General features: G+C 44.6%; 2 protein-coding genes, 1 long non-coding RNA gene and 1 pseudogene across 6 annotated transcripts in view; 2 read left to right on the forward strand and 2 right to left on the reverse strand.

The window, feature by feature from the left end:
• Nucleotides 1-23,755: 23,755 nt before the first annotated feature.
• Nucleotides 23,756-31,543, reverse strand: nfyba (nuclear transcription factor Y, beta a). Of its 3 annotated transcripts, none has more exons than XM_085436745.1 (7): nt 31,450-31,543; nt 29,536-29,629; nt 29,315-29,445; nt 26,901-27,098; nt 24,792-24,870; nt 24,641-24,720; nt 23,756-24,303 (listed from the first exon to the last, which is right to left on the reverse strand). In XM_085436745.1, the coding sequence occupies exons 2-7, from the start codon at nt 29,627-29,629 to the stop codon at nt 24,271-24,273; spliced, it is 615 nt and encodes a 204-aa protein (XP_085292871.1). In that variant the 5' UTR covers nt 31,450-31,543; the 3' UTR covers nt 23,756-24,270. The 3 variants fall into 3 exon arrangements, with proteins under 3 accessions (XP_085292871.1, XP_085292872.1, XP_085292870.1); XM_085436746.1 differs by lacking the exon at nt 31,450-31,543 and adding an exon at nt 31,157-31,430; XM_085436744.1 differs by lacking the exon at nt 31,450-31,543 and adding an exon at nt 29,723-29,886.
• A 9,412-nt stretch (nt 31,544-40,955) lies between these two features.
• LOC146688720 (thioredoxin reductase 1, cytoplasmic-like) lies at nt 40,956-60,548 on the forward strand (annotated as a pseudogene).
• Nucleotides 45,524-48,880, reverse strand: LOC146688721 (uncharacterized). The gene is made up of 2 exons (XR_014915940.1): nt 48,174-48,880; nt 45,524-48,029 (listed from the first exon to the last, which is right to left on the reverse strand). It is a non-coding gene; the product is annotated as an uncharacterized LOC146688721 (long non-coding RNA).
• A 3,385-nt stretch (nt 60,549-63,933) lies between the features above and the next one.
• The window catches only part of chst11 (carbohydrate (chondroitin 4) sulfotransferase 11), a 99,380-nt gene continuing 98,804 nt past the window's right edge, over nt 63,934-64,509 (forward strand). The window contains exon 1 of one of the 2 annotated variants that reach the window (XM_085436062.1): nt 63,934-64,124. In XM_085436062.1, the coding sequence (XP_085292188.1) occupies nt 64,007-64,124 (118 nt within the window). In that variant the 5' untranslated portion in view covers nt 63,934-64,006. The remainder of the gene's footprint in view (nt 64,125-64,509) is intronic. The other variant, XM_085436063.1, reaches the window with a different exon arrangement.

Raw genomic sequence — 64,509 nt, forward strand, 5'->3', positions numbered from 1 at the left:
AAGAGAGTGAGAGTGATATCAAAACAGCCATGAAACGTCCCGCCAACTGTTTTCCAGTATGTTGTTTTGCAATGTTTTTTTTTTTTTGCATTGTTGATTTGTTTTTCACCGAAGCAGCTAATAGAGCACGGTGGATTTTTACAATTTTGCCTCTTTCCTGTTAGATTCTATAACAGAATGAAACAATAATGTCAGTTATAAATAAAGACAATAATTGAATGAATTACGAAACTCATTTTATTTCTATTAGATCTGAAAATGTTGTGTAACAATACAACCTGAAACGACAAATAGATGCGTTTGCCTGTACAGGAGATATTCAATTCAATTCAATTTTATTTATATAGCGCCAAATCACAACAAAAGTCGCCTCAAGGCGCTTCATCAAAGATGAGCTTGTGGGGCCTTTTCGGGTTGAGGATGGAGTCAAGCTCAACTCCCAGTCCTACTGCCAGTTTCTGGAAGACACCTTCTTCAAGCAGTGGTACAGGAAGAAGTCTGCATCCTTCAAGAAAAACATGATTTTCATGCAGGACAATGCTCCATCACACGCGTCCAAGTACTCCACAGCGTGGCTGGCAAGAAAGGGTATAAAAGAAGAAAAACTAATGACATGGCCTCCTTGTTCACCTGATCTGAACCCCATTGAGAACCTGTGGTCCATCATCAAATGTGAGATTTACAAGGAGGGAAAACAGTACACCTCTCTGAACAGTGTCTGGGAGGCTGTGGTTGCTGCTGCACGCAATGTTGATGGTGAACAGATCAAAACACTGACAGAATCCATGGATGGCAGGCTTTTGAGTGTCCTTGCAAAGAAAGGTGGCTATATTGGTCGCTGATTTGTTTTTGTTTTGTTTTTGAATGTCAGAAATGTATATTTGTGAATGTGGAGATGTTATATTGGTGTCACTGGTAAAAATAAATAATTGAAATGGGTATATATTTGTTTTTTGTTAAGTTGCCTAATAATTATCCACAGTAATAGTCACCTGCACACACAGATATTGTCATGGTCCTGCGGCCATGACTCAGTGACTTTGTGTTTGTGTTCCTTATTGTTATTATTCTCTTTATTATTCATGGGCTGTTTTGGGATGGTTTGTGTTTTGGGATTTTAGATACTGGGTTCTGGGTTTGTGCTCCCTCTATTGGTCCCTGGTGTTAGTGTTCCCCTGTCTCGTCAGGTTAATCAGGTCCAGCTGTGTCTCCCACCTGTGTGTGATTTCCCAGTGTCTCTTTGTGTACTTATAGTGTGTGATTTCCTCTGCTCCTCGTCGCGTCGTCTGTGTTCATACCTGGTGTAATCCCCTGCGTGCTCTCCCTGCTGTTCTCCCTTCATGCTCAGGTTTGCTATTTCTTTGTGTAGTTTCTCCCAGTTAGTTCATCCTTAGTTCTGTTTTACCATCCCCACTTTATATTGGATATTATCAATAAATCACCCTCACACCTGAATAAGTGCTGCGTTTTGAGTCCTCCTTCCGCTCTCCACACGGCCGCTGCCCCGGACCGTGACAGTACGACGCGACCACAACATGGACCCAGCAGCGCTTAACCCGTCCAGGGAGCTACGGGAGCAGGGAGACAAACTGTTTCACTACGGACTTGTTCCTCAAAAGCTGGCAACATTAGAGACTATTGCTCACTCCGGGGCTTCCCCAGAGGCTGGGTTACTGCCCTCAGCTTACTCTGGACCCCTGGAGGCCAAGATGCCAGCTGTGAACTGCACCGGGCTGTCACTGCCTGAGCAGGGTCAGTGCTCTGCGCAGCTGCAGCCCTCCTTATGTGTGCCGGAGGCCCACGTGCCTACTGGTTTTGTTTCATGTGTGCCAGAGGCCCACGTGCCTACTGGTTTTGTTTCATGTGTGCCAGAGGCCCACGTGCCTACTGGTTTTGTTTCATGTGTGCCAGAGGCCCACGTGCCTACTGGTTTTGTTTCATGTGTGCCAGAGGCCCACGTGCCTACTGGTTATGTTTCATGTGTGCCAGAGGCCCACGTGCCTACTGGTTATGTTTCATGTGTGCCGGGGGCCCCGGTGCCCACTGGTTCTGCGGCTGTTTTCGCTGGGGGGCCCGAGGAGCCCGTCCAGCCTCCTGTTTCGCCTGCTGGGGGGCCCGAGGAGCCCGTCCAGCCTCCTGTTTCGCCTGCTGGGGGGCCCGAGGATCCCATCCGGCCACCTGTGGCTGCTTCTCCACCTGTGGCTGCTTCTCCACCTGTGGCTGCAGCGCCGCCTCCTGCAGTACCATCACCTGCAGCGCTACCACCTGCTACTGCCACGCCTCAGCCTGAAGCTTCATTCTCGCCTGGCCTGGTTTCATCCACGCCTGGTCCGGCTTCATCCTCGCCTTCATCCTCGCCTGGCCCGGCTTCATCCTCGCCTTCATCCTCGCCTGGCCCGGCTTCATCCTCGCCTGGTCCAGCCTTCGTGTCTGCATCCTCGTCTGGTCCAGCCTTCGTGTCTGCATCCTCGTCTGGTCCAGCCTTCGTGTCTGCATCTTCGTCTGGTCCAGCCTTCGTGTCTGCATCTTCGTCTGGTCCAGCCTTCGTGTCTGCAGCATCCGCACCATCGCCTGCAGCAGCGTCTTCAGCATCCGCATCATCGCCTGCAGCAGCATCTTCAGCATCCGCATCATCGCCTGCAGCAGCGTCTTCAGCATCTTCGCCCGCTGCGGCCCCGGCTTCCGTGCCTTCAGCCTCGCCTGGCCCAGCCTCGTTTGGGTCTGGAGCTAAACGGCCGTTTTCTAGACCGCTGGCTAGGCTACTGGCCGGGCGCCGTCGCCTGACTGGCCGCCGTTGCTTTCCGCACGGCCGGCCCCCGGACCGCCATCGCCTGAGCGGCCGCCGTTGCCTTCCGCACGGCCGGCCCCCAGACCGCCATCGCCTGAGCGGCCGCCGTTGCCTTCCGCAGGGCCGGCCCCCGGACCCTCTTCGCCTGAGCGGCCGCCGTTGCCTTCCGCACGGTCGGCCCCCTGAACTTTTTGCGCGCCGTCACGGCCTTCTTCGTGGATGGCCTCCCGAACTCTTTACGCGCCGCCACGGCCTTCTTCGTGGCCGGCCGCCTGAACTGTGCATCGGACTCTGTTCCCCTGTGAGTTTTGTGAACGTTTGTTTGGGACTCTGGGGTCTTCGTTTTGGTGTTTTGGGATTTTAGACACTGGGTTCTGGGTTTGTGCTCCCTCTGTTGGTCCCTGGTGTTAGTGTTCCCCTGTCTCGTCAGGTTAATCAGGTCCAGCTGTTTCCCCCACCTGTGTGTGATTTCCCAGTGTCTCTTTGTGTATTTATAGTGTGTGATTTCCTCTGCTCCTCGTCGCGTCGTTTGTGTTCATACCTGGTGTAATCCCCTGCGTGCTCTCCCTGCTGTTCTCCCTTCATGCTCAGGTTTGCTATTTCTTTGTGTAGTTTCTCCCAGTTAGTTCATCCTTAGTTCTGTTTTACCATCCCCACTTTATATTGGATATTATCAATAAATCACCCTCACACCTGAATAAGTGCTGCGTTATGAGTCCTCCTTCCGCTCTCCACACGGCCGCTGCCCCGGACCGTGACAGATATCCCCCTAAAATAGCTAAAACTAAAAACAAACTAAAAACTACTTCCAAAAACATTCAGCTTTGATATTAATGAGTTTTTTGGGTTCATTGAGAACATGGTTGTTGTTCAATAATAAAATTATTCCTCAAAAATACAACTTGCCTAATAATTCTGCACTCCCTGTACAACCATGTCACTGTTATAAGAAAAGACACGCAGCTTATCGTCTCATAGTTCTAAAATCGCTCTGTTGTTAATTCGTTTGCTAGATTAGCCGCTAGCATACGCACTGTGTTGGAGGCTTGTTGCTAGCTAGTTAGCGATGCTACACACCTGCTACTCTAATAGTCTGTGTTATTGAAGGATTCAGCACTCATGTTTTTTTTTATCCATTTTTAGACAGCGATCAGATCGGCTGCACACTCCACAGAGGCCCAGTGTTACTGTTAATATCATGCTGTCCTTTGAGATTTTAACATTTAAGACTAAGTGTAATGGATCTAAAACTGTTTAAATCTCTAGTCTACATCCTGGTAACATGGAAACTTTAAAAACAGCAGCAGAAGGTTTCAGTAGTGTAGTCTAATGTGTTCTTTTTATTTAATAATAATCCATATTATGTATAACAGCTACATTCAACCTGGAGAGAAACTAGTGAGGGAGACCATCAGGACCAAGCTGGGTTTCTGGGTCCAGAGGTTTGGAGAAACTTCTTCCCTTTCTTTCATCACAGCTGTCCTGTGCCAGATGTTCTGTTGACCCACTGAAAGAGGCATAATTTAAGAAACACCAGGAACACTGAAGCTCATCGCATTGATCAAGCAGGACTCATGATCTTCACCAGCAGCTCCCTCACAGGGAAATCTTCAGCACTCCTCCGTAGGCCCGCCCCAGGAGATGGATAAACCCAGCATTTCATGAACACTGTGATGGAGACCTTTGGTTTGTGTAATGTTATAAATACTCGGATACTCCCCAGAGGCTCCGGACTTTTACATAAAGATATTATATTCAGTCCTGTAGAAAGTTATATATTTAAAAAGATATGATCCTCTCTGGTTACTCTGGTATGAATAACTCTGCATCACTTTATGGTAAATAACACACTATGTGCAAAAAACTGTGAAAGAATTCCAGATGACAAGTTTGTAGTTCAACATAGAAGTGACGACCTTTGACTTTAATCAGGTTTTATTTAATTGTGTTAAGAGAAACTCAAACGTGCTCTTCATGCAGCTGAGTACATCAAGTGTTTAAAACGGAAGCTGTGCAGGTCTGAGATACAAACTGAGGTCCTGTTAATGCTGATATATAGTGACACAGTTACAGGGGTGATTAATCCTTTTGGTTTTTTGTCTTTAACTTAATCAATAAAACAGCTGCAGCTTTCACTGCAGCACATGTGGTACTTTAACCTTTGTACTGTTTTCATCAGTTCATTTTGCAGTTAAAAATTTAAAGATGCCGAGGAGCAGCTTAACAAAACCTTAAAAGAGCTGAAGGCAAAAGAAAAGCAAGCCGAGGACAGGAGGGGATTCTGGAGCAGCCTGCTGAGAAAGAACTGACCCAGCAGCATCGAGTTTGAGGACATCAATAGTTTCTTCCTCCTCTCTCCACCTTTCTTTCACCCCATCCTTCTTCTTGGGACGTTTGCTTGTTTTTATAAAAACTCTAATCTAAATACATGTACTGAAACACACAAATAAAATTGCCATAACTTGACCTCATGTTGCCTGCTTCTTTTCTTGTGTGTCTGTGGATGTAAAACAGTAACACACCTCCTGCTCTGTGTCTTTAATTGTAAATAACTGCAATATGTTTTCATTTTAAAATGCAGTGCAAAAAACTTCTGCTCTGAATCTTTTTTTTTAGCAAAAAGCTTTTTTTTGCCTGTTGTGGAAGTTTTCCATTTAAATAAAGCCTGCAGACGAGCGGTGATCGGTAGCTAACATTCTTTAATCAAACACACAAAGAACAGACAACCAAGCTTGATGAAGTCCCTGCATGACCGCGGGACAGACGGTCAGCAGAGTCTGAGCCTAGCATGGCTCTCAGTTAAATACCTTCTCCAGGAACAAAAGGCAGTACACAGCTGTTTCACACCTTAACACTAGAATTACTGAGCCTTTTTTTCCCCTGGCGCGAGTCCCTACTACTAGATTTACTAGCCCTGCGCAAATTTGCGTAAATTCCACTGGTACCGCGTTGTCTTTACAGTCCCTGGCACAGCAGCTGCAGCAGCTTCAGCAGCCTGCGTCCGTGCTAATATTTCCTTGTGCTACATGACATAACAGATCATCTGCAGAGGAATGGTTTATTTGAAGAGTTTCAGTCAGGTTTCAGAGCTCAGCACAGCACAGAAACAGCTTTAGTGAAGGTTACAAATGATCTTCTTATGGCCTCTGACAGTGGACTCATCTCTGTGCTTGTCCTGCTAGACCTCAGTGCAGCGTTCGATACTGTTGATCATAATATCCTATTAGAGCGATTAGAACATGCTGTAGGTATTACAGGTACTGCACTGCAGTGGTTTGTATCATATCTATCTAATAGACTCCAATTCGTGCATGTAAATGGAGAGTCCTCTTCACACACTGAGGTTAATTATGGAGTTCCACAGGGTTCAGTGCTAGGACCAATTCTGTTTACATTATACATGCTTCCCTTAGGCAGCATCATTAGAAGACATAGCATACATTTTCACTGCTATGCAGATGACACCCAGCTCTATCTGTCCATGAAGCCAGATAACACACACCAATTAGTTAAACTGCAGGAATGTCTTAAAGACATAAAGACCTGGATGGCCGCTAACTTTCTGCTTCTTAATTCAGATAAAACTGAGGTTATTGTACTCGGCCCTGAAAATCTTAGAAATATGGTATCTAACCAGATTCTTACTCTGGATGGCATTACCTTGGCCTCCAGTAACGCTGTGAGGAACCTTGGAGTCATTTTTGACCAGGACATGTCCTTCAACGCACATATTAAACAAATATGTAAGGCTGCTTTCTTCCATTTGCGCAACATCTCTAAAATTAGAAATATCCTGTCTCAGAGTGACGCTGAAAAACTAGTTCATGCATTTATTACTTCCAGGCTGGACTACTGTAATTCATTATTATCAGGAAGTCCTAAAAACTCCCTGAAAAGCCTTCAGCTGATCCAAAATGCTGCAGCAAGAGTCCTGACAGGGACTAGAAAGAGAGAGCATATTTCTCCTGTTTTGGCTTCCCTTCATTGGCTTCCTGTTAAATCCAGAATTGAATTCAAAATCCTGCTCCTCACATACAAGGTCTTAAATAATCAGGCCCCATCTTATCTTAATGACCTTGTAGTACCATATCACCCTATTAGAGCGCTCCGCTCTCGCTCTGCAGGCCTACTTGTTGTTCCTAGAGTATTTAAAAGTAGAATGGGAGGGAGAGCCTTCAGTTTTCAGGCCCCTCTTCTGTGGAACCAGCTTCCAGTTTGGATTCGGGAGACAGACACTATCTCTACTTTTAAGATTAGGCTTCAAACTTTCCTTTTTTCTAAAGCATATAGTTAGGGCTGGACCAGGTGACCCTGAATCCTCCCTTTGTTATGCTGCAATAGATGTAGGCTGCCGGGGGATTCCCATGATGCATTGAGTTTTTCCTTTCCAGTCACCTTTCTCACTCACTATGTATTAATAGACCTCTCTGCATTGAATCATATCTGTTATTAACCTCTGTCTCTCTTCCACAGCATGTCTTTATCCTGTCTTCCTTCTCTCACCCCAACCGGTCGCAGCAGATGGCCGCCCCTCCCTGAGCCTGGTTCTGCCGGAGGTTTCTTCCTGTTAAAAGGGAGTTTTTCCTTCCCACTGTCGCCAAAGTGCTTGCTCATAGGGGGTCATATGATTGTTGGGTTTTTCTCTGTATCTATGAAGCGCCTTGAGGCGACTTTTGTTGTGATTTGGCGCTATATAAATAAAATTGAATTGAATTGAATTGAATGAATCGGCAACGAAGTTCCTGAGCTAGAAGACTCAGAAACAATCTTCTTTTGCCTGTCCACCCTGTACATGCCTTGTACAAAATGTAGGCATCCACCGCCGCCAGGTCCAGCATATTGTAGAAAACCGCTACTGACCACCTGCGTGTTGCTGCTCTTATGGAATACATCCGCACAAGTTGAGGAAGTTCACGCCAGACTTTATTCACCGTGCCCCATAATGGCGTTTTGCACTGCAGCAGTCTGTGCGACAGTGACAGTGAAGTAAAGAAATTGTCTGTTGTGACGTTTCTCCCATCATCCAAAATCAGCTCCATCAGTTTCATGACCACGTTCTCTGCCAGCCTCTCTCCCTTCTGACGACTGGGGTCTTTTCCCAAGTAAGGAGATGCACTGCAGACATATTTGGTGTCCAAGTCCGTGGCCATCCAGAACTTGATCCCAAATTTGTCTGGCTTGGTTGCGATATACTGTGTGAATGGACAACGAACCTTGGTAGGGAACAGCTGTTCATCTATGGTCATGTGTTCTCCTGGCGTGAAACTCTTAGCACAGTTCTTGTTGAAGCATGTCCAGATGTCGGAGATCGCCGCAAATTTATCTGTTTTCACCCGTTCTGCCCGCGTGTCCTTGTCATCAAATCGAAGGTGTTGCATAATTGAAATGAATCTATCTCGGGGCATTGTCTCTTTGATTACTGGCACCAGAAATCTTTCTGACCAGCAATCCACAATGGCACCAACAGGACACATGATTGCTCTTACAAACAGGATTGAAATGAATGCCATCAGTTCATGAACTGACAAATTCCAGTCCGGCTCTATTCTGTGGGCTCGATGGACCGTACACTCCCTGATGGTCTGCAGCATTCCCACGTCTAACATGCAAAGGAAGCTTTGGAGCACACTTGTAATCTTACGCTGTCAGAAGATAAACAAATAGAGAATGGTAAATTTACATGGACCTCACTCTAAATGGGTTTATATAAATATCGATCGTGGCTCAAGAGTTGGGAGTTCGCCTTGTAATCGGAAGGTTGCCGGTTCGAGCCCCGGCTTGGACAGTCTCGGTCGTTGTGTCCTTGGGCAAGACACTTCACCTGTTGCCTACTGGTGGTGGTCAGAGGGCCCGGTGGCGCCAGTGTCCGGCAGCCTCGCCTCTGTCAGTGCGCCCCAGGGTGGCTGTGGTTACAATGTAGCTTGCCATCACCAGTGTGTGAATGTGTGCGTGAATGGGTGGATGACTGGATATGTAAAGCGCTTTGGGGTCCTTAGGGACTAGTAAAGCGCTATATAAATACAGGCCATCATATGTAATATGGCAGTGACAAACCTTAGCAGACTCTGTGGGTCCAGCTTGTGCAGTGAAGCACGAGCGATTTGCTACTGCACTGGGCTGGAAAAAACATTGGACATTGGAATATGTCCAATGTCCAATGTTTTTTCTTGAGAACTGAGACCTGACAATTTTTTGTCTGATACCTGACAAATTTTTTCTTGAGACCTGACGATGTCCTAAAATGTACACCGTAGTCAGGGTATCTGTTAAGATGTTAAGAATAACAAGTATCTCTTAAAATGTTTCCGATAATGAAACATTTCAATATAATGTAGACAAAAACAAAAAATTAAAAGATAGTGACGGATCAGGACTCCCAATCCTTACTGCACATGTGCAAAGTCGGACCGTACAAATCGGGTCTACCAGATCCGTACCAGGCATGTGCAGGGGTTTTCTTCTTCTTCTGTTCGTTTAATGGCCATTTACTCCCCAGTGTACGAGGATACTGCCACCTGCTGACTGAGCAAATGAACCCTATTGTAAACTGAACTAGCGTCATTACAAACGTGTGTTAAATTTGATTTAATGATAGTGGAGTGTGTTTATGTGTGGAGAGGATTGATTGGAATAGTGATGATGATGTCCGCTATCACTGTCAGTTGTCAGTAAACACTTAATCTGGCTGATGAATCTTTGCGTGACATATTACAAAGTCTGTATTATTAACTCTGTAATTATGCGCCATTCTTCTTATTTTACGGTGCTGTTGTTCAATCGGGGAACGCTCTGTGTTGAGGAGAAAAGCATGAATTTGTTTGTATACGAAGGTATCCATTGTTTAAATGTCCCGGTAGTCGAAAAGGAGGCAGAGCTGTTGAGAAATGCTAGGTGCTAACTGGGCGCTAACCGTATCATTCAAATATATTGAATGTTGCAATGCTGGCAAAGAGAGGAAATGACAAGATTTGTGCATGCGGGGTACCGATCGGGTTTCCGGTACTGATCGGGTAGTGACACTGTGCACGCTTTCAGTCCAGCTTTGTCCAGCCACTGGTAGGATTTCTGGATATCAGCCACCTCCTCTATCTGCCGGTGGTACATACCGAGCAGGGGCCTGTCCTTCCATGATGGTTCCTCGTCTCCCTCCTCTTTCTTGGGTTTCTGCTGCCTGAGGTATTCACTGAGCACTCGGTCAGTTGGGGCCATCTTCCCAATGTATTCTTGGATGTTCCTTGTCTCATCCTGGACTGTGGTGCTGACACTCACCAGTCCCCGGCCCCCTTCCTTCCGCTTAGCGTACAGCCTCAGGGTGCGGGACTTGGGGTGAAACCCTCCATGCATGGTAAGGAGCTTTCTTGTCTTTATGTCAGTGGCTTCTATCTCCTCCTTTGGCCAGCCTATTACCCCAGCAGGGTACCTGATCACGGGCAGGGCGTACGTGTTGATGGCCCGGATCTTGTTCTTACCATTCAGCTGACTCCTCAGGACTTGCCTGACCCTCTGCAGGTACTTGGTGGTTGCAGCTTTTCTAGCGGCCTCTTCATGGTTCCCATTTGCCTGCGGGATCCCCAGGTACTTGTAACTGTCCTCTATGTCTGCAATGTTGCCTTCTGGTAGTTCAATCCCCTCAGTTCTGACTACCTTCCCTCTCTTTGTTACCATCCGACTACACTTCTCCAGTCCGAACGACATTCCAATGTCATTGCTGTATAGCCTGGTAGTGTGGATCAGTGAATCGATGTCTCGTTCACTCTTGGCATACAGCTTGATGTCATCCATGTACAGGAGGTGGCTGACAACTGCTCCGTTCCGTAGTCGGTATCCGTAGCCAGTCTTGTTAATGATCTCACTGAGGGGGTTCAGGCCTATGCAGAACAGCAGTGGGGACAGAGCATCTCCTTGGTAGATCCCGCACTTGATGGTGACTTGTGCTATGGGCTTGGAGTTGGCCTCTAGTGTTGTACGCCACATCCCCATTGAGTTCCTGATGAAGGCTCTTAGGGTCCCATTGATCTTGTACAATTCTAGGCATTCCAGTATCCAGCTGTGGGGCATTGAGTCATAGGCCTTCTTGTAATCAATCCAGGCAGTGCACAGGTTGGTCAGTCTGGTCTTGCAGTCTCGGCTGATTGTTCTGTCTACCAGTAGCTGGTGTTTTGCGCCTCTGGTATTCTTGCCAATTCCTTTCTGTGTCCCGCTCATGTATTGACCCATGTGCCTGTTCATCTTAGCCGATATGATGCCTGACAGGAGCTTCCATGTAGTACTGAGGCAGGTTATTGGTCGGTAGTTGGAGGGGACCGGTCCCTTCTTGGGGTCCTTGGGGATCAGGACCGTCCGGCCTTCAGTTAGCCATTCCGGGTGTCTCTCGTTAACTAGCAGCTGGTTCATTTGTGCTGCCAGACGCTCGTGGAGTGCAGTTAGCTTCTTCAGCCAGTAGGCGTGAACCATGTCGGGCCCTGGTGCTGTCCAACTCTTCATACTGGAGACCCTTTCTTGGATATCTGCCACTGTGATGGTTACTGGACCCTGTTCAGGGAGGTCGCTGTGGTCAGCCCTCAGATCCTCTAGCCACTGAGCATTGCCGTTATGGGTTGCATCCTTCTCCCATATGCTCTTCCAGTATTGCTCCGTCTCCAGCCTTGGTGGTGCTGTTCTCTTATTGTTCCCTTGCCACTGAGAGTACACCTTTGCTGGTTCTGTGGAGAACAGCTGGTTTATTCTCCTGCCTTCTATCTCTCTGGTGTACCTCCTCAAGCGGCTGGCCAAGGCTGTGAGTCTTTGCTTGGCAGTTTCCAAGGCCTCAGGTATGGACAGCTTGCTGTATTTCTTAGGCACCTTCTTTGCCGCACCTTTCTGCAACTCCGATAGTTGGCTAACCTCCCTCCGTGCTACTTTGATCTTGCCCTCTAGCCTCCTTCTCCATGGAGGGTACTGCCCCTTGTGGCTGTTCAACTTGTAGCCAAGCATCTCACTGATCACTGCTGCCATATTGTAGATCAGCTTGTTAGTGTCGGTAATCGTGGTTGTAGGTATTGCCCGTAGTGCTGCATTAACATCATCTAGCAGACCTTCTGAGGGTACTTCACGTAATCTTGGTAACCGGGTCCAGGTTTCAAGCTTGGCCATGATCCTATTTTTCAGGTTAGTTCCTCTTGCACTCAACGATCCTTCTCCTATCGCACTTGGGGTTTGGTACCCAATCTCAGGTGGGGGTGATGATATCTCCCCCCTGACCTGGCGTCCTGGCTCCCCCTTGCCGTAGCATTTATGTTGTACCTCGTCAGTCTCTAGCTGTGAGAGCAGTCCCTTCTTTCGAATGTTGGAACACTGAGCTACTAGTTGTTTTGCCGTCATTGTGGATGTTGGGTATCGAAGAATCCATAGGTCCCTCATCCTATTCATGTAACCCCTTCCGCCGGGGTTACTTGCATAGTAGCATTCCAACAACGCCCTGTTTTCTTCTCTTGCCCACCGATGCCTTCTTGTTCCAGTAGCCCACTTCTCGTCAGGGTGCCCTGGTTCCTCAACACCTGACGCGGACCTTGTTGATCCGGGCGACGTCCGAGCCGGCATGCCTTCATATTTATCTGTCTCGCTCATGTCTGCGGTAGGCTTGCTTAGCATAGGGGGTCTAGCCTTAGGACCCTTACTGGATACAGACGCCCCAGGCAGGAATCGCACTTGCGATCCTCTGTTCCAAAGGCGTGTAGTCTAACCACTACGCTATCCAGCTGCTATATATATATATATATATATATATATATATATATATATATATATATATATATATATATATATATATATATATATATATATATATATATATATATATATATATATATATATATATATATATATATATATATATATTTATTAGGGGTGCAACAATACACAAAATTCACGGTTCGGTTCGATACGATATTTTTTCGATACAAAAAAATGTTCATGCCTTTTTAATTTGTCATTTATTAAAATTATAAATATATATTTTAACTCAAAAGTACAGTTTTTTAAATTTAATGGTGCTGAAACAACAAATCTTTGGATCACTCATCTTTGGAAAAGAGAGTTTATTACAGAGAAATGGCTCTTTCAAAATAAAAGCTATACTATAGCTTCTTCTGGGCTATAGTCTCAGCAGCATATTAAACATATCAGGTCTCCATAAGGAGAATCCTGTGCTAACGGCTGTCTAAACGACTCGGGTAAAGTTTGTAGCATGCGTGCTTGTTGTTTTTGTCTGCTTCCACTTGTCTTTGCACTAGGATGATGTCGGAGTAAATGTGCAGTCATATTCGTTGTGTTCCCACTAGTGCCGTCAGCATTGATCTCGTTAAAATGACATCAACGCCATAACGCGGCAAATCTCCGTTAACGAGCTACCCCTGATCGCCCCGTGCGTGGGGCTGGACGGCCAACACGTTAACGAGCTAACAGCACTAACGCACTAGTTCCCACCCATGTAATTGAGCATTGCGTGGCACATCCAACATACTGTTTTACTTTAGTCCATGACGCGCTTACCTTCAGGGTCATACCTCACATGAAGACCAAAATAGTTCCAAACGCCAGATCTGAATGAGGGTGGGGGAGGTTCAGTTTGCCATGTTGCAAGGAGAGCTTAGCGTCTGTCTCGCTAGCTTGCGCTGCACTCAGTGGATCTGTGCTCGACAGTGCAGCCTAGGCAGAGTAGTCGAACGCAGATCCACTGAGCGCTCAACACAGACAGCATCATCAGAAGAAAAGTTTTGTAAAATTTTGTATTGTTCGATACATATGCGTACCAAACCGAAAACACTGTATCGAACGGTTCAATATCGATACGAGTTGATTATTATGATATATATATATCATAATAATCTGACAATACATATAATATTGGCCATATTATATTTACATTACCACAGTGAGATGATTTTAGTCTGAACAACATTAGCTAATTGTTATTTACTAACTAATTTGGTAAGCAGGTGTGTGATGATCAGCTGATGTGTGATGATCAGCAGGTGTAAATGATCAGCAGGTATGTGATGATCAGCAGGTGTGTGATAATCAGCAGGTGTGTGATGATCAGCAGGTATGTGATGATCAGCAGGTGTAAATGATCAGCAGGTGTGTGATGATCAGCAGGTGTGTGATAATCAGCAGGTGTGTAATGATCGGCCCTGAAAATCTTAGAAATATGGTATCTAAGCAGATTCTTACTCTGGATGGCATTACCTCGGCCTCCAGTAACACTGTGAGGAACCTTGGAGTCATTTTTGACCAGGACATGTCCTTCAACGCACATATTAAACAAATATGTAAGACTGTTTTCTTCCATTTGCGCAACATCTCTAAAGTTAGAAATATCCTGTCTCAGAGTGACGCTGAAAAACTAGTTCATGCATTTATTACTTCCAGGCTGGACGACTGTAATTCATTATTATCAGGATGTCCAAAAAACTCCCTGAAAAGCCTTCAGTTAATCCAAAATGCTGCAGCAAGAGTCCTGACAGGGACTAGAAAGAGAGCAGATTTCTCCTGTTTTGGCTTCCTGTTAAATCCAGAATTCAAAATCCTGCTCCTCACATACAAGGTCTTAAATAATCAGGCCCCATCTTATCTTAATGACCTTGTAGTACCATATCACCCTATTAGAGCACTTCGCTCTCGCTCTGCAGGCCTACTTGTTGTTCCTAGAGTATTTAAAGTAGAATGGGAGGCAGAGCCTTCAGTTTTCAGGCCCCTCTTCTGTGGAACCAGCTTCCAGTTTGGATTCAGGAGACAGACACTATCTCTACTTTCAAGATTAGGCTTCAAACTTTCCTTTTTGCTAAAGCATATAGTTAGGGCTGGACCAGGTGACCCTGAATCCTCCCTTAGTTATGCTGCAATAGACGTAGGCTGCCGGGGGATTCCCATGATGCATTGAGTTTTTCCTTTCCAGTCACCTTTCTCACTCACTACAGGGAGTGCAGAATTATTAGGCAAGTTGTATTTTTGAGGAATAATGTTATTATTGAACAACAACCATGTTCTCAATGAACCCAAAAAACTCATTAATATCAAAGCTGAATGTTTTTGGAAGTAGTTTTTAGTTTGTTTTTAGTTTTAGCTATTTTAGGGGGATATCTGTGTGTGCAGGTGACTATTACTGTGCATAATTATTAGGCAACTTAACAAAAAACAAATATATACCCATTTCAATTATTTATTTTTACCAGTGACACCAATATAACATCTCCACATTCACAAATATACATTTCTGACATTCAAAAACAAAACAAAAACAAATCAGCGACCAATATAGCCACCTTTCTTTGCAAGGACACTCAAAAGCCTGCCATCCATGGATTCTGTCAGTGTTTTGATCTGTTCACCATCAACATTGCGCGCAGCAGCAACCACAGCCTCCCAGACACTGTTCAGAGAGGTGTACTGTTTTCCCTCCTTGTAAATCTCACATTTGATGATGGACCACAGGTTCTCAATGGGGTTCAGATCAGGTGAACAAGGAGGCCATGTCATTAGTGTTTCTTCTTTTATACCCTTTCTTGCCAGCCACGCTGTGGAGTACTTGGACGCGTGTGATGGAGCATTGTCCTGCATGAAAATCATGTTTTTCTTGAAGGATGCAGACTTCTTCCTGTACCACTGCTTGAAGAAGGTGTCTTCCAGAAACTGGCAGTAGGACTGGGAGTTGAGCTTGACTCCATCCTCAACCCGAAAAGGCCCCACAAGCTCATCTTTGATGATACCAGCCCAAACCAGTACTCCACCTCCACCTTGCTGGCGTCTGAGTGGGACTGGAGCTCTCTGCCCTTTACCAATCCAGCCACGGGCCCATCCATCTGGCCCATCAAGACTCACTCTCATTTCATCAGTCCATAAAACCTTAGAAAAACCAGTCTTGAGATATTTCTTGGCCCAGTCTTGACGTTTCAGCTTGTGTGTCTTGTTCAGTGGTGGTCGTCTTTCAGCCTTTCTTACCTTGGCCATGTCTCTGAGTATTGCACACCTTGTGCTTTTGGGCACTCCAGTGATGTTGCAGCTCTGAAATATGGCCAAACTGGTGGCAAGTGGCATCTTGGCAGCTGCACGCTTGACTTTTCTCAGTTCATGGGCAGTTATTTTGCGCCTTGGTTTTTCCACACGCTTCTTGCGACCCTGTTGACTATTTTGAATGAAACGCTTGATTGTTCGATGATCACGCTTCAGAAGCTTTGCAATTTTGAGACTGCTGCATCCCTCTGCAAGATATCTCACTATTTTTGACTTTTCTGAGCCTGTCAAGTCCTTCTTTTGACCCATTTTGCCAAAGGAAAGGACGTTGCCTAATAATTATGCACACCTGATATAGGGTGTTGATGTCATTAGACCACACCCCTTCTCATTACAGAGATGCACATCACCTAATATGCTTAATTGGTAGTAGGCTTTCGAGCCTATACAGCTTGGAGTAAGACAACATGCATGAAGAGGATGATGTGGACAAAATACTCATTTGCCTAATAATTCTGCACTCCCTGTATGTGTTAATAGACCTCTCTGCATTGAATCATATCTGTTATTAACCTCTGTCTCTCTTCCACGGCATGTCTTTATCCTGTCTTCCTTCTCTCACCCCAACCAATCACAGCAGATGGCCCCGCCCCTCCCTGAGCCTGGTTCTGCTGGAGGTTTCTTCCTGTTAAAAGGGAGTTTTTCCTTCCCACTGTCGCCAAAGTGCTTGCTCATAGGGGGTCATATGATTGTTGGGTTCTTCTCTGTATCTATGAAGCGCCTTGAGGCGACTTTTGTTGTGATTTGGCGCTATATAAATAAAATTGAATTGAATTGATCAGCTGATGTGTGATGATCAGCAGTTGTAAATGATCAGCAGGTGTGTGATGATCAGCAGGTGTGTGAAGATTAGCCGGTGTGTGATGCTCAGCCGGTGTGTGATGATCAGCAGATGTGTGATTATCAGCCGGTGTGTGATGATCAGCTGGTGTGTGATGATCAGCAGATGTGTGATGGTCAGCAGGTGTGTGATGATCAGCCGGTGTGTGATGGTCAGCCGGTGTGTGATGATCAGCCGGTGTGTGATGATCAGCTGGTGTGTGATGGTCAGCCTGTGTGTGATGGTCAGCAGGTGTGTGATGATCAGCCGGTGTGTGATGATCAGCTGGTGTGTGATGATCAGCAGATGTGTGATGATCAGCAGGTGTAAATGATCAGCAGGTGTGTGATAATCAGCAGTTGTAAATGCAGATGTGTGATGATCAGCAGATGTGTGATGATCAGCAGGTGTGTGATGCTCAGCCGGTGTGTGATGATCAGCAGATGTGTGATTATCAGCCGGTGTAAATGATCAGCAGGTGTGTGATAATCAGCAGGTGTAAATGATCAGCAGATGTGTGATGATCAGCAGGTGTGTGATGGTCAGCCGGTGTGTGATGATCAGCCGGTGTGTGATGATCAGCTGGTGTGTGATGGTCAGCCGGTGTGTGATGGTCAGCAGGTGTGTGATGGTCAGCCGGTGTGTGATGATCAGCCGGTGTGTGATGATCAGCAGATGTGTGATGGTCAGCAGGTGTGTGATGGTCAGCAGGTGTGTGATGATCAGCAGGTGTAAATGATCAGCAGGTGTGTGATAATCAGCAGGTGTAAATGATCAGCAGATGTGTGATGATCAGCAGGTGTGTGATGATCAGCCGGTGTGTGATGATCAGCCGGTGTGTGATGATCAGCTGGTGTGTGATGATCGGCAGGTGTGTGATGGTCAGCCGGTGTGTGATGGTCAGCAGGTGTGTGATGATCAGCAGGTGTAAATGATCAGCAGGTGTGTGATAATCAGCAGGTGTAAATGATCAGCAGATGTGTGATGATCAGCAGGTGTGTGATGATCAGCCGGTGTGTGATGATCAGCACATGTGTGATGATCAGCAGTTGTGTGAAGATTATCCGGTGTGTGATGATCAGCAGATGTGTGATGATCAGCAGGTGTGTGATGATCAGCAGGTGTGTGATGATCAGCTGGTGTGTGCAGCTTGAGAGTGGGAACTCTCTTCATGGTCCTGATGCTGCACAAAGTCAGGAACACCACACACACACACACTGAGGAGGGACAGAAAGAGAAACCTCAGGTCAGGCCAGCGAGGACACATCACTATCATCACTCTGATTAAAAGATGTAATCTTTATCTTTTTAATGGCTCATAGTCCATGCTGTCTTCAGTCTTGTTTCCTCTGTTTTCTCTTGAAGACAAATAAACAGAACACAGTTGATAAAAAGTGATCTTCACAGCGGACTTCCAGGATCCATCATTGAACCTATTAAAGAGGTACAAAGAGGGCGTGACCCACAAAATAGAAGCTACTTTATTTGGAAATGAGTTCATGAACTTCACTTCAAGTGAAGGTAGAGACAGAAATCTGAACTACACAGTGTGCTGAGGTGCACCTGATACAAACTTCATGTAACTGATGAAGAGTTTAACACAGCTGAAGAGGTTCACATCTCAAAACACCTTCGTCCCATTGGGATGGTAGCTGAAAAATAATTTAGCGCACTCATTTAAGAAACCTAGCAGGTGCTACTTTAGCCATTAAAAGAACACAGTGCCCCCTGCCCCCTGAAAAGAGCCTTGAGACTGTGAGAGTGGAGCTACTTTTAGTGGTGAGTTTTCAGATAAAAATAAAAATGCATATAGAAGATATGTTGTAGTATGTGTCACACTGAAGGCTTCCAGTAAGGTATGTATTGTGAGGTATGTATTCAAGGCCGCAGGGGGGTTGGAACCCAAGGCCAGGAGGCGGGGTGCACCCTGAACTAGTCGCCAGTCTGTCGCAGGGCCTGCAGCTTAATTTGACTCAACACAGGAAACCGCTCCCAGCCCAGACACAAAAAGGATCGACAGATTGATAGCTCTGTCTCAAGTCTGGGTGGTGCATGGATGCTCTTATTTGCTGAAATAAGTAGTTTACAGTTGTTTTTGGTAGATCATTGTGTTAAATATTGACTATGTTCTACTGCCTTTGTGAAAACTGACTGGTCATAGTGAGTTGTAAAAATATTTATTTTTAACTTGTGGACGATTTTATTCCTTTTATTTTTCATTATTATTATTATTATTCTTTTATTCCTCTTGTTGCACCTGAAATTTGTAATGAGCACAAACTGTATATCAAAGACTTTGGTAGATTTAGACGTCACAGACAAAAGTGTCAGACTGTCACACTTTCCTCATGGTTTTTTTGTACAGGGTGGGCCATTTATATGGATACACCGTAACAACATGGGAATGGTTGGTGATATTAAAGTCCTGTTTGTGGCACATTAGTATATGTGAGGGGCAAACTCCTCAAGATGGGTGGTGACCATGGTGGCCATTTAGAAGTCGGCCATCTTTGATACAACTGTTGTTTTTCCCATAGGAAGAGGGCCATGTGACACATCAAACTTATTGGTGATGTCACAAGAAAAACAATGGTGTGCTTGGTTTCAACGTAACTTTATTCTTTCATGACTTAGAATAAAGTTACGTTGCACAGAATTTGCAGAATGGGCTGGAAAAACTCAGGGAACGTGCCAGCTTCAGTGCATAAAGAGGGAAACATATCATCATGTAGCAATTTCAAATATCCAGTGGCATTGAGGTTTCCATTGATGAAGAATGGACCCACTATCGTTGTCCCCATATACCACACCAAACCATCACTTTTGTTGTTCCAACAGTCTTGGAGGGATCCATCCAATGTGGGTTAGTATCAGACCAATAGCGGTGGTTTTGTTTGTTAACTTTACCATTCACATAAAAGTTTGTCTCATCACTGAACAAAATCTTCTGCGTGAACTGAGGGCCCTGTTCCAATTTTTGTTTTGCCCATTCTGCAAATTCTGTGGCCGATCTGGGTCATCCTCGCTGAGATGCTGCAGTAGCTGGAGTTTGTAAGGGTGCCATTTGTGAGTAGCTAATATCTACTGAAGGGATGTTTGACTAATGCCACTCTCCAGTGACATGCGGCGAGTGCTACGCTGTGGGCTCTTGCTGAATGAAGCTAGGACAGCCACTGATGTTTCTTCATTAGTGACAGTTTTCTTGCGTCCACATTTTGGCAAATCCAACACTGAACCAGTTTCACGAAACTTAGCAAGCAGTTTGCTAACTGTAGCATGGGAGGTGGGTGGTCTCGTAGGGTGTCTTGCATTGAAATCTGCTGCAATGACCCGGTTACTGCGTTCACCAGATATCAACACAATTTCGCTCCTCACGTGTTAACCTCTTCGACATGTCAATGGCTGTGAACAAAGAGAAACTTGTAAATAACTCATGAAAGAAGTTACGTTGAAACCAAGCACACCATTGTTTTTCTTGTGACATTACCAATAAGTTTGATGTGTCACATGACCCTCTTCCTATTGAAAAAACAAAAGTTGTATCAAAGATGGCCGACTTCTAAATGGCCACCATGGTCACCACCCATCTTGAGGAGTTTGCCCCCTCACATATACTAATGTGCCACAAACAGGACTTTAATATCACCAACCATTCCCATGTTGTTACGGTGTATCTATATAAATAGCCCACCCTGTACTATGGTCTCATTAGTGTCAAAGGTGAATAAATTAGTGTATTCTCAGTGGCTAACGATTTTCAAATAGCTAATGAGCATTTAATGCCTGTTGTTTCACAGGCAGAGCTGCCCTGCACTAATGATGTGTGGTTTAAAAGGAAGCTGAAAGTAGCAAAAATTTCAAAACAGAAATTCCCTAAAGGCCTACACACTGAGAGTGCTGCAAGTAAAAGATACACATGACATGCAATTCCTCATTTTTGGAACTATAAATGTTTTATAACTCATACACACACAGAAAACTTGATGAGATGAGATTTTTCTTTTAAAAAATTGTTCTCATAATAAAGAAGTGTGAAAAACATGAAGTCAGGCAACAATCAGCTGGTCCTGATGTTATTAAGAAGACAAGGATGAAACTGAGATTCTGGGTTTATCTGGGTGGGCTTACCCCTCACTCCAGCTAGTTGTGCCAAATGAATTGAATTCTCACAAGACAGCAACAGGGAGAATTTCATAGCGTCATCGAGGAGGTGAAGATGTTTAATGACCACTTTGGTGCATGTTTGAGCTCTTTTTGGCAGAGTTGGGAATCTACAGCTAAGAAACCGTAAAGGATTATGTGAATGTGTGCTGGTCAAATTAGAGTTTCTCAGAGTATTTTTTGTTATAACTTCTCTTTTCAGATGAATGCAAAGTTAAAGCGTATTACCACGGTGCCACTGCTGCCCAGATTTCTCTCAAAGACAGATGTGCTATCTGCCAAACTCATACAGCTGTTTAAAAAGCCAAGATTATAGGACAGGAAGAAGACTGCAGAGTGAAACACATGGGCCAGGTAAAAATACTTGTATAATTTGGATGAGCTTGATGTGTAATCAGGGAGCTCTGCGTTTATCTCAACAAAGATCTGGATGATTTAGTGACAGAGTATGTAATGAGCATTACAGTTTTTCTCAGTCGCTTTGGTGCGTTTCTCAGATCAGAATTGAAATTCTCATAACTATTAGTTCAACCTCCACAACACTCAGTCATTTGTGCACATCATAGTAGCAATTTCTCCTCTCTCTGAACAAACTGCAAATGATTTTGGACATGAATCAGTTGCTTCCATACATTTCCCTGCTGCTTTCTGACATTTCCATTTGCTTATGTCATGTCAGTCAAAAGTAATCATACCTATGGATGCTGAATAGTCGTTCCCAATAAAACTAATAGTCATACATCCATTGCTTGAGTCATCACACACAAAATTGTTGAACTAGTTATCACATGCCAAATATTGGCCATCTGTCAAGCAAATCCTATACATTCCTGTATCATTGTTCCTGGAAATGTCTCCGAAATTGAACAATTGATCTCGGGTGAATTACAGCTGTCACTCATGAGGAGGCGTGTGAAAGTTTAGTTGTAACCAATGACAAACAACTTGTTCACTGTCAATTATGGATGAATCCTGTGAATCCCCAATTGGCAAGCATATATAAACTGCGCAGGGGCTCGTGTGTACCATTTCTACACTTCTGTTACACAAAATGGAAGGTCAGCACCGTGGAAGAGGGGTGAGGATGTGGGGAGGAAGGGGAAGGGGAAGAGGGAGAAGAGGCAGATATAGGCGGATTCCTAATGAAATAAGGGCTACAATTGTGGACCATGTTGTCAATCACGGCCTCACCATGGAGGAGGCTGGTCGAAGGGTGCAACCCAATATTGGAAGAACTACTGTCAGTTCAATCATTCAAACATTCCGTAGGGAAAACAAGTATGCAAACAGTAATACACTGTACTGTACTGTGCCATCTCAGACACATCACATGTTACTGTACTGTATTTGCAATTTCACAAAAAGTTCACTCTGCACCACATAGGATTGTAAGACAACCTCGCGGAGGCGGAAGAGGGCCCCTTCTTACCCCACAGCAAGAAGAAGCCATTTGTGCAATGGTCATTGCAAACAATGCAATAAAGCTGAGAGAAATACAAAGCGCTGTCATAGAGAATTACACGGTATTTGGCAATATTGAATCTGTTCCAATTTCAACAATTGACAGAGTACTCAAGAAAAATGAAATCCACATGAGCAAATGGCCCTGCTAGCAGCCATGGATGCAGCATGTGACGACATCACAGCAGGGTCCTGCAGAGGATGGATTCGCCACTCCAGGAGATACTTTCCTCGCTGCATTGCGAGGGATAACATCTGTTGTGATGTAGATGAAAATATGTGGCCAGACAGACAGGAACGTCTGGATGTGCCAGAATGATTTACTGTACTGTTACATGTGCTGTTTATTGTTCACATTAGTGCACAGCTCTACCAAATGGGTGATTTTATGTTTACATGTATTCTACAGTGAACAAGTGACTGTAGCATATTTTTCTTTTGCACAATTCTGTAGGATTACAAACACTTCTACACAATGGAAATGTGAAACGTACGTATTCAGTGTCTCAGTTACTCCCAAGACTCCCATAACATCTACAGTGACTTTACTGCACATTTCAGATGGCTGTACAGGTAGGCCATAGTGCTGTCGTCAGCATTTTCAGGTGTCACCAATTGTTTTTGCAATGGGAAACACTGAAATTATAAACTGTCATAGTGGAAACATGACAATGCCATTTGACTATCTTGTTCATAAAGATGGTGTCAAGACTTTTCATTTTGATGGCACTGACAGTTTCATTGACATGGATACTTGCTTTTGAGGTGTGGATAATCAATTCTGTGCATGTGATGTGCTTTTGCAGGCTATCCACTAGGTTTTGCAGTTTGCACTAATTGTTTTGGGAAATGCACTAACTGCTGTGCAAATGTTAATGGTGTTCTGAGAAACGCACCAAAGCGACTGAGAAAAACTGTAATATAGAGCATCAGTACTTATTTTATATGCCACAGTTTCACTTTTTAACAGACATATTTTCAAAACATTATCTACTGGGGTCTTGCTATTTAAGAAGCTTTGCCTTGTTATGTTACTCAAGCTGTTAAAAAAACGCGGGAATTCAAATTTTGAACTGGATCTGAGGTTCTGAGGATCACCACGAGCACATTAGGAAGCCACCCCCAAAAAATATCAGCTGTCAGGGAGCCTTAAATCAGCCTCAGAGAGGCTGGTTAGTTAGAGGTGTGTGCATGTATATCATACAGGACCTCATATGGGTATTCTGTGATTGATACATCATTATGTTTATATATTCAAACTAGGAACTATGGAGAACACACAGCTAGAGGGGACGTAACACAGAGCAGAGAGAGGCGCAGACAATGTATACACAGCAGGAGATGAGGACACACACAAAACTGAACATAACATACATGACAGGAGACTATCAAAATAAAGCAGGAAGTAACACACACTGAGACTCAGACTAAGACGTGTGGGTTTGGCACTGGGACCGGGGGAAACACAGAGAGGAGACTTTTCAAATTTTATTCAAAGGATTTTTAGGACATTAAAGCACATGGTAAACTGTCAACTTACAAAAGAGCTGCATAATCTAGTGAGACGGCTCCTCTTGATTCAAACAGAGAAGACATGAAAAAAAAAGCATCCAATGCAACATTTCCCTTTATAACCCCGTCCAACCCAGCCCTACCCCAGAGAAGAGGAAGGAAAAAAAGGCATAAAAGCAAACACATTAACACGAAAGCACAAACAGGAATTCATCACTAAATCATGTACGAAGACTAGCCTTTAAAATAAAGCCTTGAATTTCCCAGCTGCTCTGGAAGCTCCAAAACATCTGGAACACTGCAACTAGAAACTACACTTTCTACTAAACAGGCAGTGGCTTCTCTGTACATGAGGGATTCTGCAAAACCCCCTGCTCTCTCTCTGATAACCTTCACCCGTCGGCCGGGCCAGATGTCATCGGTGATCGGAGAGTGTGCACGGAGCCGCGGCATTCAGGCTGGGAGTGATGGAGCCTCGTCATGAAAACTGGATCTGCTGTACAGTGGGAATCTGGAACAAAGAGAAGCGAGCATCACCAACAAAATTCCACTTTTCACGAAAAACAATCACAAGATGAAGAATACGAATTACAGACCATGAGTCAATATACAAACTATAACGAGTACTCGGCTGTGTCCACACAGTAAAATGTATTCAGGCACATCTGTGCAGAGTTAGCCAAAGAAACCTGTCATCAGGTTTAGCTTCTGCTTTTATTACACAATTTTCTGTCGAGCTGACTGCAAAGAGTTTTCCAAACTTAGGATAAAACAATCCAACTACATGACTGATGTGTTTCCTCTTAGTAGCAAGATAAAGGCACAGCACAGCACTTATGTTCTTTTACCTGTTGATATGATGTGGTGTACACCATAACGTTCTGCTGCTGACCATCTGCTGTGATAATCCCAGCTGGCAGTGGATTTGCTGATGAGAAAAGAAGTGGAATTGATTAGGACTGTTCATTAACGAGGGGACGCTGCTTGTGTTTCACTTACTGAAGCTGTCCTCTGAGAGGTCCTCACTAAGGCCTTCTCCCACAGTCACACCTGCCATTCCTTTCTCCCCCTTCATTGCCTGGAAGACAGCAGAAAACATTTTCACGTTATTCTGTGCAGTGCTACGAAACACCAATTACACGTGCAGCATTTACAAGAGTAGAAGCAGCCAGGTGCTGCCAAACTCGTGTGTTTGATTATCTGATCATCAGCGAGCAGGACCGCTGTATTTAACAGTCATTACAAGTAGGGCTGCCACAAACGATCATTTTGATAGTCGACTAGTCACCGATTATTTTTGCGATTAGTCGACTAATCAGATCATCCATTGGACGTAAAACTACAGCTTATTGCACCAGCAGTATCTGCTCTTATATAACTATCATTAGCTTACAGCTTTAAGTGTTTAAGGTCTGTGCTAACTAAAAATAAAGACAAGATGATAGTTTATTAAATTTTAATGAAATTTGCAGATTGTTTCGGTGAAGTTTAATAAACTCCTTGCTATCTAAAATATAACAGGACACTGGAGTATATTCTGGAGCATCTCACACTTCTGATAATCAGCTGTCTGCTTGATGTTTATTCAGCTGTGTAAAAACTATAACTTTAATCTCAGCCAAACCGATTTACTCAGGAACAAATAAAATACTAAAAAAAAAGCCAAACAATAACATTTTAAGTTATCTAAGTGACTCATATATATTTAACCTGAGTAGCGAAAGACGGCGGTGGGTTTGAAAACGATTTGCGGGGAGTCCGGTGTTCTCACGGCGCTAGTGAGCCTAGCCCCCGGCTAGCTATCGAGCTAGTGGGTAACAGACGTCTCCGAAAACGTCGGAGCGCTTTTGAAAATATGTGGTGTCTTGATAAACTGAGCAGATATTTGAGGTTTACACAGCTACATTCTCGCCTGAAAATATGTTAAACGTTTATTTTGTGACCCAGAAAGAATAATAAGAGTAACATTAAAACTAACTAGCTGCCGCCATTGTTGGAAACTGAGCTGGGCCGCGCTATGAATTCTGGGACACAGCTGCTTCTTCTTCTTCTTCGGGGTTTAACGGTAGCTGACATCCTTGTACATGCAATGCTGCCATCTTCTGTTTCAGTCCGTTATTACACTCTTAAATCCTGCCACTTATTCCTGCGTCTTTTGTGATCTTACAAAGCTTCAAACGACGCGTCGACTATTAAATCAGTCGTCGACGATTTTGATAGTCGACATAATCGTGACTAGTCGACAAATCGTGGCAGCCCTAATTACAAGTAACGACATCAACTAATTAACATGGCAAGAAGGGAGTTTTTCCTTCCCACTGTCGCCAAAGTGCTGCTCATAGGGGGTCATATGATTGTTGGGTTTTTCTCTGTACCTATGAAGCGCCTTGAGGCGACTTTTGTTGTGATTTGGCGCTATATAAATACAATTGAATTGAATTGAACCCAGAAGAAACTACAACATGATTTAATTACCAATTTCTAAATAATATCTCATCTATAAGCTTACATGAGAAAACGCTTTAATCAGCACACACATTCCAGAAATGACCACGGCTTCATTCACAAACATTACTGGTACTAGCACTATGTTGCTTTCTGGAAAAAAAAAGGTTTGTTGGAGTTTATGGATTCCCTGATTCGACTGAGAATTCCATTCTACAATTTTTCATTGCTTAACAGCATCTATCCCAATCCCTCCACTTGCACCACTTCAGTACTGGTCAGAGGAATCCAAGTAGCTGTGCAAACTTACATTTTTCAAGCTAATTAATCAGATTTTGAGTAATCAAATTAGACTGCAAATAAAAATCTGACTGTACTGGTGACACCTGTGAACACAGCTGCCTTATGGTCCTGATAAATTGGACTGTTGTGAATCACACAGGTAGATAAAAAGGGCATAAGAACAGTATCATGTTCTAAAACTCTATGTGATCATCAAAGCTACTTGCATTCATAGCTCTCGAGTTATTTGAGGAGTTTGGATCCATCAAACAGCAGTATTAACAATGAAACACAAAACTTGAGCAGTGAGCAATCACAGAAACATGACAATATTCAGAATCTCAACTTAAATATCCAAATAAATGGGAAGCTGCGCCTCACCTCTCTGAACTTCTGCAGGTAGAGCTTCAGTGGATCCACATACATGTCAAAGCCCAGCGTGGACATGGCAAACAGGATGTCCTCCCCATTGATGGTCTTCCTCTTTTCCTGGTGACAACGCTCACTCGCCTCAGATGTGATAAAGCTGATAAACTCGCTCACGCACTCCTGCACACACTCTTTGGCATCTTTTGCAATCTGTGCAAAAAAGAGACGCAGACATTACAGACGATTCAAAGCTGGCCTTTGGAAACTGCATCAGGCCAAAGTTCTTAGCATTCGTTTCCACGTCTCACTATGTGATGTGTCTCCCTGCGTACTCCTCATATACTTTGAAGCATAGCTTAACTTGCTATATGACAGTGTCCTGAGCCCTTTTCAGAGGGGTGTCAATCCAGGACATCTGTGCAGCAGCGAGCTGGTCTTCACCTCTCACCTTCGTCTGGTTTTACAGGCTGGACGTCTCCACTTCAGGTGTAGCTCAAGCAGTGCTGGCACTGGGTCCTCGCGTGGATAGGTGAGCTGCTGGCTATTGCAGTGATTGCTTGAGATAAGCTTGTCTGGCATTAATGGAGTCTCCATTTCCCATAGTGAGACATCCAAACGAACGCTATTCAGCTCCATTCAATTTTATTTATACAGTGACAAATCCCAACATAGACCACATGTCCATGCTGCTGATCCCTGCATACACTGACCCCCCCCACAAAGACTGTGAAAACCTGTCCAGAAGATGCATCACATCAGCTGCAGGACTGCTTTGAAAACACAGACTGGACTGTGTTTGAACACCTGGACCTCGAGAGCCCACATCAGTGCTCTCGTACATCAACTTCTGTCAACAGCGTCACTGTGGACAAACGTCTCCGGGTGTATTCCAACCAGAAACCCTGGATGACTAATGAGGTCCAGGTCCTGCTGAAGCAACGTGACTCTGCCTTCAGGTCTGGTGACAGCAAGCAGTACAGTGCAGCCAGATCTGAGCTGAAAAGAGGCATCAGAGAGGCCGGGGGGTCTTCACTAAGATCTTCACGCTTCACTGCCCCAGTCCTGCATCCTGCCGTGCCTAAAGTCGGCCACAATCGTCTCACTGCCAAAGTGTACCAACCTCAGCAGCCTCGACGACTGCCGCCCAGCTGCTCTAACACCTGTTATAATGAAGTGCTTCGAGAAACTGGTCCAACATCACATCATGTCCTGCCACATACAGAGCTAACAGATCAACTGAAGATGCCATTGCTACAACCAACACACCACCATCTCCCACCTGGAACAACAGGGCCGTTACGCCAGGCTGCTCTTTGTTGACTTTGGCTCTGCTTCTAATACGATACTCCCCGACAGACTAATAGTTAAACTGCTGGATATCGAACTTCCTCCGACCACCTGCTGCTGGATCGGAGACTTCCTGTCAGACCGTGTACAGCGAGTTAGAGTGGGCCCTCAGCCTTAACACCGGCTCTCCACAACTCTGTGTACCGAGTCCCCCACTGTACACTCTGTACACACATGACTGCGTCAGTACCCACCCAGATGATACCATCTTAGTGGGGCTCTTCTCTGGGGGCGACGAGATGGCGTACAGAGCTGAGGTTCAGAGGCTGTCAGATTGGTGTGTAGACAACAATCTGGACCTCAATACCACCGAGACAAAAGAGCTGAGAGTCGACTTTAGAAGGAGGAAGTCTGAGCTGCATCAGCATGAATGGTTAGTGTGTGGAAAGGGTCTCCAGTTTCAAGTTCCTGGGTGTGCACATAGACTCAGACCTCCAGTGGAGCTCAAACACCTCAGTGGTTGTAAAGAAGGCAAAACAGCATCTCCATTTTCTGAGAATCCTCAGAAAAATGGGCCTGAAGGAGCTGCTGGTCGTCTTCTACCATTGAAAGTGTGCTGACATCCTGCATCTGTGTGTGGTTCTCCAGCTGCACCATGGCACACAAAGAAGCACTTCAGAGGGTCATTAATATGGCCCAAAAATCACTGGACATCCTCCTCCCTCCCTGAATGGTAAATGGCCTGTATGTGTATAGTGCTTTACTCAGTCCCTATGGGCCCCAAAGCGCTTTACACTACTTTCAGTCATCCACCCATTCACACACACATTCACACACACCCTGAAGGACTTGTACAGCACTAGTGTACTAGGTATGACTGTGCAATGACATTAAAGAGTGATCTCCCATCTCTAACGATGGCTGTCAAAGTAGCATGAGTGAGACATCTCACCAGACGGCCCTTCTTGCTGAGGCAAAGCTAGAAGAGGTGCTTATCGTAACAGTGAAAGCTATTTAAAGGTGGCCAGGATGAAAGTGAAACTGAGGAGGTTAAGAATCTCTTTGTGAGCTCAATAACATACTGTGTGAAGGCGTTATTATTTCTGTTTTCTTTCTCTTCCCTTTCATCCCTCACAAACCTTTCCAGTCTGAGGAACAGCATTCTTCATGATGCGAGCCACATTAGCAATGGGAAGATATATGTCCTGTTCCCTGTAGTTCTCCTTACTGCTGCCATCTTCATGGTCATTCAGATTCTCATCTCCATCATCTATGAAACACACAGAGAGTCAGCGCTATAAGAACAAAGCCAAAATGCACTTCGATGATGATTTTATACTGACACTTTGTTTTTCCTTACCTTCCTGAGGCTGGAGAACATAGTGACTGGAAGCCATGTACTCTCCAGTGATGCCCAGCTGGGAGGCGTCGGTGGTCGAGCTGTCTCCGTCCATCTGCAATACCACACAGCTGGCTTAGTTATTTGGAGCTGTAGCACTACAGTAAACCTATGAAGCCTGAATGTAGCCAGCTTCTTAGAGCCACACCTTAGGCATGATCTGAGTTATTTAGAAGGGTCCCAGCATGCATGCTCCTCTAGGAAGGAGAAGATGTTTTCCTTTGGGATTCAGCCACATGCTGTTTTACTATGCTCTGAGCTATGAAACAGAATAAATAATGCCTGCTTGCTGTTTTTCTCCGTAGCTACACTGTGACTCCAACACTCAGACTGACCTAGATATGTCTGACATGGGTGAGCACAAAAGAAAGTGCAGCTATGACCTGTTAAACAAACCATTTATCCATTTTATTTATTGATCTTTTGCTTGACAGTAGCAGACCTACTGTTGTATTGAGTAGGGTAAGGTGTTGTTTAAATGAACACAGAAGCTTTAAAGTTTAAAGTAATAGTATTTTTAAATGGATCATGATAATGATCAATGCTGACTGATTTGAGCATTTTTATCATAATGTTTTAGGCCATATGTCAAACCCTGCAATCAACAGCGAAACACACATCAAGGGTTGACCTAACAAGTGAAAGATCGCTGGTTCGATCCCGGGAGGAGACACAAATCCCTTTGGGCTTGTGTCAGGAAGGGCATTAAAAATAATACCAACTAAAAGAAGCTGTTACTGTAGCAACTCTTTGTAAATAAGGGGGCAGCTAGCTTTAATTGTTGCAGGTTAGGACACTTTAATTATTTTTTTCTTTTATTATGTATTAATTAACGAGGTCATTCAGCTGTTCAATCAACTGGTAAGCTAAAGGCAAAGGCTACTTTATTATAACATCGCATCTATCAGGGAGAGAAGGCCATCGCAATGTTTTTATAGCGTAATACTAAGTCATTCAACATTTCAATGTACACTAAATATCAGTAGGTCTTATTCGGTGGAGGTAACCTGGCCGTTAATAGTGCGCCAAACGTGTTTTGTGTTGTCACCCAATCCTGATACATGCGTGTGTTTTTGTTTTCCAGCAGACTGACTTGGCGGGTTTGTTGCTATTGCGTCTTGGTGCTTGTTTTAGAGGGTTTATCTGCATCCTGAGTTTCTACTAACGACTAGCTTGGTTAAGTAGCGTATTTCGGTACTCAGACGTGTATAAGGAGGAATGCCACAATAACAGCGCTCCCTCATACTGTGCGCACTTTTATATCGGCCTGTGTGTTTGCACTGAGAAATGTTTAACTTGGCATGACACAGCTAGCTACCCACTGGAACTGTTAGCATTTATCTGAAAGGGAAAACGTAAAACAGCTGTAAGCCAACGGTGAGGCCAGCTTACGTTAGCCACATGCTAAATACACTGGCATGTGTTTGGCTACCGTGTGGTAAGTAGCGGTTATCAGTTGTGACATTTTTAGCTAATGTTAGCTAATGTTAACCCGGGGATGGGGTTAGCCCGTGGCCTCGCCAATATTGGGGAAACCAGTGCTTTTAACGTAATGAAGAGAAGCTTTCCAGTGGACTGTTACCTTGAGTAGTTAACCCTATTCAGGCACTGAGTGTCCCTTAAATACATTCTCACTGCAGATCCAACGCAATTCGCGTCCGCCTTGGCCTGTTCTTTGTGGTGCACAGCATAGCAAGACGTGACCAGGGCCGAAATGTTTAGTAGTCATTTTTAAACTTTCACCCGCTGGATACTTCCTGATGAGCAGCCCTCATTCACCCAGACAACAAATAAAAAAATCAGACAGAGACGGACATTTCCATTCGAGCTAACGAGAAATCGGTTAGCAATCATTGGCCGGAGCCAGGAACAAACCTGCAATGAAGCCCTGGTTGGTTACCTTCCTGAGACGGCTGTTTGGTTGGACAGAAAATGGCTGCAAAAGGACCAGTCCCAGCGCGGAGCCGCGGCTGCAGTACCCCATCTCAACAGTAGAGGCCCGTGCTGCGTTCATGACCTTCAGTACCGCACAAGCCCACATCTACATAGGAATGGTAGTTGGTACTGTTATCGAAACTATATGTCCAAGAAGTAACATACACGAAGTAGAAAACCCTTACATCCTTAGATAAAGTACACATTGGTTATAATGTAATATAATGTAATCTCACAGAAAGTGTAGTTCCTACATCTACGGCAGCAAATGAACGCATCTTGTAGCGCGTGGATTTCCAGAAAACGTCTACGTGGTCTGCCTACCGCCGCTGGCATATGGTATAATAAATTAATAATAAAAAAACAAGTAAAAAACGAACAAACACACACACACAAACCCGAAAAAAACAGCCACTCAAATTTTGTTTTAAAGCGGTTGAAAGGCGCAGCAAAAGTAATAGTTCCAGACATTTCTGACTGAGATAGGCTTTTTCATCTCGGGGAGCATTTTTCAACCAAGTGCGACAACAAGTCACTATATGGTTGCCTTGTGTTACACTTTATGGTTGTTTGTTTTGTGTCTGGGGCTTTCGTATGTCTGGGTCATTTCGTGTGCACTTGCTCAGAATCCCCAAACCTTGTTTTACTGCTTAGTGGCTGCTGCTGAGTTGAAAATGTTATTCACAATTTTCACCACAAGATGGCGCGACAGTTAAACAGTCCATTAAAAAACCCCAGGTAGAGCTATGACACTAATTAGTTGTGATCAATTCTGATTGATTTTCATTTAATAGAAAAATAGTACCTAGGGCACATGTGTTTGGTTTTTCATTAATGAGATATGTCTTGCTTTCTGCTTTCAGATAAACTAGACGAGAAAGAAGGCGGAAATGCATATACTCATAGATATTTATACTCTTTATACAAATTTTTTATTGAAAAGTTGAATTGTAAGATATTTGATGTTGTTATCCTAGCTATGTATAGCTTCAAATGAAGGAGACTTCATAAAAACTGGAGAAGGTAGGAGAACAAATTTATTACTTACAACATACCACTATTAGGAACCTTTGCAATGACAGACACATTATTAGGATTTGTGGCATTGCTCACAGATAATGTGGAAAATCTTGGTTCTGCAAATTTAAAGTTTAAAACTTCTCATTTGGATTAGATGTTGTTCAGCATGATTGTTGTGACCTGGCCTAACTACCACTGTGACTGTGTATTTCCAATCCCAAAGAGTCTGATGTAAGCAGTTGCATGAGGTCAAAGGTGTTAGGAAGATGATATTTAGTCAAGAACTCAAAGATTTTCCTCTAGAATATTTGCAACATCGTGCTGTACCAGAGAAAACACAGCATCTCAAAGTCTCTCTCTCCCTCTGTCTCACACACACACACACACACACACACACACACACACACACACACACACACACACACACACACACACAAGATCAGCATTATAGACAAAAACTAGAGTCACATGTCTGGGAAAAGGAAACTTTCATCTAAGCTTATGCTATAAACTCACACACTTCAATGAGGCGACAAGCCCAAATGACTTTTAGCACAGATAAAATATCTGTAATGTCTGTAAACATGAAACAAATGAGAAGTCACAGGTCTTCAAAGACTGACTTAATGAGTCACTATACAGGGTGGGCCATTTATATGGATGCACCGTGATATTAAAGTCCTGTTTGTGGCACATTAGTATATGTGAGGGGGCAAACTCCTCAAGATGGGTGGTGACCATGGTGGCCATTTAGAAGTCGGCCATCTTGGATACAACTTTTGTTTTTTCAATAGGAAGAGGGCCATGTGACACATCAGACTTATTGGTAATGTCACAAGAAAAACAATGGTGTGCTCGGTTTCAACGTAACTTTATTCTTTCAATGTGCCACAAACAGGACTTTAATATCACCAACCATCCCCATGTTATCACGGTGTATCCATATAAATGGCCCACCCTGTATAACAAATGCTTATTTCTAAAACTCCTCATTCCTCAATAATCATTCTGTTCTCTCCTTCTCTTTTGAACACCTCTTTTTAACTTTGATTACTAAACTTAATTTAAAATAATACTGCACTAGCTAAGTACTCTGTGAGCACGCTCAGAAAAAGTATTTTTACACATTTGTTTAACAGGTTTGCAGGCACTTTATACAACCTACGTACATATACTGCATTTAAAAAAGGTTAGTCACAAGAGTGTTATCAGATCCAAGGGTTCAACTCACCTCAATCAAATGAGCCAAATCATAACAACAGTCAACTCAAGGTGCTACCCTACAATAATACAGAGAAAACCCCAACAATCAAACAACAACCAAGCAATTGGCAAAAGTGGGAAGGAAAAACTCCATTTTAACAGGAAGAAACATCCGGCACAACCAGGCTCAGGGAGGGGCGGGGCCATCCGCCTGCAGCCAGTCGGAGGTGAGGGGGAGGAAGACAGGATAAAAGACGCGCTGTGGAAGAGAGCTGGAGATGAATAACAATAATAAAAACTAATGATTAAATGCAGAGAGGTGTGTAAACACATAGTGAGAGAAAAAAGGTGAGCGAACAAGAAGTGCATTATGGGAAGCCTAGTACAGCACAGTCTAGGCCTAGTGGTGTAACTTGGGCTACATCCACACTAGCCTGGATAAATTTGAAAACGTCGTTTACGTCTGAAAACGCTCCGCGTCCACACCAGCGTTTTCAGTCGTCTTCACAGAGTTGTGCGTCCACTTTGAAACGGCCGTAAACACTTACATTCTAGTCCTGCGCATGAAGAAGAAGATTCGACACAAGAAGATTCGACCTGCCTCATTTCTGTCTGCCGTTTATTTACTCTCCGGCTCTTTGAAACGTGGCGGCAGAATGTTGAGGAAAAGCACCGAGTTCTTTAAATGGACTCACAATGAGGTGGAGTTGTTGCTGCGAGTAACACAAAAGTACAACGTTGCAAAAGCGAGTGAGAATTAAAGAATTTGTAGCATGTACAAACGATTAGTTATGTCTATAACTTCTGTTCCCTGAAGGAGAGGAACGAGGTACAACACATAAGTATGGGATATCACGCCCTCGCGTGTCCTGGCTGAAGAAACCTTTATTCACGCCTTTACGGCAGATGACGTGTGATGACACGCGCAAGGCCCCGCCCGCACATATAGCCGCTGCCATCACCGTCATCCCTCAGTTCGATAGCCGCTCTTCACCGAGCCAACTGCTCAGTGGGGCCACCCTGTGTTGTACCTCGTTCCTCTCCTTCAGGGAACAGAAGTTATAGACATAACTAATCGTTCCCTTTCAGTCGATTCACTCGGTACAACACATAAGTATGGGACCTATATACACGCCCCGCAGAGCAGCCACCGAACCGGAACGGGACCACCACATCCTTAGTGAGTGGTAGACCCAGCAGAAAGGACAGCATGAGCCACCGAAGGGGCTGTAACGTCCAACCGATAAAACCGCACAAAAGTGTGCGGCGACGCCCAATTAGCCGCTGCACAAATATCAGCCACAGGCACCCCTCTAAAAAGAGCCCATGAGGTCGCCATCCCCCTGGTGGAATGAGCTCCCACCCCGTGGGGCAACGCAAAACCTCCGGTGCTGTATGCCAGCGAGATAGCTTCTACAATCCAGTGGGACAGCCTCTGTCTGGACAGAGCTCTACCTCTATTCGGATTAGCGAAGCAGACAAACAACTGGTCACACAAACGCACATCCCGAGTGCGCTCAATGTAGGAGCGTAGCGCACGCACCGGACAAAGAGAATGCACCCTCCTCTGCTCCTCAGATTCAAAAGGAGGGGAGCAAAAGCTCAGCAACTCAAACTCCATTGAACTATAAGATGCAGGCATGACCTTGGGAAGATAGGCGGCATTCGGACGCAATACGACCTTGCGGCCATCAGGAGAAAACTGTGTGCAGGCAGGATGCACAGACAGCGCATGAAGGTCCCCCACTCGCTTCGCCGAGGCCAAAGCGAGAAGTAATGCGGTCTTATACGAAAGAAGTTTCATATCTACCGACTCAACGGGTTCAAACGGAGGGCCACAAAGGGCCTCCAGCACCAAAGACAAGTCCCAAGCCGGGACACTGGACTTAAGCACGGGCCTCAGCCGGCGAACCCCTTTCAGAAAACGCACGGCGAGGGGATGCGCACCTGGTGTCACCCCGTCAAAACCGATATGACAAGCAGATATAGCCGCTAAATAAACCTTGATCGTCGAAAACGAAAGGCCTTTATCCAACAGCTCCTGCAGGAATGTCAAAACATCCACAATAGAGCACTGAAATGGGAGAGTGTGGCGGTCCTGGCACCATCGCTCGAAGGCTCGCCATTTGTAAGCGTACAAGCCTCTAGTAGACGAGGCCCTGGCGCTCTGAATCGTCGCTACCACACTAGGTGGCAGACCCTTAGCAACCAAGTTTAACCTCTCAGCAGGTAAGCATGAAGGTGCCACAGATCCGGGCGCGGATGAAACACTTCCCCCCCCGCCTGAGAGAGGAGATCCCTGCGGAGAGGAAGCTGCCAAGGACTTGCTGCAAGCAGGCTGATTATTTCTGCATACCACGACTTCGCGGGCCACCAAGGGGCCACCAGGATCAGAGAGAGGGAATGCCGACGCACCCTCTCCAGAATTGGAGATATCATTTCCACTGGGGGAAATGCATACAGGAGCACGTCTGGCCATTGGTGCGCTAGCGCGTCCAAGCCCAAGGGTGCATCGTGGTCGATTATGGAGAAGTACAGGGGGCAGTGAGCATTCACCCTGGAAGCAAAAAGATCTATTTGCGCCTCGCCAAATAGATCCCAAATCTGAGCCACTATTGAAGGGTGTAACCTCCATTCTCTCACCAGAGGACCCCCCCTGGAGAGAAGGTCCGGCCCCAGGTTCAGGTGGCCCGGGACATGGGTGGCTCTTAGAGTCAGAAAATGAACACTGCACCATAACAGCAGAGAGCGAGACAGCTGCAACAGGGGAAGAGAGCGTGTTCCTCCCTGCCTGTTTATATAAGACACCACTGTTGAATTGTCCGTCCTGACTAAGACATGCTGGCCCTGCAGGACTGGACGGAAACGCTTTAGAGCTAAGAACACTGCTAACAGCTCTAAGTGGTTGATGTGCAGCTGGCGCTGAGCCGCGGACCAGATCCCTCTCACTGACGCACCCTCGCACAGCGCTCCCCACCCACTTAGGGAAGCATCTGTGGACACCACCTTGCGAAACAACACCCTCCCAATCCGAGAGCCCTGGTGCAGTAGCCCGGGCTCCCTCCAAGGACGGAGAGCTAGCATGCAAGACGCAGTTACCGGCAGCCTCCTCCGGAGGTGACGCGAAGCACACAAACGGTGAGAGAGAGTCCAGCGTTGAAACGCTCTCATTTTCAACAGCCCAAGCGGCACTACGGCGATCATAGATGCCATCATGCCCAACAAGCGCAATATCGTCTGGAAACGCAGTCTGCGTCCCAGCTGAAATTGAGCGAGGCAGCGATGAAACGCGGCCACTCTGTGCTCTGACAACCGTGCGCGGCTGGAAAGAGAGCATATTTCCAGACCGAGAAAAGCGATCTGTTGACCTGGGATTAGCGAGCTCTTCTGAAAGTTCACAGAGAACCCCAGTGTCTGAATGTGTGACAGAACCCGCGACAGCTGCGTCTCCGCCTGTTCTCTGGAGCAAGCCACGAGAGCCCAGTCGTCCAGGTAGGCCAAGATGCGGATGCCCCTCTTCCTGAGGGGCGCTAGCGCTGCCTCGGCACATTTCGTAAAGGTGCGGGGAGCGAGCGACAGCCCGAACGGCAGCACTAGGTATTCGTAGGCTACGCCCTCGAACGCAAACCTCAGAAACTGCCTGTGTTTCGGGTGTATAGCGACATGAAAATAAGCATCTGTTAGATCGATTGTCGCAAACCAATCTCCCGGGCCGACTGCACTCAGGAGCTGTCTGAGTGTTAGCATCTTGAACCTGTACGTTCGCAGGCACGTGTTCAAGACTCGCAGGTCGAGGATGGGACGAAGCCCTCCCCCTTTCTTCGGAATGACAAAATAACGGCTGTACCAACCTTTGTCCGTCTCCGAAGCGGGGACCACCCGTATTGCTCTCTTCTGTAATAGCGCCTGTATTTCCTCTCTGAGTACCAAGGCTGCCTCGGGGTTGACAATCGTGTTCACGACTCTTTGGAAACGAGGCGGCTTGACCCGGAACTGCAACCGGTAACCCATGGCAACGGTTTGCAGCACCCACGGAGAGGGGGCGCAAGCGCGCCACTGAGGGAAGTGAGCAGCCAGCCGGCTGGCCTGCAGCACTGACGGCGGGGCGCCGTCGCCCCCCAGTGTGTCTGCAGGGGACTGCATCCCCTGCCTGACCTGGCTCATTTCGCCTGCAGGTTGAGCATTTGAGATTGTTTGAGAGTAAACAACACTCTTTATTGATTGCAACATGGGAACATGTACATTTATACATTTTGTTGGATGCACCTTTTCCGGGGCATAACAATGAAAAACAGCGGGAACACTCGATGTGGTCGCTTGAACATTCAACACATCTGAACCGTGTGCAGGGGTTATGTGCTTGGGAGACCGCGATAGGGAAGTGCAGCGCCTTCTGGGGCTGACAACCTGAACAGAACTTAAGCGGCACCTCTTGTGCGGCAACAGAGGGGTAAGAGCAGCGTCTCCCTGCTGCCGGATCCCTTCCCCACTCGCAATCACAGCTAGGAGGGCTGAGGCTTCTTCCTCCTGGGCGTCGGGTCCCGTCGGGGGCCCGGGGGAGGGCCTTTGCCCCAGGCCGACTGGCGTGGAGCTCGGGCCGGAGTACGTGCTCTCGCCGGCGGCCCTCCCACTCCAGCAGTGGGCGCCGGTCTCTTGCCAGCTGTCAGAGGAGCGGCGGGCCTGTGAGAGCTAGCAGTGGGCTTGGGCTGGGGCTGGCGTCTGGGGATGATGTCGCGCAGAGCTTCCGTCTGCTTCTTCCTCAGATCGAATCTAGCCTGAATGGCTTCAAGTGAATGTCCGAATAACCCAGCCGCAGACACTGGTGCGTCCAGATACACAGCTCTGTCTCTATCAGGGACGTCGGAGAGGGTCAGCCACAGGTGCCTCTGCGCCACCACTGTCGAAGCCATCCCTCTGCCCAGGGAGAGCGCTGCACAGCGAGACGCACGGAGGATGTAATCCGTGGTGACTCTAACCTCGTTAAGAAGAGGTGACAGCGGGCTGTCCTCCGGAACCAGCGATCCAAGCTCCGCCAGGCACATTGCTTGGTACGTCTGGAGCATGGTGACGGAGCTCATGGCTCGAGCGGTGCCGGCCTGAGCCCGATAAATCTTCTCCAGCTGCGAGGCCGAGAATCTGCAGTGCTTGGACGGCAGAGTTGCGGGGCCACCGACACCATGGTTATGGGACGGGGCCAGATAAGCAGCCAGAGACGGCTCCATAGGGGGTGGGTTAGCTAAACCAGCTCCCTCGGCGCCGTCCAATTCCATGTACTGTCCATAGCCGGGCACAGTGACGCGGGTAGACAGAGGTTTGTCCCATGACGCTGTTAGCTCGCAGAGAAAGTCTGGGAACATGGGGAGGCAGTTTTTGGCCGTTGCGGGCTCCGGTGGAAGGAAAAAACCCGCAAACCGCGACGGCTTCCGAGCTGGTGGAGGAGAGGGCCAGTCCACCTGCAGCTTCTCAGCGGCACGGCGAAACAGGGAGAAAAGAGAGGTGTCATCGTGGCCGACCGGCGCAGCAGCGGCGGCATATTGGGTCGACAATGAGCTCTCCTGCTCATCCTCCGACAAACCATGGATGTCCAGGCCGATGTCCAGCACGTCATCGTCTTCCTGGGGAGCGCTGGCGGGCTTCAACCCAGGCTGAAGCCCGTCAGCGCTCCTGCATGGTTCCGGTCCGTCATCGGCTAACCCGTCAACGTATTCCATGTGGTCAGCCCAGCTAATCGCGGGGACATCGACCTGAAAATTTTCGTCTTCGGACTCGGACGAAGCCGGGGCTCCAGACTCGGAAAGAAGAGGGTCATGCCGTGCGACAGCCGAGCGTCCCAGCACTCTTTCCACAAACGTCACCCGTCTTTCCAGGGTCGAGCGTCGGAGCTGGCGACAAAACGCACAAGCTTCGGGCTCCGTCAACGCTCTCCTAGCGTGGACGATCCCCAGGCAGACAGGGCAGGCATCGTGCTGGTCGCTGTCGTGCAAAGAGAAACCACATCCCTGAGGACAGGGGCGAACAGAAGATTTCTGCTTTGCTCGCTTCGGTTTGGAGTCCATTCCCAAAACGCAAAGCGAAACGCTGCACAAGAAAAACTTGAAAATAGCGCTCCGCGGGCAGCCTACGCACCAGCTGGGCGGTGGAGGCTAACACCAACAGGGGCAGTTAAGCTAGGTTCAAGTTGGCAGACAACGGAGCTAACTAGCAGTAGCTAGCTAGCCCAACTCAGCAGAGGTGTTCTCAGCGAGGTGAAGAGCGTAAGAACTGAGGGATGACGGTGATGGCAGCGGCTATATGTGCGGGCGGGGCCTTGCGCGTGTCATCACACGTCATCTGCCGTAAAGGCGTGAATAAAGGTTTCTTCAGCCAGGACACGCGAGGGCGTGATATCCCATACTTATGTGTTGTACCGAGTGAATCGACTGAAAGGGAACTGATGTTAATCTTTAATAGGGCTGTCAAAATTGAGAGCAAACAAAACAACTGCTGTATGATGCCCTCCGCTATTTTAGTTTAATTGGTCACATGACTGCATCACATGACTAAAATGTGTCATTGTTTTCGAAAGTCTGCATTTTTTCGAGAGTTTTCGAGAGCGTTTTGAAAACGCTGCGTTTTTCTTCGGGAAAAACGGCGTCTCAGTGTGGACAGGAGGCCAAAAAGGAGAGGAAACGAGTGTGGATGTAGCCTAAGGGAGGGTGTATTGTGACCGGATCCAGCCCTAACTACTGTAAACTTGATCAAATAGGAAAGTTTGAAGCCTAATCTTAAATCTAATCTCCCGAATCTAAGCTGGTTTCACAGAACAGGGGCCTTAAAGCAACAGGCTCTATCTCACAGTCTACCCTAGCAACCACACAGTACCTTCTGTAATTACTATTCCCAAATATCAGTCATTATATGACTACTATAAGGCATAGATTGCTCTCCTTTTATTCATATTTGTGCATCCCCACGTTCCTTTGTATGCATCCAGCATTAACTCCTGCTGCGCTCCCAGTAGTTAGAGGACACTTCACCAACTGCACCTCATAATTACTGCTAATCTGGTCAATGAATGCACTCTTTGCCACAGCCCAGCTCAGATAATTATCATATTAATGGGCTTCATGGTAATGGGATGATGTGTGAGCAGCTCTCGACACGAGTGGAAATGAGATGAAGGGACAAGAGCTGGGACTGTTGAGAAGGACAAATGCTTAGGCCGTTTAAATATTTAATTTCTCTCCTTCAAGTTGCTCTCTGACTGTTTTCCTCTCCTCTTAATCATTCAGGAAGCTGCAGCGTTGGGGAAAAAGGTGCTTGTCTTTGACCTCATGGCCACCACTCCAAGAGGCACCAGGGGCGAGTGTTCAGTTTTTTGAACCAGAGCTATGGTGATAAATATTAAGTCCTGTCCTTTCCTTGCCTTGGCTTTCCTTTAAAATTGGGAGCTTTGTTTTTCAGGATTGACAGCATCAGGAAATTTGAACAAGCGGCATCACTGCTGGGAGAGGCCAAGACTCTACAAAATATGGTTGGATGTTTAACCAAGAGGGAATGTTTGTGAAACAGAATATGTTTTGGTTTTAAATGGTAAAATGAATTATTTGACCCCATTTGTCATTCAATTATAGATAAGCACTAGATTTGTTAATCGTGCAAACATTCCAACTTCACATGAAATACAAGCACTTGAGTTCTTGTATAACTATGTGTAAGTCCAAATGCAAATATCCAACTCTTGATTCATTTCAGTGGGACACACCTGGGTGCAGTTTAGAGCTGAAGAGGGCGCTGCAGAGCTGTGGAGTCACTGTCCTCAGTGCTCATGGAGAGATTGCAGCACCTCATACTGTCACGGTATCTGTTAAAATACATTCGATCTTTGATAGAATCACTGCAGAGAAATCATCAGTAAATACAAATGATGTGCTGTTTAACAACAACAACAAAACAAACAAGCAGACAAAACCCGGGATGGTTTCTGACATTTGTCACAATGTTATTATTACATGCTCAGTGCCTAATAAGATTTCTCATACTTTCAAATATCTGTTGACAGTAATGAATTGAATTGTGTGTGAAGTTGAAAAATATATATATTTGAAAAGTGAGTTTTGAGAGATTTTTGCATTTACATCCATGCACTGGTAATATGTTTGGAGCACCCTCCAGTGGCCACTAGATGAACTGCAGCACAGAAAGATTGTAGCATTAATGTGCTGACTATTTATTGCTGGGAAGCCAATTACCTCACTGGTTGTCAATATTAGTAATTTCTATTAAAATATAAAACTTCTGTTATAATCTAAGCTGCTTTCACAATTTCCAATTCCCAATAGTTTAAGGTGCAGATATGGATGTGAGAAAAAGCCACCTGACAGCAGACCTCAGTATCTTGGCATACAGAGACAGAGAGGTCAACTAACATCTCTACAGAAAAAAACATCTAAAATCTATTGACCATCACCTTAAAATACCTTTCCTTCTGTCGCCAGTCCAGCCTCACTCCCCAGGTCGAACCCTGGTGGTGGGCGGGTCTGTTGAGGGATTGGAGCGTGCTGGCTTCCTGTCGGGTCTCAGACTGGCGGTCACCGTCCTGCTGCAGCCTGGCCTCCTCCCAGGCTGAATGGCTGAATAAGATCTGAACTATCCGACTGGTGGAGGAGTGGACTTCCTTTATCACTGTTCTCTCACTGAGGTATATGACGATAACAATATGATAATTTTCTGTATAACAACACATCATCAAAACTTTCAACGCCTCTCCTTGTCTCTTAGGTAGAGCAGACTTTGGATGTCTTTTAGGGTATGGTAATTTCTTTTTAACTTATTAGAGTTCAGTTTTATTAATAGCAGCAAATCACAACAGTCACATCAAGGCACTTTATATTTTAAGGTAAAGACCCTACAACAATACAGAGAAACAGAATATCAATTATAGGTTATATTATAATAAAATTGCTTAAGATCCTAAAAATAGTCCTTCTAACAGTTTGAGGGATGTTTATCTGTTTTTTTAGAGAATTTTACACAGCAGACATGTAATCAACCCAAATTATGGCCTAAATACATCCAAGGTTTAATATCTGCAAAGAACAAATAATGGTGGAAAGTAACTGAGCAATCAAGTACTCGAGTACTGTACTGCACTACAACAGTGACTGCATGGTGTAGTGATTAGCACATTTTCTTTGTATGTGAAAAAGTCCCTTGTTCAAAACTGGAGGAGACACAATCCAGCCTTAGAGCGTCAGAAGCTTGTGCGCTGCGAGTGCTGGTCCCGAGCCAGAATCAATTCAATCCAGTTTTCTTCATATAACCTAAAATAAAATCAGCAGTCACATTAAGGTGATTTATATTGGGTCAGAAGGACATACTGCGATACTGTCAAATCATAAAACTACTGTAAAATCTAATAAATGTATTTAGCCTCAGAGTGAAGAGGGACATGTGATTTTACTGTTAGAAACACTGAGTTTGCCCAATCACCAATTTTTACACTTTCTTGCTTTAAAGACATTAAGAAGGGGTGTGACGCTTTCCTCTGATGATAGAAACTTGGTAGTAAAAAGTACGGCGTCTGCTATTTCAGGCTATTTGGTCAGTGTACAGTGGATTTCAGATACTGGCTTGGATTTATATAGTGTTGTTCTCTTGTTGCTGACCACTCAGAGCACTTTGGACCACAAACCCCCATACAATGCTGTGCATACTTGATGAACTTTATCTTTTTAACATCCACGGCCAGCTTAGAATCATCAGGTAACCTAACAGGTGTCTCTGGACTGCGAGGTGGTGGGAATACCCGGGGGAAACCTGGGTATTTCCACCACCGCTGTGTCTCAGGCAATCGGTGGTTAAATGGATGAATGGATCCTTTTTTGTTAATGGCTGCTGTTCAGATTCAGCATTATTATCGACTGGTTTGGGTTTGATCCCGTACAAAAAGACAGACATAAAATTGTTAGCATTTTATCAGAACTTTTGAGAAACTTTTCATCAAATAACCTTTTAAAAGTCCCCAAAAACAAAAATGTCCACTAAAGCAAAGAGCAAGGATTAGATAAGGTCCCCAAACTTAATGTTCTCACCCATTAATCACCTCGAGATCTCTGAGATTTATCTTCTGCCCCTTTGTCACCACAAGGCTGGAAACAACAACACTTGAATAATAAAATGTACATAAAAGTAATATATTAGTCACAGAGGCTATTTCTATACAGACTCAGTTACTCAGTTTGATGATATTTGTTAAAATGTGCTTACATATTTGTAATACACACCCATGCACAATATTTTAAGATTCATAGATTAAAAACGTCTTTAAATAATTCTTTAGGTCACTGGTTTGACACCAAACCCTAAAAATGAGCTTCTCAGTCCTAATCCAGTACCCAGTTCACTCTTGGCATACAGCTTGATGTCATCCATGTACAGGAGGTGGCTGACAACTGCTCCGACCGTAGTCGGTATCCGTAGCCAGTCTTGTTAATGATCTCACTGAGGGGGTTCAGGCCTATGCAGAACAGCAGTGGGGACAGAGCATCTCCTTGGTAGATCCCGCACTTGATGGTGACTTGTGCTATGGGCTTGAGGTTGGCCTCCAGTGTTGTCCGCCACATCCCCATTGAGTTCCTGATGAAGGCTCTTAGGGTCCCATTGATCTTGTACAATTCTAGGCATTCCAGTATCCAGCTGTGGGGCATTGAGTCATAGGCCTTCTTGTAATCAATCCAGGCAGTGCACAGGTTGGTCAGTCTGGTCTTGCAGTCTCGGCTGATTGTTCTGTCTACCAGTAGCTGGTGTTTTGCGCCTCTGGTAATCTTGCCAATTCCTTTCTGTGTCCCGCTCATGTATTGACCCATGTGCCTGTTCATCTTAGCCGATATGATGCCTGACAGGAGCTTCCATGTGGTGCTGAGGCAGGTTATTGGTCGGTAGTTGGATGGGACCGGTCCCTTCTGGGGGTCCTTGAGGATCAGGACTGTCCGACCTTCGGTTAGCCATTCCGGGTGTCTCTCGTTAACTAGCAGCTGGTTCATTTATGCTGCCAGACGCTCGTGGAGTGCAGTCAGCTTCTTTAGCCAGTAGGCGTGAACCATGTCGGGGCCTGGTTCCCTCTCTCTGTCTGTAGTCCCAGCCTGCTTCAAAATGGCCACCATCGTCCCTGTACCCAAATCCTCCACCATCTCCTCATTGAACGACTGGCGACCTGTAGCCCTGACCCCCATCGTAAGCAAATGCTTCGAGAAGCTGGTCAGGGACTTCATCTGCTCTGCACTACCCGACTCACTGGACCCTCTACAGTTTGCATACCGCCACAACAGGTCCACTGATGATGCCATAGCCCTGACACTACACACTGCCCTGTCACACCTGGAGAAGAGAGACACGTATGTGAGGATGCTGTTTGTAGATTACAGCTCAGCATTCAATACCATTGTTCCCTCGAAGCTGGACAGGAAACTGCAGGATCTAGGACTGAGCAGCTCCCTCTGCAGCTGGATCCTTAGCTTCCTGTCTGACAGACGCCAGGTGGTCAGACTGGGCAGCATCACCTCATCCCCCATCACACTGAACACTGGTGCTCCACAGGGGTGTGTACTGAGCCCTCTCCTGTACTCACTCTACACCTACGACTGCACGGCCACTAACAACTCCAACATCATTGTGAAGTTTGCGGACGACACTACAGTGGTGGGTCTTATCACCAACGGTGATGAGACGTGTTAAGGTTCAAAATATTGGGGATGGAGACAAGAGAAAAACCACAATAACAACACTGGTCCGGTCGGGTTGAGTCAAACGATGATTTAATGATCACACGCGTGGGAGATGGACACTGATGCAGACAGCCTCAAAATCTCAAAATGGTGGAGCATTGCTCAAACTTTTATAGCCTCTGGTGCCTCCACCTTATCATACAAAGCCTAAACATTCACATGCTTTCTCTCACACAGCGCCTAAGCTACGACCTTGGCTCCCTGTTTATCTGCTCCTGCTGAAATGGGGCAGAAAACTCCAGCACACTCTGTTCTCTTCTACTCAGACAAATTAGATTTCTTATAACTCAGCAGTATAATGCATCATAAAACAATATCATTCATTCACAACAAGTCAGCAGTTTAATGTAATGCAAATCAGTTTAACTAATGTAATAGTTATCAGCTTCTTCTAATTCAGGAGAATAATGCAAACTAAAACTACATATTAATTCACAATCTTTAATTAGGGGTCTAACATGGCATAAAATAATATTATAATCTAACAATTCCCCCTGATGAGGTCATTAGAATAATGACCTCACAAACACCCTGTAGCCCAGTGTGGCCGGGTTCATCTCTTCTCACTCCTGAGGTCCTTTGTCCCCCTGACGGGCAAACCATATGTAAGATGACCTCTGTGTTTGCGCAAGTCAGGTGCAAGACAAACTATTTCTACAAGGATAGCAGATCCAGATGACACTCCCCTGTTCTCCCACAGCTTTATTTGGTGTTCCCTTATACCATTCAGACGTAGACTAGAACCTCTGTCCGAAGAGCTCTTAACCTTTATTTTATTGCTGCAGCTACCAGTGTCGTCCAGTTGCGTAATCCTCTGTTCTTCTTACTTCAACCTCAGGGGTTAGACAACCCTTCAGTCGTGACACAGATCAGGGGATTATTCTGCCCCTATTTCAAACAACGATCTGTGTATCCACGGGTCCTGTGTCTCCCGTGTATCCTCCAGAAAAGAACAGGAAGGCGTCCCCCTTTTGCTCAAGAGCCTCTCGAACCTCGTTGGTCTGGTGTTTCCGGATTTCCGTCAACCCCTTCATGGTTATTGCTGTATTTATGGGATTCATCCTTTTGAAGTGACTAGCTGGAGCCCAAACGCCATGACCCTTGGACCCAGTTGGTGTCTCGGCAGTCACTGTATCTGTCTCTGCTGCGAAGGACCCTCGTATCTCTGTGGCCTCGTCTGGTGTCTGTTCCTTTCTCTGTAAGAGACAGAAAACCAAAACACCTCTCTTCCTAACCCTAATAATCTAATGTTGTTATCTACTGACCTTCTAGTGATTCAAAATTGGTCTAAAACATTCAGAATGTCCCAGGGACTTATTCTAATCATATCTTATGTGTGTGTAAACGTGTTTGCATTTAGCCCTCTGCACTCAAGGCGTTTCCTACACTTTATCAGTCCGGACAGTCACGCCGAACGAAGCTTCTGACCTTCAAAAGGCCGAGTGCCAACTCGTTATAAGCACATTTGCAAGGTGTGTCTGAACATTATTGAAACCCCTCTTTTTAACAAAAGACAAAGAAATTAACAAATCTTCTAAGCGCTATTCAGTTCATTTCAATGAGTAATGATTAAACATGAAAGTGATAGTTTATGCTTTTTCACTGATTCTCTAAAAGGTCCGTCTTCTCGGACCGCTATTAGCTTAAGCTTTACCATTCCTAAATTATTAAAGACACAAATGAAGTTATAAAATGTTCAAATAATCCTTGTTTGATGTTAAAGCTCAACCTTCCCCCCCTTTTTTGACACATTCCAATGTGTCAAATCAACGGAGCTAGAACATTCAAAAAAAAAAAAAGTTAGGCAGCTACAAAGTTTCCCAGACTCTTAAGGTGATCCGCGTGTAACGTTCTGACTCAGGTATTTAATATTTTAATAAATGTCGTTTAATTAACTGCCACTATTTAAACTAACCTTAAAGACATAATTTAAGAAAAGATCACAAAGAATAACATGATATCAGTGTTTTGTAAGCGCGTGCGGCCTTCTATGCTCGAAGCCTTTCCCCTCAATAGATCAGTCAGACATTCGCGCTGACTGTAGCTTTTAACCCTTATTAACTTGAGCACAACTCTACAATGAGCAACAAGTTGCAATATGTATAAAAATGATCATGGTTACACCTGCAATGAAAAATTATATCATTATCCTAACACCTGTAAATAGAAGATTCATCAGAGGTTATAACAATCACAGGAACACAGATGTTAGTATAAGGTCAAAAGCTTCAATAAATGATCATCGATGCAATGCTTGTTGCATGATTCTCATACAATAATAATGCTGACATTGAAAATAACAGTATAACACCCCCTTTTGTCCCGTTTCACTTGACACCTAAACGTTTATAAATGCCTCTTTTATTCTTGATTTTATTTCCCCCTTTTCTCCCCTTACTGACCACAGCAGGGGGATCTTAGTTTTGAATCAGCCATGAATCCAGCTCACCTGATTCATCAGTGAGCTCCACCATCACTGGCGTCTGACAGGGTGGCGCTGCATACTCTTCCTTTAATGTCACTATTTTCAACCTGTTAATGAGAGTGTTTAAACCTGAAGTCGACTACGTCCACAACAAGTCAATACAGCTGTAAATGTGGCCAATTATCAATCTATTACCAATCAATAACAACAGATAACTTCTATTTTATGCATGCTTTTAATCAACCACTTACCCAGAGGATCTCCAATCCCAGGAAATGCCTTCTCCTCCTTTAATGAGTCTGTCCTCCTTCCATGCCCTGGTAACTGGTCCATCCAGAGCCATATGATCTCAAATATACATACGACAAGCCAAACCACACCTTGGTCACACCAACCCCTTTCCACCCCCAAGATGTCCAATGCCATCCTAGTATGGACTGTCAAATGTGGCTTTAACGCTGACTGTTCTGACAATCCATTTTATAACGTTCCTGGTCAGATTTGCCAATCTCTGCACCAGGGTTTTAAACGTTTCGCCATTTTCATTAGGTTTTATTTTTTATTTAGTTTCGACTCCAGATTTTCAATTTTTTGCCAGTTGTAATTAGTTTTTACCAATTCTTTGCTAGTTTAGTCTAGTTTTTATTTTCTGAAAATCCTTAGTTTCAATTTAGTTTTATTTGTGTTTTGCAAAAGTTAAGTGTAACAAACTCTCAGTTCCATCATATCAATCATGCTCTTCTGGTTATCCTTGGGTGTTGAGACTAATAGCTATTAATTCTTGCCGCACCGAGTGTTCCTAATTTTGGTTGAAGTCAATTCATAACCTTTTCCATGCGATTGTTTCACACCTTTATTTAGATGTCCCAGTCCTGTTGTCTCGGGATACATCACGCTGCCTTATCTGGGGTTAGCGGTTTTCTTGGGATGCGAGTTAAGTGGGTGAGCTCTAAAAAGAGGGGGAGTATGCTCCCCCTGATGAGCTCTTCTAGGTAAGCTAGGTTAACCTTCTTGTGTGAGCTTTTCAAGTGCACTTTTAAGGTTTGTGGGATTTTTTTTTTTTTTTTATAAATGTCCCTCAAGACCCCCTGATGGCCCAGTAATTCATTTTTGCGCACTGTAGTACACATTTAGTTTTTTGCTTGTAGCTCTCATACTCTACTTGCCACTCCTCTAAGTCCTGATGTTTCTTAGAGAGGACAACAGTACCTTTAAAATTATGTCACATGTGTGGGGGTGTGGCCTTGCCAATTGTTTTTCCCACCTTTTCAAAATGGCTGGCGTGCCCACCAGCACATTTTATGGAAGAAAGAAAGGTAAGCTTGATATTTACAATTAAAATGTTTTGTTAAACTCCGATTCTTATTTTATTCAAAAAATAAACATCTAGTAAATAATTTCAGGGGTCTTTAAGAATTAGGCTCATTTACTTTCACAGGGAACATGACTAATTTATTAATGTGTGCTCTACACATTGGGACTTTATATTTATATTTATTTCACTTTTTCCTAATACCCAACTTTTGACAAAGGCGGAGAGAATTCTTAACACAATTATTAAGGGAGATTCAAACATAGATTTTTCAAAATATGAGAGGGTCAGGACCCACTAAAAGCCACAGAGAAGATTATCGAGATGCAGTGGCAGATGTAATAGAGAAAGACACAGGGCCACCTGAAATCTGTCGTCCTATCTGGTGCAAAACCAACATGTAGTAGAATCTGGAATTTTCATTTTGAGTTAAAAATAAAATATGGGTAAAATGCAGAAATCTTTTCCAGTAAAGTAAAAAATAAGAGTCGCAATTATAGTTGAATCCATAACACCTAATTGTTTCTACGAGATCACGTCGTTGCTGAGAGTTATCAGTGATCTCAATGTGTGAAAAGAACTCACAGTATCTGGGGTTTAAGCTCCTCTTAGCTGAGAAACCTGGGACAAACATGTGAACAAGACCTGAATAATACCAGTAATGAAGACTTCTCTCCAAAGATCAATAAAGGGAAGCCCCAATCTGATGAGAGTCTAGCAAAATATGGTTCACTCCACTTGCCTGAAATGGTTAGCAGTCCAAGGCATTTCAGTTGTAGAATGATTGGGTACAACAATGAAACAGATGTGAGATGAGGGGAGTGCCAAATGTTCCTTTGTGTCTCCAAAATAAAATCAGTACTTCCTCAGATATCCTAAATAAATTGACTTTTGTGAAATAGAAAGTTCAGTGCCATCACTTATTCCTAAACCAATAGTTTACAGCTAGTGAAGTGTCAGTGACTTCTGGGTTGGTCCCTGATCTTCATCTTATGAGATTGTTATTTTAATAACACTTGATTCATTTAAAAGAAAAAAGAAAAAAGAAAAAACGAAAACATTTCTCCCTGTTTTTTCTTATTCTCTGGGTCTCAGGAGGACATTATGTCCCTCTCCACTACAAGACACTTGTTATGTCTACAAAACAGTCATATTAAAATCATCCTCAATTCTATTCTGGCGCTGTCTCCCGACTTTTCCTGACCTGATTCTGCGCGTGGACGGAGCAGCAACACAGACGACTCGACTAACGTACTACCTTAATTTCACTACAGCAGGGCACGCACACATCAATGCAACCAAACACATTTTGCTATAAATCCAGTTAATTTTAGTTAGTTTTGTGAACATTCAGTACAGTTTTAGTTAGTATTCCTTTTTGTTTTGATTTTATTACCGTTAACGCAAATTCTTTCCACTTCTACTTTTCGTTATTTCATTTGTTGTCTTTAATAATAATAATCTCCTCTGCACCCTTGAATAAACACCATTAACATGATCAACCTTTTGCTGCTTGTTATTTCACCATGTTATTGAATCAAATACTTCATGCTTATGTGGTCCACTTTGTGTCTAAATGTTTGAAGAATTTTTGAGGGTCAAATTTTGAGAATTTGACCATAGTGAAAGTTATGGCGTTATCACCCCCTTTGGGGATTACCTTTTTCCAGTTTTGATGATATTCCTCCCCGTTCTTTATTTTTTTTTGCAAGTACCCCTCCTCGGTGGCGAGAACCATTGGTGTGATCAAGCGGGTGCTGTAAAAACAAAAGCTCAGGACAGAACAGTCACCAGTCATGTACTTCATTCAAAATTAACAAATATCAAGCTTCATATTGATCCTCTGAGTGTAATGGTACATTTTAATTTGCACTTCTCAAAACTAAAAACAATATTTTCTTTATTTTACTCTTGTTCTTGTGCAGCACCACCCCTCAGCACATGCCCCTTTTATTTTATCTTACTTTTAAATTGTTGACTACTTCAAGAAAGCGCCCAAAAGACGGGGACCAGTGTTTATCATTACATATCTCCATTTTGAGTGTGGCTGTCTATCATTCCCCTCTTATTCATAGACCTCGGTGGAGGGTTTTTTGTTTGTTTTTTCTTTATTTCTCTAAAATTAATTCACTCTCTACATTGACCCACTATGGTTAATAATAACATGCTCAGTCATGAGTGGGATCAAACCTTTTCTTCACTTTAGCATTTAACATTCCCAACAATATAATGTGATACCTTAATTAAAACACAGCTACTAAAACACAATTTCCTTAATGCAAACATCAGTAGCTCAAAATTAGCAACCAAAGGGTTCAGTCTGCAGTTCACACTGCTGTGAAGCTACAGCTCTTTAGTCTCTGTCATTCTTCTGTTCTTGCAGACAAAACAAAGCAAAACAAAACATCCACCCTTCTTTTACAGGCTGGGTGAATTGTCTGTGGACATTTAATAATCCTAAAGTCGGCACCGTTTTTGTCTCAGTACCAAGTCAGTTAAAACTTTTAGTCGTCAGTCCGTCACAGTCCAGTCACATGCATACATTCACACACATTCATACCAGATATTGCTGATAATGGAGTCTCACGCGCAGCCTATTCGAGGCTCCATCACCAGCAAGATGACGTCATCATTTTAAAGGAAACAGCTCCTTGTTTGTTTTTCCTTCTTTGGACTGGATTGACTCGCTGCAATCCTTTTAGGCTTCAGGATCAGTGTCCCATATAAGTGAATTTTCTCCCAAGCTCATTATAATCATGGAGAAAAATACTTCGCGACTGTTTTCAGTAAGAATATTTTATAACACTTTAAAATTCACTCTCTCAGGCCTGGATTAAGGAGCCGATTTGTTAAATCAGGAGCTCACAAAATACCAAAATATCACCACCGGTGGATCACACCTCTCAGATGTTCTTATCTCAGTGCACTGTAACAAAAGCAAACACAGACGTAACCAATTAAACACTCATATAATAACAGATACTGGGGCCCATTACAAACATGCCCAAGCATAAAACCATCCTTTTCTCTCTCAGAGAAAGAAAACAATCCAAACCTCACTGATAGAATCAACCTAGTATCAAACAAAACCCAAAGATCAACCAAAACTCCTTTTTGCACCAACAAAACATGTTGGACTTACTTGACTCAATAGTGGACACTAGTTACACACCAACTCTTTACTTTGGCAAAAACGTAAACAACTAAGTTGAATCAACACAACCTTTTCATGATCTCTTCGAAATAAAACTCACACCGTTCATTCATCATTTTCGCTCTGTACCACTGCTCCTTGTTAGACTGTGTGAAGCACAGTAAACAATTCAGTGGAGGCTTTGAGCCATACACAGACATCACGCACAGACATTGTTTTCATTATCAAAGTGCTTCAGACCATGTCCTCTAAATCTACACAAATGCCCTCTGCGTGGCATGAAATACATTTAAGCAATAAATAATCAATCAGTTCTTGCTGTTGTAACCAACTCCGTATTTGGATGTTTGTGTGCAGCATTTGTTAGTAAAGCATTCTTCATTGCATCAGCGTGTGTGTGTGTGGATCACTTCTCAGTTCATTGAATCAACATTTTAATTTGTGTGTGTGTGTGTGTCATTTCTCCCTCAATCAACGAGTGCATATGTTCATATGTATGTTTCTTTTCATTCTGAGTCGGTGCATGTAGATGTGTGTGTTTGTGTGGGTGTTTGTGTTCATCACTTTCCTGTTGTAGTGTTCTGGGTAAACCACGGCCTGAAGTGTGCCCTGGGTCCTGCCCTCCTCCTTTTCAGTCTGTTTGCATCCATTGGTGCTGCTGAGTTCTGTCCATACTGGTTCTGGCCCCAATTGAGGCAGTCCTTTTCTCCAGTGTCCAGCATCTTCTCCTTATTTCGCTCCTCCTTAACTTGACCCTTTTGCTTCGGTCTTCCTTCAGGGTTTTGATACGCAGCTCAATTGTCTGGATGTCCGTTTGTTGCTTGCAGAAGTGCGACTGCTGTCCGTTTGTTTGCAGGTGGAACGGCTGACATCCAGAAGGTGTATAGGAGAGTCTGCAGCTTCCACCTCCCCAGTGGAAGACCTCAATCTTTGTTCTGTTAGTTTAACACAGGCCTCAAGGCTCTCTGGGATCCCTTCTTGCACTCTCAAGCCCACGGCTCAGGTCGTAGTCGTGGTCCCATTCCAGGGGAATGGAGTCCATGGTTGTTTGGGTGTCTCGGCCCGAGCGTTCAGTCCGGAGCTGGGCAGCCCAGGACGCTGAGCGATCGGAGGACGGCAGAGGCGACAGGAAGCCATCCCCCTAACGTTTGCTCCATAGCAGACCGGACAAATCACACTGCTCATCTAGCTCCAGGATGCTCCGGCCTGATTTCAAGTCCGGTGTCTTGGACTCCAAGCCTGATGGGTTCGATTTTCAGCTAGCTCCTCCTGGGCCATGCTCAGTTTCTGCTCTGATGCCTCGAGGTCTTATTGAGGGCAGAAACCTCAGAGTCTTTTCCGTAGAAATCAGATTAAAGTCCATTGATGTTTTCCTTGCTTTGCTCCACGGCCTTTTGCGGCTCTGCTGTTCGGCTCTTCTCAGAGGTCAGCTCCTGGCCGAGCCCCGACACCTGTGCCTTCAGCTTATTTTCTCCTGGTGTTTTGTCCATTCTGAGGTGACCTCAGTTACTCCTCCTGTCCCTGGCACGCCCTTTTTGCTGCCCGATGGTCATTGTTGGTCCGTCACTGTCCTGCACAGTTTTAATGCAGAGTGGTTAAGGTCAGCATGGTTTTGCTCGGCCTCACTTTTCATCTGGGCTTGATGGGCGTCTCGTCACAGCTCTGTCAGCTGAAGCTGTCTTTTTCCATATGGCAAGAGTGTGAAGAGTGTGTGAGAGGGGTGTGTCCGATCAGGCACAATGCTGGTGACTTTGCGAGTGCCTCGTTTTCCAAATCCAGATGTTTATTTGTCACGTACACAGCAACAGAGAGAACAGTCTGTTGTTGGGATGGCTGAGGTCCTTCACGATCTTCCTGGTCTTGGTCCAGCACCGCCTGCTGTAGATTGAGTGCAGGTCAGGGAGCTCGGAGCGAATGGTGCGCTCAGCTGATTGCACAACCCTCTGTAGTGCTTGTCTGTCCGGCATGGTGCTGTTCCCGAACCAGACAGTGATATAGCTGCTCAGGATGCTCTCAATAATTCCTTTATATAAGGTGGTCAGAATCGGTGGTGGGAGCCGGGCCTTTCTCAGTCTTCTCAGAAAGAAAAGACGCTGACGGAAATCTCCCCGTGTAGTGAAACGGGCCTTGGATTTAACTCTCTCCGTCTCTGCTGCCTGAGATCGTTTTCCTGCAGCACTGTTGACAGTTTCAAGTTGTTGTGGGTCCAGCTGCTTTAGCATTTGGTCAGAGTCACATCGAAGATGGTAAAGGAGAGAGCAAAGATGGTAGAGGGGAGAGCAGGAGTCCAGGGTCAGCCTCGGCTTTTCCGGGCCGACAAAGCAGCCTGTAATCAAGCATAAAGAGAAAAAACAAAACAAAACAAAAACAAACGAACAGGAAAATCATGTTGTATTGGCTGTGTTACTCAGAGAGGGGAAAAACAACGGGACCAGGCCCTGTGTCAGCCTTCTCTCCCCCTTTTTTTGTTTTTTCTCACCATATAATCCTCTCATAACCCACCAAGCTGACAGGACAACACAGGTACATGTTAAAATTCTTAAGATCATGTTTAAAGCACAAAAATGGAATTTTCTTTCATTCAGTAATCACTTGTATTAATCAATCAGAAGAAAACATGTCACAATTTGACTTTTATTAACCACTAAATTTGTCGTGTTATCACTGGTTGTGATTTTTTTTTTTTTTTTTTGAAGTTAAGTTGTTGTCCTGCAACCCAGAGGGTTTATTTGTTAGTAGTGGATAAACTTTATTGTGTAACGGCGGGTGTATGTTAAGCTTCACTGCTTTAAACTTGCTGGAAAATCTTCACGTGTTCATGGGTGTAAGCTGTTTCTTCATTGCGTGTATGTGTGTTTGTAGATGGGCTAATTTAACGTTTTTTCTCAAACGAGGCATTTCTCTAGCACGTGCCTCTCTCTCACATTTCTCTGCTTGTGTGTGTTTTTATTTCACCTTTTTGTTGTGATGCTCCAGGCGCCTTCCCAACCTCCACAAGTCTGTTGGCCGCAATTTTATGTGTAAAAACTTCTCTTAACTTCTCCTTTAATTCTCTGCTAGCTGCTGTCTTTTCCACAGCTGCTGATTCTCCATGCCTCCTTCTCCATGGAGGGTACTGCCCCTTGTGGCTGTTCAACTTGTAGCCAAGCATCTCACTGATCACTGCTGCCGTATTGTAGATCAGCTTGTTAGTGTCGGTAATCGTGGTTGTAGGTATTGCCCGTAGTGCTGCATTAACATCATCTAGCAGACCTTCTGAGGGTACTTCACGTAATCTTGGTAACCGGGTCCAGGTTTCAAGCTTGGCCATGATCCTATTTTTCAGGTCAGTTCCTCTTGCACTCAACGATCCTTCTCCTATCGCACTTGGGGCTATGTACCCAATCTCGGGTGGGGGTGATGATATCTCCCCCCTGACCTGGCGTCCTGGCTCCCCCTTGCCGTAGCATTTGTGTTGTACCTCGTCAATCTCTAGCTGTGAGAGCAGTCCCTTCTTTCGAATGTTGGAACACTGAGCTACTAGTTGTTTCGCCGTCATTGTGGATGTTGGGTATCGAAGAATCCATAGGTCCCTCATCCTATTCATGTAGCCCCTTCCGCCGGGGTTACTTGCATAGTAGCATTCCAACAATGCCCTGTTTTCTTCTCTTGCCCACCGATGCCTTCTTGTTCCAGTAGCCCACTTCTCGTCAGGGTGCCCTGGTTCCTCAACACCTGACGCAGACCTTGTTGATATTACCTTCAAACAAAGGAGAGTGTCTGGGACATCCGTCCACCCGTCCACCCATGTCCATCTATTCAGTGTTCATGATTCAACTATAAGAAATTTACTGGGACAAAATAACATCTGCTGACCAAAAACAAAGGCTTGTCTCACATTTGCTAAAAAAAAAGACTTTTGTGAAAATATCCTGTGAAGTAATGACAAAAAGTTTAACTTGGTGGAAGATTCCACTTGTTTGCAGCTAACACAGCATTTTATGCATTATAGCAGCTGTCAAACAGAATGTGACAGCGTGATGGTCTGGGGGGTTTGGGACCTCGATGACTTGCTGTAATTGTTAAAACTGTGAAATCTGCTCTCTCCTGGAAAATTCTGATAGAAAATATCTGCTCATCAGTTCGTGCCCTCAAGCTCCGGCACACTTGGATTATGTATCAGCACAACGATCTGTAACACGCTGGCAAGTCCACCTCTGAATGGTTCAAGAACAAGAGAAGAAAATTAAAGAAAAATGAAGGTTTTGGAGTGGCTTAGCCCAAGTCCAGACTTAAATCTGATTGTCTGAATAAGATATTTTGGTCTGACCTTAAACAGGCCAGTCACACTCAAAAACCCTCCACTATGGCCGAATTAATCCTGCAGAGAAGAGTGGACCTAGATTCCTCCACAGCGATCACAAACACTTAACTGCAGTTCTTGCTGTCAAAGTTGGCATAACCAGTTATTAGGTTTAAGGGGTGATTACTTTTTGAAATAAGGACAGGTAGGTTTGGATAACGTTTTTCCCTTACGTCATGAAATCATCATTTAAATACTGCATTTTGTATAAAAATGTTTGATGATCTGAAACATGCAAGTGTAACAAATATGCAAAAAAAAAAGAAATCAGAAAGAGGACACACGTCAGCTACATGTGACATATACAGTACCTGCCTGATGCTTAGTGGATCTTTTTTCATCAAATAATACATTTGCATTGGTTTGACCACAGATGTGGTTTTCAGGCAACTTTAACACCTTCAGCTAAGTTTTATGATGTTTTCGATGTATTCCTGTAGATCGCTTTGTTAAACACACCTTCTTTATCTGTTCAAAGGCTTTCTTCATGTTGACCAACAAGCAGGTTTATGATGCTCAGTTATCTTTAGCATAATTTAGGCCATTGTTCTTGGTGGACTCACATTAATTGTACTTAACATTAATTTTGCATTAACCTGCTATTGCAGGTTAATGCAAAATAACTGCTTTATATTTAAAGCAGTTATGCATTTTATGATGAGGTTTAAAGGCTACAGAGATGCTCACATGTTTGTCAGTCTAACCCCTACCGTAACGAAGGCCTGCAAAACAACAAAGTGTAATGTTAAATTGGTGGATCAGTCATGAAGCCAGTCAACTGCTCAGCAGTCTCTGCTGTCAGTGATCTCGGTCACGTGAGACATTGTGCTAAGTGGGTACTGCAAAGCTTCACGTGGAGATATTCATCTGATACTGGTGAAGATGGAGCATCCCAGTCAGGATGTCCACAAACGCACTAATGTCCATGAATGTGATAGCCCCTTCCTTTGGATAGATCTGGGTTGGAAACTGAGACAAGTGAGCTAATAAGCTCCTCACTCCTTAGACTTGGATCAATAACTACTACTGACTGTGTCATTATTTATACGGTGCAGCAGAAGACATCTACATGAACCAGGTCATTCTGTGAGCTGGGCACGTTAATAAAGCTGCTTCTCTCTTCTGCTTTCATTTGTTAGCAGTTGTGTATTCTTCTGGTGTCTGAAAGAACAAAATATACACGAGCAATATACTAGGAGAGTTCACAGAACCAGTACTGGGTATATTTTCTCAGAACCTCCACTATGTGCATCCTCAACAGACACAAGCACACAAATTCTGCATAAAGGTTGTGTTTGGTTCAAGACATTAGGCTGAAGCGGGTTACCATGTATCTGGGCAAATTATATACCTCTGGGAGGGGGGGTGGGGTATGTACCATGTGGGATGAACCAACCTGTATCTGCCTGACTGAAGCTGGAGTTCGGGAGTTTGACTCTAAGGGGCTCCAGCACATTAAAAACATGATAGTATCTGGCTTTATGTCATTGTGCAAGGTACCAAAGATTCCCCTCAGTGCAGCCAAGGACACCAGTAGCTACAAGGATAAAACAAGAAAGCAATTAGTTTGTTCACATGCTGGTGTGTCAGGGTAAGGTTTTCCTTCATGGATCAGTAGTACAAGTGTTCAAACCACTCAGCAAACTTCACGTTAGTAGTGACTTTAACACAGGGCAAAAAAGCGGAACGAAAGGAGCACTCTGAAAACACATCAGATCTCAATTGGGGGGGCAGAAGGGTAGTTTCTCCTCCTCAGGATGAGACTAAACCTCCTGTATGGGAAAGAAAAAGTCTGGCTACTTCCCAGGGACAAATTATTAGATTTTTTTGTCAACTCCTATTTGGGGAAGTTCATGTCAGATGAATTTATTCTACATTACATTTCATTTTGATCCAAAAAACGGGTCTAGTTTTGCCCAGTGTTACAATGATGGTCGGTAAAATGTGTGTATGTGGTAATGGCAGGATGCTGGTAAATGAGAGGGACCAGACCAGCGTGGATTAGATTTATGCCACTGGATCAGTGCAGCATGGACGCCTCTCCACTGCAGGCCTTTCTGTGCATTGTGGGAAGCTGCTGGTCATGTGACTTTATGGAGGGGAGAACGTCTTGGTACATTAAAAAAAATCTGAACATGCAGTTTGTATAAATGTGTGATTTCTACATGTCTATCAAACTGATTTTAGAAGTGAGATAAATGTTGCATGAGAAACAGTCGGTATCAGTCTTTTGGTCACAATGTGATTACGCTACTGTACCCACTGTTCTTCTCACTCCACTGTACGCAGCCTTCGGTCTGTCTGAGGAGAAAGCCTGTATGACATCTGGAAAAGCCAACACACAGCAAACACTCACACACACCTAAAAAAGGCATATTTATTGCAGGTGTACCACAGCTTTGCATGGTTGGATCTTAAGAAGGTTCCAAGTAGAGCTTTCAACATGCAACCAGAAGAAATGGGAGTGTTTATTGAAAACAACACTTAAACTGAAACAGGCTGTTTTACAACTGATCCAAAGTTTAGGACCACACCTCCCAAAAAAAACCAACCTGTGATCCCCCCCCCCACACACACACACACACACACAATAAAAATCCAAGTTCCAGCGGGCATTGTGTACTGTAGCGCTGTCCTGTTGAAAAACCCAGTGGTTACCACACAGACGAGGGCCCTCAGTCATGAGGGATGCTCTCTGCATCATCTGGACATAGCCAGCAGCCGTTTGACGCCCCTGCACCTCCTGAAGCTCCGTTGTTCCACTGAAGGAAAAATCAATCCAGAAGAGCTCAACCAATGCCGAACTGCTGTGCTTCAACAGGAACATGTGATTGGTTTCCATATTATGGGCCCCAGTGCTGGAGATATCCTCCAGGGTTTTGTGGCAGCAGTGAAATGTTGTCTCACCAAAGAACAACTAGATACTGCTGTGAGCAGCCACCCCGATCAGCCCAGGTCAGTATTTTTCCACAATATTTTAAAAACCGTTTAGAAAGAACAACTTAATCTGGACGCTATTAAGGCACCAAATGACAAACTGCTGCTTCTGACACCTGCTAATAATTTTTCTTAATAATTTTTGTTATTAATCCTCTGTCTTCTGCTTGATGTGCTGTTACACTTGGTTTTGAAGAGCTGTGCTGAGAGCTCACTTTGGAGATATTACAGTGTTCATGCCCTAGAAAAGCTCTGCTGTTTGGGGTCATTGCCACAGCAGCACATTTAAATGAGTCTCCCACTTTGGATGCAGCCAGTCTGAATTATTCATAGACAATATTTAATTAAAAAACAAAAACCTGTCGCTCAAGGCAGCAGAGATTGACCCCACAGTACATGAGCCCGTAATAGTTGACATTTTCAAAAGTTAATTAATAAGACATTCAATGAAGTGGTAAATAGAGGTCACTGAGTCCGCCAGTGTCAGCTAAGACGAGGTTCGGGGAGTGATGGCTAACTACATATCACCTTGTGGACTACGGATTGATTGCTCTGCTGTAATTACTGAATGTGACTGTGTGTAATGTGAAATGTGTCACAGTGATGAACCAGTAGTAATTATGATTCGACGCAGACGTCTGTCTGTCTGAAAATGAGCCAAAACAGCTCAGTTTATTTTATACACAGGCCGAAGGTTATGTTGTAGGCTTAGATTCCATCTAAATGAGATGACATCATTGGTCTTTGCAAAAAGTGTGTTGTTGCAAAGACAAAGTGAAACATTTTCTCACTTTTATGGATTTTGCAGTGGAGTGGTGCTCACCGCTTTGACCCAGACACAACGTCTGTCTGAGGCCTTGATGCTGAGAGGAAACTGCTGAGGTTAGCTCCCCTGCTGCGCGTCACCGTCTCTTACTGCAACAGGACAGCAGGCACACGTTTGTGACCAGCTGATTAGTGGAGGTGGCAGAAAGGCTGGATGATCCTCGAGTGATGTTTTCACCTGAACCCTGACAGACAGGCGGGTGACGACTGTTAGTCTGCTGCTAACACACTCTCTCTTTTTGTGCGTCTTTTTTCTGTTTGTTTGCTTTTTTTTATGAACTGGTTGCTTTGAGTATAACTTTAAAATATAAAGTCCCACTGAAGCATTTTTTTTTTGCTTCGTTGCTTCAGGGAAGATAAGATGCTCCCTAAGGTTCTGCCTTTGAAAGCCTCTGTAAGCTTAAATTTAGTAGAATATTTTAAAGGCTGCAACATAGTGATAAGACTGGGATTTGCTGCATTTACATGGAGTAAAAGCTCTGGCTTATACTCTGTGTTTTTATTGCCTGGTACGAGCCTCGGGGGTTTTACAGACTTAATTTCATGTAATGAACTAGACGGAAGATTATGGAATTATCTAAATTAATGGTATTCTTGGTGGAAGCTAATGCTATAGCCTTTAGAGTTCCCTATTTTTACTCTTATATTCCAACTCAGCATCACAGAGCACAACATCTGCTTTAAAGCAACGGCTGAATCTTGGTGCAGGTCATTGAGTGAAGCACATAAAGTATCTCTCTGAAGAGTTCTTTCATCCCTCATCACCTCAGGTCTGCACTCTTCATTTCGATTACATTTTTAAAAAAAAGTACCTCTGTGAGCTCACAGCATGGACGTGTCCCGTGCAAGGGCATCATTTTCATTATCTTGGTGAGTTGCAGCCTGTCTCGAGTGCACAGTTTAAACATCCACTCCATGTTGTTGCACTCTATGATCATTGATGGGGTGGCTGTGGCTCAGGTGGTAGAGCAAATCAGCTACTGATCGGAAAGTCGGTGGTTCGGTCCTTGGCTTCCCCAGTCTGCATATCAAGTATCCTTGGGTAAGATACTAACCCCAAATTGCCCTCTGATGCGTTCATCGGAGCGTGGATGAATGTGAATGCAGGTTAGTTTGCACTTGTGTATAGACGTGCTGGTATGAGTGGTTGTATAGAGCGCTTTGAGTACTCCGGGAGAGTAGAAAAGCACTATATAAGAATCAGTCCATTTACCATTGATGCTGAGTGATTAGATGCAGATTTTCTATTGCTATCCCCCTGACCACCTTCTGACTGCCTCTGTGACAGACCTGCCTGCAAAAGATAGATACCCTCATTAGAACAAGTGCACAGGACTGCCTCTTTCTGGCGTGTGCTTGAAAATGCAATTAGAGCATAATTTGATCAAAGCAAAGCAGCTTCTATGACTTTGTGCAGGTCTCACAGCAAGGTCGAGATGCCATGTAGGAGTCTATTTATCACCGGCCTCTTGGTTTGGACTTGGTTTAAAGGTTTTGCCTGACCTTCTTACAGTATGCTCTTACTCCACTAGGTGGGACTGTAGCTGAATGAAGTGAATGAAGCAGCTCTGCTTGCATTTAAGTCACAAACTGAAAAGCTGTACTGGTTGATTTCATGAGAAGCACAAGTCCTCATATTATCAGCTAATGTCATTAATATATGAAACAGCATTATATTGCTAATACAGATCTATTCATGTGTATAAGCAGTAGTTTAGCTTTGTAGCTCTTCAAGGTGGAGCCAGCTCTAATTCCACTGCACACAGCTCAGTAGTTTAGTCCAATGGTTTCCAGCCCATGGAGCCCAGGAACCTCCAAAGGGTCACAGGATGAAGCTGCTGTAACATGATGAAGAGGGCAGAGTGAAGAGTAAAAGCACATCTGTGTGCTCAGATCCATCTTTTTTCTTTGCTTTGTGAAATACTCGACCATTGAAGCCTAAAACAATTATTTACAGTGCCTCTAGTTCTCTGTCAGAAAAACAAATCAATCAGCTGAGACATGACAAAACAAACTACACACTTTGAATGCTGAATGACTGTTTTTGGATTTTTGTTATGTTTGTTCGAGCTGTTTCACATTTTGTGTTGTTATCACTGGTTCCTGTCTGGATGGTAACTTTTTAGACCTCGATAACTGGTTTGCCCAGTTTCACAGTTATACATTTGATCCTTTATTCACCCGCAGGCATATGTACTCCACACATTGCTCTTGTTCTTGTCATGTTTTCCTCATCGTGTTTGGCATTTTTTGGACTGTTTAAAGGCTCCTGTGTGCTCCTCTTGTGCTTCTTTGGCACACTGTTTTCGTAAGATAGTTGCGTGTTTTAACCAAATAATTTTTATTTTGGACATTAACTCATTTGGTCCTTCTCCCTCTGAGTCATTATAGTTTTAGTCATCCAACGGCAATAGTGGAGGAAATACTCACATCTTCTGCTAAGTAAAGGTAGCAATACAATGTAAAAATTGTGGACTATAATATAAAGTAGGTCCTGCATTCGCAGCCTGTTTTAACTAAATGTATGCAAATCTTGTCAGCAAAATGTACTTGAGTAGCAATAAAAGTAAAAGATATTCACTGCAAACCAAGGTGGACCAATGTTGATGGATTTCTGCAAGACAATGAACTTGTATTTAAAAATTAGACATGACCGAAGAATAACTAATATTCTTGTTATTCTGGTGGACCTGGATGGGTCAGAGCCTTGTGCTATGATAGGCGATAGCACTAGATTCACTTTTTTGAGGCTTCGCTTTCTGTGTTTCATTTCATTCCTTATATTATTAAAGTTTTAAAATCCTAATGTGCTGTAAAGTAACAAAACTATAGTGTTCAGAGTTAGAACACTTACCTCTGCACTAATCAGACGTCAAAGTGAAAAGCAGCATAAAATGAAAAGTATACTGAACTGTAATAAAGTGTACTTGGTTACGGTGCACCACTGCAGTATAGTCGACTCAAATGTAAGCTGACGTTGTGGATGTTCAAAGGAAGTTAAAACGACTAGATGCTGTTGACTTAATTTTATGTTATGCATTTCGGAAGGAAGCACTGTACTTTTTAAACCCACAATACATCTATTTAACTAATACAGACAGTTAAGAACTGACACCCAAAGCACGCCATCGGGGTATAGGCCCAATACACAATGTTGCAAACGTTTAATCTATATCGATCTCTGTTGAGACTGGTGATATTTTTATACTTTGTTCTTATTTTAAAAGTTTCCTTGTGTTGGTCATACAGCCACGACAGACACGGCGCCATAACAACAAACAGCAGCTTGGAATTATGCTCATAAATTCAAGTGCACACGTGGACGCGCTCATTCGCTCCGAGGACGAACCACCCCTCTTTTAGCCCAGAAGTGGTACGCTCCATGTTGGATGTGTTCAGCTCATTGACCGGCGGACAATCCTCATCAGTACCGCCAGAGCCCCGGAGCCTCCGACAGACCGGCCCTTCATTCCCGCACAAAGCGCGCGGCATCCTCCAGCCTCTCCGTCCCGCCATGAAACAGACTCTGAGCGAACTGATGAGGATGAGCAGGATATGCCGGATGATATTTGCCACTTGTTTGGGATCCTTTATTCTGGTCATCTTTTATTTCCAAAGTATGTTTCAACCAGGTAGGATCTCGCTGCTCTTTCTCTCGGGTGTGTGAGTGCGTGTTGATGAATTGCATCCTGCCTGGTAACCTCCTGGCGCGCCGACGCATCGATTTGTTCTGGCTGTACAGTAATGCGCCCGATAAATAATTGATACTTGCGCGATGTAAAGGCGTAAATCAACCAGAGTGAGTACGGTGGTTTAAATCGATCTTCCACGTGAGACCGGTCGCCTTGTTGCGCGTTCCGGCGTTTGCTGAGCTGCTCTTTTTTGGTTGAAGTGTTTCTTGGTTTGTGTGTATGTGTGAGTAACCTGGGGCTGGCCACTCGCTTCCCTTCAGCTGACAAGTGGCATGGTGGCAGTAGCGGTGGGGGGGCTTTTTGTCTTCACAAACGCGGCTTGGCG

The sequence above is a fragment of the Copadichromis virginalis genome, linkage group LG17 (genome assembly GCF_057382275.1).
Source record: "Copadichromis virginalis isolate Kocher_CV1m ecotype Utaka linkage group LG17, C_Virginalis_male_GT1.1, whole genome shotgun sequence".
NCBI classification, from domain to species: domain Eukaryota; kingdom Metazoa; phylum Chordata; class Actinopteri; order Cichliformes; family Cichlidae; genus Copadichromis; species Copadichromis virginalis.

Coding starts and splice junctions, on each gene's coding strand:
- nfyba (XM_085436744.1), bottom strand. Junction 27,099..29,314: donor CTGTTCCTCAGACTGGAAAG/GTTTGTGAGGGA, acceptor TTTTTTGCACAG/ATTGCAAAAGATGCCAAAGA. Junction 24,304..24,640: donor ACACCACATCATATCAACAG/GTAAAAGAACAT, acceptor TCTTTGTTCCAG/ATTCCCACTGTACAGCAGAT.